The sequence below is a fragment of the Salmo salar genome, chromosome ssa18 (assembly GCF_905237065.1).
Source record: "Salmo salar chromosome ssa18, Ssal_v3.1, whole genome shotgun sequence".
NCBI classification, from domain to species: domain Eukaryota; kingdom Metazoa; phylum Chordata; class Actinopteri; order Salmoniformes; family Salmonidae; genus Salmo; species Salmo salar.
This window is the reverse complement of record NC_059459.1, coordinates 76,011,686-76,083,774: the sequence shown is the minus strand read 5'-3', so window position 1 is coordinate 76,083,774 and position 72,089 is coordinate 76,011,686. Positions and strand designations below refer to the sequence as shown.

Sequence of the window (72,089 nt, the reverse complement as noted above, 5' to 3'; positions counted from 1 at the left end):
TGTAATACTGTTAATATGACCGTGAGGGATTTTCAATTCATTTATGTAAATCACGAAGCTCATCTGCATTTCCTGTGGTGCAGTTAAATTCTCAGTAAGAAAAGAGTGATCAAATTAAGATCCTACATCTGTAAATGTCACAGAGTGCATTAATGAACCCAACACCAGAGAGAGCCTCAATATGTACTGACAACAAAATACGTTGTGGCTTATAAATCCCCTCCCCCCAAAACAATAACTGTCAAACTGAAAACTTTATCTCAATCTCTTAAAACACTTGTTTCCAACTAACACCGTTTCGATACCATTTATATTTTCTTCACAGAAGCAAAGCCGCACTCGCTATTTTCAGTTTTCTTGATGTGTCTAGGAAGGAGGGGCACCAGATGTCACAATGTCCATTTGATTACACCTCACTGGACAGAGCCTCCGACTCAGGGCCCATCACTATGGACTGGCAGCAGCCGACTCAGACCTACTGCACCACGCACGCGTAGACACTCGCAGATATTCCCAGGCCAAGAGCCAGGAGTAGGAGGTAGAACTGGGTAGGAATATGTAGTGATCTGTGTCAGAGGGAGTGAGCTGTCGTCGATGCTATTGAGGACGGCGGGAGGAAGGTCTATGTTTTAGTTGGAAGAGAGAGAGAAGGGGGATGGTGAGGGGGGTGAGAGAGAGAGGGAGAGAGAGGTTTTCTTCAACTTTTTTAGCTGTGGAGAATATTTAGGCTACAATCAAGGAGCACAAAAAATTCTACGCATATCGCACTTTAAAAATCCTAATGGTAATCATAATGCTTGATTAGACTATATTTTTGACTTTCCACCTTGCGACCCATCCGCACCCCTCTTCCAGTAGAGTGTTTTGAAGTATAGGCTATTTAAGAACATTAAGAACAGCAGTATACTATTCACAGCTGCTCTTTAACGGCCTGGTCCGCACGCCACTGTCTCCCGCTGTCCAGCCCACCAGTTAATCCATCTCCCGTCTCTCAGTACTACTTCTTCTTCTTCAGTGGGGTTTTAGGTCGGACTACATCCAAAAAGTTGCATTGCCGCCCACTACTGGAGTCAAAGTAAAACAGAAAACCCATACTAGATGGTCAAAACTAACTCACATCTAAAATAGTTGTCAAAACAAATCAAACAGACTCCCACTTCCTCTGTCCTTCAAAGATCCATATCTCCCCACTCAGGCTCTGGGGCCTGAGAGGGTAGTTTGGCTCATGAGGGGGCTAAAAGGGGCTTATCCCCCTCAGTTTAAACTTTATCCCCCTCAGTTTAAACTTTGTCTCCCTCAGTTTAAACTTTATCCCCCTCAGTTTAAACTTTATCCCCTCAGTTCAAACTTTATCACCTCAGTTCAAACTTTACCCCCCTCAGTTCAATCTTTATCCCCCTCAGTTTAAACTTTATCCCCCTCAGTTCAAACTTTATCCCCCTCAGTTTAAACTTTATCCCCTCAGTTCAAACTTTATCCCCCTCAGTTTAAACTTTATCACCTCAGTTCAAACTTTATCCCCCTCAGTTCAATCTTTATCCCCCTCAGTTCAAACTTTATCCCCCTCAGTTCAAACTTTATCCCCCTCAGTTTAAACTTTATCCCCCTCAGTTCAAACTTTATCCCCTCAGTTCAAACTTTATCCCCCTCAGTTTAAACTTTATCCCCCTCAGTTTAAACTTTATCCCCCTCAGTTCAAACTTTATCCCCCTCAGTTTAAACTTTATCCCCTCAGTTCAAACTTTATCCCCCTCAGTTCAAACTTTATCCCCTCAGTTCAAACTTTATCCCCCTCAGTTTAAACTTTATCCCCCTCAGTTTAAACTTTATCCCCCTCCGTTTAAACTTTATCCCCCTCAGTTCAAACTTTATCCCCCTCAGTTCAAACTTTATCCCCCTCAGTTTAAACTTTATCCCCCTCAGTTTAAACTTTATCCCCCTCAGTTCAAACTTTATCCCCCTCAGTTTAAACTTTATCCCCTCAGTTCAAACTTTATCCCCCTCAGTTTAAACTTTATCCCCCTCAGTTCAAACTTTATCCCCTCAGTTCAAACTTTATCCCCCTCAGTTTAAACTTTATCCCCTCAGTTCAAACTTTATCCCCCTCAATTTAAACTTCATCCCCCTCAGTTTAAACTTTATCCCCCTCAGTTCAAACTTTATCCCCCTCTGTTTAAACTTTATCCCCCTCCGTTTAAACTTTATCCCCTCAGTTCAAACTTTATCCCCCTCCGTTTAAACTTTATCCCCCTCAGTTTAAACTTTATCCCCCTCAGTTTAAACTTTATCCCCCTCCGTTTAAACTTTATCCCCTCAGTTTAAACTTTATCCCCTCAGTTTTCATTTTATGTTCCAATATAAAAATAGCAAAAAATAAACAATTATTTTGGGACAGGTTGGCGTAAAAAATCTGAATCTGCACTGTCAGTACAATGGACAGGGCTGCGGTGTGGGAAGGGGTCAGGGCCAGCGTCCAAATAAAACGTACCTCCTTGCCCGTCTAAATAAAATATTGAAATATTGATCATTTATTTGACCGAGAAACAGAGCCCCTCTGTAGACAGAAAGATGCATCAATCTCATATAAAGCATCCGAGTGAGCGAAACAGCGCCCCTCTGTCACAGAATCTGCAGACCATGTATCTAATGCTGTCTGGATCAAAAGAGTATAGCATGTCATATTATTTCTGGCCAGACAGCATCAGATACACGGTCTACAGATTCTGAGACAGAGGGGCGCTGTTTCACTCACTCAGATGCTTTCTCCGGTGATAAATGTTTCAGCAGAGAGGAAGAGAGGGCTCACTATCGCCAAAATGTGTCCAGAATAGGGCAGGTTTTTGCCTGTTTTGCGTGTTATTTTGCCATTAATACGTGTCACATATCAGTTTGCAAACATTACGCCCTCATTCACATCGACAGGGCTGTAGTGGAGCAGGTTGAGAGCTTCAAGCTCCTTCGTTTCCACATTACCAACAAACTATCACGGTCCAAACACACAAAGACAGTCGTGAAGAGGGCGCGACAACACCTTTTCCCGCTCAGGAGACTGAAAAGATTTGGCATGGGTCCCCAGATCCTCAAAAAGTTATACAGCTGCACCATCGAGAGCATCCTGACCGGTTGCATCACCGCCTGGTATGGCAACTGCTCAGCATCTGACCGTAATGCACTACAGAGGGTAGTGCGTACAACCCAGTACATCACTGGGGCCAAGCTTCCTGCCATCCAGGACCTATATACTAGGCGGAGGCAGAGGAAGGCCCCAAAAATTGTCAAAGACTCCAGTCACCCAAGTCAGACTGTTCTGTCTGCTACCGCACAGCAAGCGGTACCGCAGCGCCAAGTCTAGGACCAAAAAGCTCCTTAACAGCTTCTACCCCCAAGCCATAAGACTGCTGAACAATTCATCTAATGGCCACCCGGACTATTTAAATTGCCCTCCCCCCCTCCCTTTGTTTTTGCACTGCTGCTACTCACTGTTTATTATCTATGCATAGTCACTTTATCCCTACCTACATGTACAAATGACCTGGACTAACCTGTACCCCCCCACATTGACTCGGCCCCGGTACCCCCTGTATATGGCCTTGGTATTGTTATTTCATTGTGTTACTTTTTATTACATTTTTTACTTTAGTTGATTTAGTAACTATTTTCTTAACTCTATTTCTTTAACTGCGTTGTTGGTTAAGGGCTTGTAAGTAAGCATTTCACTGTAAGGTTGTATTCGGCGCATGTGACAAATAACATTTAATTTTGTTCGATTTTTGGGGAGAAAAAAAAAATCATTGAGTTAATAAAGGCACATACACACATGATCTCTTTATTGTTTTCAAAGCAGCTCCAACATGCAGGTGTTTCAGCCTAGCTCAGTGCTTTCTGTGATGGTGGGGCAGCCAGCGGAAAATACAGAGCATAGGGGTTGGTCATGTTCTCTAGTTGCACCGTGATTGGCTCAGTGTTCTGTCACTCATGGGGACCCTACGTCACCGCATAATCTAGAGGGTAGAGCTCAAAGATTCAAGCCCCTTGGGTGCTGCCGTAGAGTTACATTAGAAGTGCCCGTCCAAGAAGGCTCAAGGTCATTGGCCACAGATAAAATGACGTCAAATCACGTTATATCTACCGTAGCTTTGATTGGATTGATGTCAGCTCTTTAAAACTCTTACCTAGCAAGCTAGACAAGCAGTTATCATCATGAATCATGTTGACAATCTATTGGAAAATCATTTTAAATCCTTGAAGAGAAATTAGAGATGAAACGTATCGGTGCTCATTGGACATAAACATTACACAACAAGTTGGAAATCTCAAATTCAACATTGAGGTGTTTGGAAGGAATCAGTGGCTAAGTGCAAGCATTGCAAAGCAATCACTAGCCTGCTATTCCGTGGATAAGGTATGTGGTCCAAGTCTGGGTTTAAGGGTCTCTTTTCCCAGCTTAAATGCTTAAATTATTACGTGGGTCAAATTTGATACACAGAAGTGCCACATCGCAACATGTTGCTGAACTCATGAGCGAGCGGCATGATTTTTCATGTTTGAAGCGGGCCTGTATAGATAGGTCTATTTATTTGTCAAGACAGCTGTGCATGCTTGGCTGGATCTCACTGTAGTAGGCTGTATCTCACTGTAGTAGGCTGTATCTCACTGTAGTAGGCTGTATCTCACTGTAGTAGGCTGTATCTCACTGTAGTAGGCAGTAGGCTGTGTTTTGGTTATTTGGATCTCCATTCGCCTTTTGTTTACTGCGTTTGTTTACTGTTAATGTAACTAGCCTAGATTGTGTCATGCCGGTATCGTTCTGATATTTTATTTACTAGGCCTACTACTTGGTTCCGCTGGTTTGTTATGTTCACATTCCCAGTTGTGTCAGTATTCTAAGCCCGACTGCTTTCAGTATTTTTGTTTGCATTATTTTCCTAAGACAGCTGTGTGTACGGCTGCATTCACATAGGGTAATTAACCCTATTACCAACAGCCTATCTATTCATTACCAAAACGGCCTTGCTGTAGGCCACTGTCCGTTGTGCTGATACAGCGCAGCAGAGATAGGCTACAGATTTAAAAACTCAATGATCTCGGAGTCTCGGCATTTGAACTTAATGTTTATTGTGCTATGGCGTGATTAGAATTCAAAATAATTTCCGCTGCATAGAACCCCCCCCAACATGTACTCCCCTTTCCGATTTCAACTGCCCCCTTAGTCAATATCTTTGGGCGGGGTTTGCTTGTGACAGCCTTTCATGTAACTCTTCTGCTGAGAAGTCCTCCCATCCCAGAAACCCCTCCACCACATCCATAATTATGTCTTTCTTTTTAGACTTTTTCCTCCTCTCTGGCCGTGCCGTTGACAACCATAGCCGTAAAGAGTACAACGTCCAGTTTTTAACCTGTATATCTGTGTCCTGCTGATGAGAGCCAACCCCTGCCACCTGCAGTGAATGCCTATCCACCACCATGGCCTTTCACTAAGAACTGTGGTATTATTAGTGAACACCTGTCATTAATAACTGTGGTATTATTAGTGAACACCTTTTCATTAAGAACTGTGGTATTATTAGTGAACACCTTTTCATTAAGAACTGTGGTATTATTAGTGAACACCTTTTCATTAAGAACTGTGGTATTATTAGTGAACACCTTTTCATTAAGAACTGTGGTATTATTAGTGAACACCTTTTCATTAAGAACTGTGGTATTATTAGTGAACACCTTTTCATTAAGAACTGTGGTATTATTAGTGAACACCTTTTCATTAAGAACTGTGGTATTATTAGTGAACACCTTTTCATTAAGAACTGTGGTATTATTAGTGAACACCTTTTCATTAAGAACTGTGGTATTATTAGTGAACACCTTTTCATTAAGAACTGTGGTATTATTAGTGAACACCTTTTCATTAAGAACTGTGGTATTATTAGTGAACACCTGTCATTAAGAACTGTGGTATTATTAGTGAACACCTTTTCATTAAGAACTGTGGTATTATTAGTGAACACCTTTTCATTAAGAACTGTGGTATTATTAGTGAACACCTTTTCATTAAGAACTGTGGTATTATTAGTGAACACCTTTTCATTAAGAACTGTGGTATTATTAGTGAACACCTTTTCATTAAGAACTGTGGTATTATTAGTGAACACCCGTCATTAAGAACTGTGGTATTATTAGTGAACACCTTTTCACTAAGAACTGTGGTATTATTAGTGAACACCTTTTCATTAAGAACTGTGGTATTATTAGTGAACACCTTTTCATTAAGAACTGTGGTATTATTAGTGAACACCTGTCATTAAGAACTGTGGTATTATTAGTGAACACCTTTTCATTAAGAACTGTGGTATTATTAGTGAACACCTTTTCATTAAGAACTGTGGTATTATTAGTGAACACCTTATCATTAAGAACTGTGGTATTATTAGTGAACACCTTTTCATTAAGAACTGTGGTATTATTAGTGAACACCTTTTCATTAAGAACTGTGGTATTATTAGTGAACACCTTTTCATTAAGAACTGTGGTATTATTAGTGAACACCTTTTCATTAAGAACTGTGGTATTATTAGTGAACACCTGTCATTAAGAACTGTGGTATTATTAGTGAACACCTTTTCATTAAGAACTGTGGTATTATTAGTGAACACCTTTTCATTAAGAACTGTGGTATTATTAGTGAACACCTTTTCATTAAGAACTGTGGTATTATTAGTGAACACCTGTCATTAAGAACTGTGGTATTATTAGTGAACACCTTTTCATTAAGAACTGTGGTATTATTAGTGAACACCTTTTCATTAAGAACTGTGGTATTATTAGTGAACACCTGTCATTAAGAACTGTGGTATTATTAGTGAACACCTGTCATTAAGAACTGTGGTATTATTAGTGAACACCTTTTCATTAAGAACTGTGGTATTATTAGTGAACACCTTTTCATTAAGAACTGTGGTATTATTAGTGAACACCTTTTCATTAAGAACTGTGGTATTATTAGTGAACACCACACAATTGTATTGTAAATCATAATATTGAATGCAAAATGACTTATCCATGTGCATTCATGCGTGTGTGTGTGTGTGTGTGTGTGTGTGTGCTGTAGAATCATTGGAACAATGTCCTTCTATAATTATACCAGTGGAATTGTGGTTATTTTCCCTCCTCTAAAGCTGTGAGGGTGTAGACTATGGGAGAGAGAGGGGAGGGGGGGTGAGAGAAAGGGAGTTAGAGGTCAGAGACAGGGGAGGAAGGAAAGAATGAACGAGAGAACAAATGGAGGATCTACCACAGCTGAAGACTGAGTTAGTAATAAGAAAAGTAAAGAGAGAGGGGGAGAGAAAGAGACAGCAGAGAGAGAAGCAGAAAGAGAAAAGAGAGAGATGTGAAAGAGGGCGGAAAGATAGACAAAGAATGAGAAAAAGAGAGAGAGAAAGAACTAAAGAGGAAAGGAAGAGAAAGGAGAGACAAGGCGTTGGGGTCAACACGAGCCAGAACAGCTTCAGTACACCTTGTCATAGATTCTACAAGTGTCTGGAGCTCTATCGGAGCGATGCAACACCATTCTTCCATGACAAATTCCATCATTTGGTGTTTTGATGGTGGTGGAAAATGCTCTCTCAGGCACCGCTCCAGAATCTCCCATAAATGTTAAATTGGGTTGAGATCTGATGACTGAGACGCACGCACACACACACACACACACGCACGCACGCACGCACACACACACACACACACCTCTGTAGCATTGCTATAAAAAAGTGTTATTTGCAAAGGAAGTTATCTACACAGCATTTAGTTACACAGGAAGTCCTGTTTAACTATACAAAAGTTAGAGACAGACACAGAGAGAGACAGACACACAGGCAACACAGAGACAGAGACAGGACAGAGACAGAGAGAGACAGAGACAGGACAGAGACAGAGAGAGACAGAGACAGGGCAGAGACAGAGAGAGACAGAGACAGGGCAGAGGCAACACAGAGACAGGGCAGAGGCAACACAGAGACAGAGACATGACAGAGGCAACACAGAGACAGAGACAGGGCAGAGGCAACACAGAGACAGAGACAGGGCAGAGGCAACACAGAGACAGGACAGAGGCAACACAGAGACAGGACAGGGCAGAGGCAACACAGAGACAGAGACAGGGCAGAGGCAACACAGAGACAGAGACAGGACAGAGGCAACACAGAGACAGGACAGAGGCAACACAGAGACAGGACAGAGGCAGCACAGAAACAGGACAGAGGCAACACACAGACAGGACAGAGGCAACACAGAGACAGAGGCAACACAGAGACAGAGACAGGACAGAGGCAACACACAGACAGGACAGAGGCAACACAGAGACAGAGGCAACACAGAGACAGAGACAGGACAGAGGCAACACAGAGACAGAGACAGGACAGAGGCAACACAGAGACAGAGACAGGACAGAGGCAACACAGAGACAGAGACAGGACAGAGGCAGCACAGAGACAGGACAGAGGCAGCACAGAGACAGGACAGAGGCAACACAGAGACAGAGACAGGACAGAGGCAACACAGAGACAGAGACAGGACAGAGGCAACACAGAGACAGAGACAGGACAGAGGCAGCACAGAGACAGAGACAGGACAGAGGCAACACAGAGACAGAGACAGGACAGAGGCAGCACAGAGACAGAGACAGGACAGAGGCAGCACAGAGACAGAGACAGAGGCAACACAGAGACAGAGACAGGACAGAGGCAACACAGAGACAGGACAGGACAGAGGCAACACAGAGACAGAGACAGGACAGAGTCAACACAGAGACAGAGACAGGACAGAGGCAACACAGAGACAGGACAGAGGCAACACAGAGACAGAGACAGGACAGGACAGAGGCAACACAGAGACAGAGACAGGACAGAGGCAACACAGAGACAGAGACAGGACAGAGGCAACACAGAGACAGAGACAGGACAGAGGCAACACAGAGACAGAGACAGGACAGAGGCAACACAGAGACAGGACAGAGGCAGCACAGAGACAGGACAGAGGCAACACAGAGACAGGACAGAGGCAATACAGAGACAGAGACAGGACAGAGGCAACGCAGAGACAGAGACAGGACAGAGGCAACGATATCACTAGAACCTGAACCTTAAGGTACAGTAGACTTATATAATAGAAAGCATCAAACATTGTTGAAGATGTCTGAGGTCATCTATACCGAGCCAGATATAGGTCAAGTTTGACAGAGATGAGATTGTGTTGGACATAGATATCCACGATATCCACAATCTCACACGCAATTCGTGCAAAGATGTACAAAAACTATTTCAGCAGATTCAATGCATTTTTGTGTGGCTTAATTCATGGGAAAAGACACAAAGGAAACATCATGAGGTTATTAAGTTAGTACAGAACTGCATTAGAACAGATAGGAAACATGGTGAGGTTATTAAGTTAGTACAGGACATTAGGACAGATAGGAAACATGGTGAGGTTATTAAGTTAGTACAGGACATTAGAACAGATAGGAAACATCATGAGGTTATTAAGTTAGTACAGGACATTAGAACAGATAGGAAACATGGTGAGGTTATTAAGTTAGTACAGGACATTAGAACAGATAGGAAACATCATGAGGTTATTAAGTTAGTACAGGACATTAGAACAAGTAGGAAACATCATGAGGTTATTAAGTTAGTACAGGACATTAGAACAGATAGGAAACATCATGAGGTTATTAAGTTAGTACAGGACATTAGAACAAGTAGGAAACATCATGAGGTTATTAAGTTAGTACAGGACATTAGAACAGATAGGAAACATGGTGAGGTTATTAAGTTAGTACAGGACTGCATTAGAACAGATAGGAAACATCATGAGGTTATTAAGTTAGTACAGGACTGCATTAGAACAGATAGGAAACATGGTGAGGTTATTAAGTTAGTACAGGACATTAGAACAGATAGGAAACATGGTGAGGTTATTAAGTTAATACAGGACATTAGAACAGATAGGAAACATGGTGAGGTTATTAAGTTAGTACAGGACATTAGAACAGATAGGAAACATGGTGAGGTTATTAAGTTAGTACAGGACATTAGAACAGATAGGAAACATCATGAGGTTATTAAGTTAGTACAGGACATTAGAACAGATAGGAAACATCATGAGGTTATTAAGTTAGTACAGGACATTAGAACAGATAGGAAACATGGTGAGGTTATTAAGTTAGTACAGGACTGCATTAGAACAGATAGGAAACATCATGAGGTTATTAAGTTAGTACAGGACTGCATTAGAACAGATAGGAAACATCATGAGGTTATTAAGTTAGTACAGGACTGCATTAGAACAGATAGGAAACATCATGAGGTTATTAAGTTAGTACAGGACATTAGAACAAGTAGGAAACATCATGAGGTTATTAAGTTAGTACAGGACATTAGAACAGATAGGAAACATCATGAGGTTATTAAGTTAGTACAGGACATTAGAACAGATAGGAAACATCATGAGGTTATTAAGTTAGTACAGGACATTAGAACAGATAGGAAACATCATGAGGTTATTAAGTTAGTACAGGACATTAGAACAGATAGGAAACATCATGAGGTTATTAAGTTAGTACAGGACATTAGAACAAGTAGGAAACATCATGAGGTTATTAAGTTAGTACAGGACATTAGAACAGATAGGAAACATCATGAGGTTATTAAGTTAGTACAGGACATTAGAACAGATAGGAAACATGGTGAGGTTATTAAGTTAGTACAGGACATTAGAACAGATAGGAAACATGGTGAGGTTATTAAGTTAGTACAGGACTGCATTAGAACAGATAGGAAACATCATGAGGTTATTAAGTTAGTACAGGACATTAGAACAGATAGGAAACATGGTGAGGTTATTAAGTTAGTACAGGACATTAGAACAGATAGGAAACATCATGAGGTTATTAAGTTAGTACAGGACATTAGAACAGATAGGAAACATCATGAGGTTATTAAGTTAGTACAGGACATTAGAACAGATAGGAAACATCATGAGGTTATTAAGTTAGTACAGGACATTAGAACAGATAGGAAACATCATGAGGTTATTAAGTTAGTACAGGACATTAGAACAGATAGGAAACATCATGAGGTTATTAAGTTAGTACAGGACATTAGAACAGATAGGAAACATGGTGAGGTTATTAAGTTAGTACAGGACATTAGAACAGATAGGAAACATGGTGAGGTTATTAAGTTAGTACAGGACTGCATTAGAACAGATAGGAAACATCATGAGGTTATTAAGTTAGTACAGGACATTAGAACAGATAGGAAACATGGTGAGGTTATTAAGTTAGTACAGGACATTAGAACAGATAGGAAACATCATGAGGTTATTAAGTTAGTACAGGACATTAGAACAGATAGGAAACATCATGAGGTTATTAAGTTAGTACAGGACATTAGAACAGATAGGAAACATCATGAGGTTATTAAGTTAGTACAGGACATTAGAACAGATAGGAAACATCATGAGGTTATTAAGTTAGTACAGGACATTAGAACAGATAGGAAACATCATGAGGTTATTAAGTTAGTACAGGACATTAGGACAGATAGGAAACATCGTGAGGTTATTAAGTTAGTACAGGACTGCATTAGAACAGATAGGAAACATGGTGAGGTTATTAAGTTAATACAGGACATTAGAACAGATAGGAAACATGGTGAGGTTATTAAGTTAGTACAGGACATTAGAACAGATAGGAAACATCATGAGGTTATTAAGTTAGTACAGGACATTAGAACAGATAGGAAACATCATGAGGTTATTAAGTTAGTGCAGGACATTAGAACAGATAGGAAACATCATGAGGTTATTAAGTTAGTACAGGACATTAGAACAGATAGGAAACATGGTGAGGTTATTAAGTTAGTACAGGACTGCATTAGAACAGATAGGAAACATCATGAGGTTATTAAGTTAGTACAGGACATTAGAACAGATAGGAAACATGGTGAGGTTATTAAGTTAGTACAGGACATTAGAACAGATAGGAAACATCATGAGGTTATTAAGTTAGTACAGGACATTAGAACAGATAGGAAACATCATGAGGTTATTAAGTTAGTACAGGACATTAGAACAGATAGGAAACATCATGAGGTTATTAAGTTAGTACAGGACATTAGAACAGATAGGAAACATCATGAGGTTATTAAGTTAATACAGGACATTAGAACAGATAGGAAACATGGTGAGGTTATTAAGTTAGTACAGGACATTAGAACAGATAGGAAACATCATGAGGTTATTAAGTTAGTACAGGACATTAGAACAAGTAGGAAACATCATGAGGTTATTAAGTTAGTACAGGACATTAGAACAGATAGGAAACATCATGAGGTTATTAAGTTAGTACAGGACATTAGGACAGATAGGAAACATCGTGAGGTTATTAAGTTAGTACAGGACTGCATTAGAACAGATAGGAAACATGGTGAGGTTATTAAGTTAGTACAGGACATTAGAACAGATAGGAAACATCATGAGGTTATTAAGTTAGTACAGGACATTAGAACAGATAGGAAACATGGTGAGGTTATTAAGTTAGTACAGGACATTAGAACAGATAGGAAACATGGTGAGGTTATTAAGTTAGTACAGGACATTAGAACAGATAGGAAACATGGTGAGGTTATTAAGTTAGTACAGGACATTAGAACAGATAGGAAACATCATGAGGTTATTAAGTTAGTGCAGGACATTAGAACAGATAGGAAACATCATGAGGTTATTAAGTTAGTACAGGACATTAGAACAGATAGGAAACATGGTGAGGTTATTAAGTTAGTACAGGACATTAGAACAGATAGGAAACATGGTGAGGTTATTAAGTTAGTACAGGACTGCATTAGAACAGATAGGAAACATCATGAGGTTATTAAGTTAGTACAGGACATTAGAACAGATAGGAAACATGGTGAGGTTATTAAGTTAGTACAGGACATTAGAACAGATAGGAAACATCATGAGGTTATTAAGTTAGTACAGGACATTAGAACAGATAGGAAACATCATGAGGTTATTAAGTTAGTACAGGACATTAGAACAAGTAGGAAACATCATGAGGTTATTAAGTTAGTACAGGACATTAGAACAGATAGGAAACATCATGAGGTTATTAAGTTAGTACAGGACATTAGGACAGATAGGAAACATCGTGAGGTTATTAAGTTAGTACAGGACTGCATTAGAACAGATAGGAAACATGGTGAGGTTATTAAGTTAGTACAGGACATTAGAACAGATAGGAAACATGGTGAGGTTATTAAGTTAGTACAGGACTGCATTAGAACAGATAGGAAACATCATGAGGTTATTAAGTTAGTACAGGACATTAGAACAGATAGGAAACATGGTGAGGTTATTAAGTTAGTACAGGACATTAGAACAGGTAGGAAACATTGTGAGGTTATTAAGTTAGTACAGGACATTAGAACAGATAGGAAACATGGTGAGGTTATTAAGTTAGTACAGGACATTAGAACAGATAGGAAACATCATGAGGTTATTAAGTTAGTACAGGACATTAGAACAGATAGGAAACATCATGAGGTTATTAAGTTAGTACAGGACATTAGAACAGATAGGAAACATCATGAGGTTATTAAGTTAGTACAGGACATTAGAACAGATAGGAAACATGGTGAGGTTATTAAGTTAGTACAGGACATTAGAACAGGTAGGAAACATGGTGAGGTTATTAAGTTAGTACAGTCATCTCCTGTTTATTTCACTCTAAAAGGAAAGTGCCAGACCTGGGTTCAAATACTACTTATACATTTTCTAATATTTTCAGCATTTGCTTTAGCCTGCCTGGAGTGGCAGATGGGCAGGGTTTGCACTTTTGGGACTTTTCTATTTGATCGTTAAAACAGTGTCACCTGGACACAGACAGAGAGCAGAACAGTACTGAGAGGGCCTTTGGAACCTCTGAGAAAGACGCAGACAAAGATTTCCCACACACACTTCAGAATGTTTCCTCACGCTGATGCCACACACAGACAGAATAGATAGAAAACAGGCCCCTATCTTGCAATCTGACACAACTTTACTTCCTTATGAACGATGCCACCAACAGGCCTGGCAAAGTGATAGGCTGAAAGGCTGCACTCATGCAGCTATCATGTTATGTCGTCTCTATTTAGAATATCCTATCAAGTCCCCCAACTTCCTGCGTGAAGCCGATTGGATATTTAAAACATTCTATCAACTGCAGTGGACCACAGACAAATCAGAGAGGTACTAGGTGGAGAAGCACATCAGAGACACTCAACTACCTGTCAGTGAAGTTAGAATCATACAGTAAATATTACCATTAGGAGTCAGAAAGGTAATCATACAGTAGATATTACCATTAGGAGTCAGAAAGGTAATCATACAGTAGATATTACCATTAGGAGACAGAAAGGTAATCATACAGTAGATATTACCATTAGGAGACTGTAACGCAAGTTGTCATGGAGAGAAGACCAAGGCGCAGCAGGTATGTGAATACTCATCTTTAATTAAAATAAAGGAGTAAAGCATCCACTTAACAATTCAAACAAAGTAACAACAGCTACAGTTCTGCAGGCTAGAAACGCAGTGCAAAAAACAACCACCCACAACCCCAAAGAAAAACACACACACCTATATAGGACTTCCAATCAAAGGCAACTCAACACACCTGCCTTCAATTGGAAGTCCCAATCATCCACCCAACATTTAACCAACACAAACATGCCACGTCCTGACCCCAAAACTAAAACACTAGCTCCATCTGCTGGTCAGGACGTGACAGAGACAGAAAGGTAATCATACAGTAGATATTACCATTAGGAGACAGTTAGAAAGGTAATCATACAGTAGATATTACCATTAGGAGTCAGAAAGGTAATCATACAGTAGATATTACCATTATGAGACAGAAAGGTAATCATACAGTAGATATTACCATTATGAGACAGAAAGGTAATCATACAGTAGATATTACCATTAGGAGACAGAAAGGTAATCATACAGTAGATATTACCTTTAGGAGACAGAAAGGTAATCATACAGTAGATATTACCTTTAGGAGTCAGTTAGAAAGGTAATCATACAGTAGATATTACCATTAGGAGTCAGTTAGAAAGGTAATCATACAGTAGATATTAGCTTTAGGAGTCAGTTAGAAAGGTAATCATACAGTAGATATTACCTTTAGGAGTCAGTTAGAAAGGTAATCATACAGTTAGTTAAGATGGATGACCACGGTACATCAATGAAGAAAACGAGAACAGAGCAATGAGGAGACTGAAGACTGGTAACCATCCCTTAGGTAAGAATTAAGAAAACTCTCTATCACACACACACACACACACACACACACAAAAAGACTGAAAAATGCTAACTGCAAAGTTTTAAAAATGATTTTACTTTTAAATTATGCAAATAGATGTATGTTTTCAGTGGTATTCATGTAATAACGTGCTTCTAACATGTATGTCATACTGATACAGTAACTTCCTGTAAAGCAGCTGTTAGCAGTGGTCCATTCTGATACAGTAACTTCCTGTAAAGCAGCTGTTAGAAATGGTCCTCTTGTAGCTGTTAATGTCACAACCTTGAGTCCGTGCGTGCGTGTGTGTGTGCGTGCGTGCGTGCGTGTGCGCGTGTTCTCACATCAGTGTGTATCTCCTCAGGACCTAAGGATTCAGGAAGAAGACTCTACAGGATGGTTGCTGTGAGCTTTGGGATGCTGTGTGTTCTACAAGTCACTCTCAACATCTCCCTGCGACTAGTCTGTGAGTTTCAGATGAATTTTATCATCTGTGTAACTAAGGTCCTTGTTAGACATGTTTAAAAGGGTCAATACGCAGTTGTTACATACATTTTTGAGTCTGTTAAATTAATGATATATAGCCATTGATTCTTGAAGACTATAACTTACAAATAAATGGCCAATGAGCAAGTTCAACTGTCATACCCCATCCGAACTTAAAAGCTGACTTGAAGTGTCAGGTTTCAGATCCAACATTTGCATAGGGAGTGAAGTGCAGTTTGAAGGAAGTTGCTAACTAGCGCTAAGGCAATTGTTATCTAGCGTTAGCTCAATGACTGGAAGTCTATGGATATCTGCTAACATGCCGGTAAAGGCCCTTTATCTACTTCCACAGAGTCAGATGAACTCGTGGATACCAAGGAAGTTGTTAACATGTGTTTGATGTATATGAACTGGGTGAGCAGTGTTGGCAGAGATCAGTCCATCCAGATGAAGCTCTCACCAAAGGAGTGGAGCTACTGCAGGTGACCGGAGTGGCTCCATTCTGGGTGTGCACAGGAGGCCTTGGTGTGTCTCCATTCTGGGTGTGCACAGGAGGCCTTGGTGTGTCTCCATTCTGGGTGTGCACAGGAGGCCTTGGTGTGTCTCCATTCTGGGTGTGCACAGGAGGCCTTGGTGTGTCTCCATTCTGGGTGTGCACAGGAGGCCTTGGTGTGTCTCCATTCTGGGTGTACACAGGAGGCCTTGGTGTGTCTCCATTCTGGGTGTACACAGGAGGCCTTGGTGTGTCTCCATTCTGGATGTGCACAGGAGGCCTTGGTGTGGCTCCTGTTGCAGGGTTGGGGCTGCCATGGGGGGGAAGGAGTGTCCCAGGCCTGTCCTGGGGATGGGAGTAGGGAGAGAGCCTCAGAGGGAGGTTGTGGGGGGAATTGAAGAGGGAGGTACGGAGGGCAGTGGGACTGGCAAAGCTCCAAACTCTCAGCATATGAGGGCTGATAATGTGCTAGGAACTTGCAATTTATACAATTTAGAAGTTTTAAAACAAATTTCCCAGCAGGCCCCCCCAGACAGCACATGAACACATTATAAGCCATGAAAAATATGTTTAGAAATACAGGAAATTAGCTTTAAAACTGCAACATTTTCTCTCAGTCTAATGTAAAAATGTGTAAAATAGCATGAGATTAGCTATAAAACTGCTAATTTTTCTTTCTGCCCCATCCTTGGGTGACCACATGTCCCGGATTGTGTGTGACAGTCCTGCATTTTGTCCCTTTATCCTGAGTCTCGCAAACAAACAATCATGTCCTGCATTTTATCAACAAATTCAAACACCACTAATTTAGAAACAAAGGTTGATTTGTCCCATACTTCAGTCAGACATTCCAACCTGTCTCGTGCACCCCCACTTTTTCCCTCAGAACAGCCTCAATTCGCCAGAGCATGGACTCTACAAGGTGTTTAAACGTTCCACAGGGATGCTGGACCATGTTGACTCCAATGCTTCCCACGGTCGTGTCAAGTTGGCTGGATGTCCTTTGGGTGGTGGACCATTCTTCATACACACGGGAAACTGTTGAGCGTGAAAAACCCAGCAGCGTTATAGTTCTTGACACAAACCGGTGCACCTGGCACCTTCCCTTTTCAAAGACAATTAAATATGTTGTCTTGCCCAGTCCCCCTTTGAATGGCACGCATATTCAATCCATGGCTCAGTTGTCTCAAGGCTTAAAAATCCTTCTTTAACCTGTCTTCTCCCCTTTATCTACACTGATTGAAGTGGATTTAACAAGTGACATCAATAAGGGATCATAGCTTTCACCTGGATTCACCTGGTCAGTCTATGTCATGGAAAGAGCAGGTGTTCTTATCAGTGTCTCCTGACCCCTCCTGTCGCAGCCTCCAGTATTTATGCTCCAGTTGTTTATGTGTCGGGGGGCTAGGGTCAGTCTGTTATATCTGGAGTATTTCTCCAGTGCCCTGTGTGAATTTAAGTATGCTCTCTAATTCTTTCTTTCTTTCTTTCTTTCTTTCTTTCTTTCTTTCTTTCTTTCTTTCTTTCTTTCTTTCTTTCTTTCTTTCTTTCTTTCTTTCTTTCTTTCTTTCTTTCTTTCTCTCTCTCTCTCGGGGGACCTGAGCCCTAGGACCATGCCTCAGGATTTGATTTGATTCTTAATGTTTGTACACTCAGTGTATTAAGGAAGTGGTACTGGTCATGTTAAACACATCTTCAATCCTTGTTGAGATCTGATATTCTAAGCAGCGCAAGACGAGATGAAGGCCAATGTCATAGGCCTATCGTCAGCCAATCACATTTCTCAAATTCTTTCAGGGCAAAATTTCAATTTGGAGAGGACAGTTAGGACTAAGTACTTACTAAAAGCGTGCTTCTGATAAAGAGCTACAAAAGTAAATAAACGGCCGTATTAGACTGAAAGATAGGTGATTTAGTCAAACTTGTGAGCCTCTCCATGCTCATTAGAAGCTCATTCAACATATTTTTGATGCTACTTCATTTAATACTGTTTTAAATGTTTCCCTTCCTACCTCTTTACATTCCCTGAGACCAACCAGAAATGTAAGGAAGAGCATTATGGCCAAGTGAAGAGAAAAAAATAAATCAACAGGGATGGGGATGGTACTTGGATAACAAAAAAAAAGAAAATTAAGGATAGTACTTTTGAGAAAGTCTAAATCAATTTCGGAGAATAAAGTCCAAATTAAAATGTTGTGAACAAAGTGACAACATTTTGAAAATATAGTGACAATACGTGGCAACAGTTCTAGAATGTTCTTTTTTTCAGAAGGAGGAACTACACAGACTTGGATAAGTTATTTCATCCATGTCCTGTGGTTACATATACAGTATACAGAGACGGGTAGGTTGTGTGTGTATGCAGGTGTGTGTGTGTGTGTGTATGCAGGTGTGTATGTGTGAAAAAGTAGGGGCAAAACAAACAGTCAATCTAAGTATTTAAAAATGAGTTCAAAAAGGTGTCACTGCACGTGCACACACAACAAGTTTCCTCCTGTCAACCGATCGCTGCCCACACCCTCCCGCCCGTCCAGCATCACTACTCTGGACAGTTCCGACTTAGGATATGTGGACAACTACAAATACCTAGGTGTCTGGTTAGACTGCAAACTCTCCTTCCAGACTCATATTAAGCATCTCCAATCCAGAATTAAATCTAGAATCAGCTTCCTATTTCACAACAAAGCATCCTTCACTCATGCTGCCAAACATACCCTCGTAAACATACCCTCCTACCGATCCTCGACTTCGGCGATGTCATTTACAAACTAGCCCCCAACACTCTACTCAGCAAATTGGATGCAGTCTATCACAGTGCCATCCATTTTGTCACCAAAGCCCCATATACCACCCACCACTGCGACCTGTATGCTCTCGTTGGCTGGCCCTCGCTACATATTCGTCGCCAGACCCACTGGCTCCATGTCATCTATAAGTCTTTGCTAGGTAAAGCTCCACCTTAGCTCAGCTCACTGGTCACCATAACAACACCCACCCACGTAGCACGCGCTCTAGCAGATATATCTCCCTGGTCATCCCCAAAGCCAACACCCCTTTGGCCGCCTTTCCTTCCAGTTCTCTGCTGCCAATGACTTGAACGAATTGCAAAAATCGCTTAATTTGGAGACTTATATCTCCCTCACTAACTTTAAGCATCAGCTATCTGAGCAGCTTCCCGATCGCTGCAGCTGTACACAGCCCATCTGTAAATAGCCCATCTGTCACGCCCTGACCTTAGAGATCCCTTTTATTCTCTATTTGGTTAGGTCAGAGTGTGACATCTATGTTTCTATTTCTTTGTTGGCTTAGTATGGTTCCCAATCAGAGACAGCTGTTTGTCGTTGTCTCTGATTGGGGATCATACTTAGGCAGCCCTTTTTCCCACCTGTGATTGTGGGATCTTGTTTGTGAGTAGTTGCTTTCTGCACTGCATATAGCTTTATGTTCGTTTTTGTATTTTGTTGTTTTTTCTGGTGTCATTATTAATAAAAGTAAAATGTACGCCTACCACGCTGCACCTTGGTCTCATTCCAACAACGAGCATAACACCATCCAACTACCTACCTCATCCCCATATTGTTTTTATTTACTTTTTTTTGCTCTTTTGCACACCAGTATTTCTACTTGCACATCATCATCTGCAGATATCACTCGTGCTAAATTGTAATTACTTTGCTACTATGGCCTATTTATTGCCTTACCTCCTCACGCCATTTGCACACATTGTATATAGATTTTTCTATTGTGTTATTGACTGTACGTTTGTTTATCCCATGTGTAACTCTGTGTTGTTTTTGTCGCACTGCTTTGCTTTATCTCAGCCAGTTGTAAATGCGAACTTCTTCTCAACTGGCCTACCTGGTTAAATAAAGGTGAAATATATATTTTTGTATTTTTTTTTTACTTCAGACTATAGTCATCCACTCTTCTAACAGACATGATGCATTATTAGCAAAAACAATAAACTATCTTGGCATTGTCACTGACTGTGAAGAGACCTGTGGTTGAGTCCCTGTCTGTCATTGACTGTGAAGAGACCTGTGGTTGAGTCCCTGTCTGTCACTGACTGTGAAGAGACCTGTGGTTGAGTCCCTGTCTGTCATTGACTGTGAAGAGACCTGTGGTTGAGTCCCTGTCTGTCATTGACTGTGAAGAGACCTGTGGTTGAGTCCCTGTCTGTCACCGACTGTGAAGAGACCTGTGGTTGAGTCCCTGTCTGTCACCGACTGTGAAGAGACCTGTGGTTGAGTCCCTGTCTGTCACCGACTGTAAAGAGACCTGTGGTTGAGTCCCTGTCTGTCACCGACTGTGAAGAGACCTGTGGTTGAGTCCCTGTCTGTCACCGACTGTAAAGAGACCTGTGGTTGAGTCCCTGTCTGTCTGCCCTCCGAATTCACTACACCGTTCTGCTGCTTAGTCTTGGCGAGCACCTTGCATAGCCTACATACAGTCATTTAAAAAGAGTCTAACTAGGCCTACAGTGCATTCAGAAAGTATTCAGACCCCTTTACTTTTTCTACATTTTGTTACATCCTTATTCTAAAATTGATTAAATTGTCCCCCCCCCCTCGTCAATCAAACACAATACCTCATAATGACAAAGCAAAAACAGGTTTATAGAATATTTTGCAAAAAAACAACAAAACAAATATGACATTTACATAAGTATTCAGACCCTCAGTACTTTGTTGAAGCACCTTTGGCAGTGATTACAGCCTCGAGTCTTCTTATGTATGACGCTACAAGCTTGGCACGCATGTATTTGGCGAGTTTCTCCCATTCTTCTCTGCAGATCCTCTCAAGCTCTGTCAGGGTGGATGGGGAGTGTCGCCACACAGCTATTTTCAGATCTCTCCAGAGATGTTCGATCGGGTTCAAGTCCGGGCTCTGGCTGGGCCACTCAAGGACATTGAGACTTGTCCCGATGCCACTCCTGCATTGTCTTGGCTGTGTGCTTAGGGTCGTTGTCCTGTTGGAGGGTGAACCTTTGCCCCAGTCTGAGATACTGACCGCCCTGGAGCAGGTTTTCATCAAGGATCGCTCTGTACTTTGCTCCGTTCCTCTTTCCCTCGATCTTGACTAGTCTCCCAGTACCTGCCGCTGAAAAACATTCCCACAGCATGGATCACCTTAGGGATGTTGCCAGGTTTCCTCCAGACGTGACGCTTGGCATTCAAGCCAAAAGAGTTCAATCTTGGTTTCATCAGACCAGAGAATCCTGTTTCTCATGGTCTGAAAGTCCTTTAGGTGCCTTTTGGCAAACTCCAAGCGGGCTGTCACTTACACAGAGGAGTGGCTTCTGTCTGGCCACTCTACCATAAAGGCCTGATTGGTGGAGTGTTGCAGAGATGGTTGTCTTTCTGGAAGGTTCTCCCATCTCCACAGAGGAACTCCTCACAGAGGAACTCCGGATCTCTGTCAGAGTAACCATCAGGTTCTTGGTAATCTGTATAGCTTGCTTTGATGGTTGAGCTATGTACTCAGAATATTGAAAAATGTGCTTTCTCCGTAAAGCTATTTTAAAATCTGACACAGCAGTTGCATTAAGGAGAAGTATATCTATAATTCTTTCAATAACTGTTACATTTTATCAACGTTTATGATGAGTATTTTTTAAATTGATGTGCTCATTCACCAGAAGTTTTGGTGGGAATACATTTTCTGAACATCACGCGCCAATGTAAAATGGGGTTTTTGGATATAAATATGAACTTTATCGAGCAAAACATAAATGTATTGTGTAACATGAAGTCCTATGAGTGCCATCTGATGAAGATCAAAGGTTAGTGAATATTTTAGCTGTATTTTTGTTTTTTGTGATGCATGTCCTTGCTTGGAAAATGGCTGTGGGGTTTTTCTTGTTTAGTTTATGTCCTAACATAATCAAATGTTATGCTTTCGCCGCCAAGCCTTTTTGAAATCGGACAATGTGGTTAGATTAACGAGAAGTTTATCTTTAAAATGGTGTAAAATAGGTGATTGTTTGAGAAAATGAAATTAGATTTTTGCTGTTTTGTATTTCGCGCCATGCTATTTCACTGGCTGTTGATAGTGTGTACCGTGGGTGGGACGCTAGCGTCCCACCTAGCCCATAGAAGTTAACGTGTAAATGCCTTCATTCGTCGTTTATCTCAGTCGGATCCAAGCCTTCTTGTTAAGGGTTTTGGTGGGGTCTCATGTGTGTGTAATGCTCTGATTGTCCACAAGAGGTCACAATGTCCTTCTTCTTAGTTGTCTGGTCTCCATGGGTGTTCATTCCTCAGAACAGCTACTTAGCTGTACCAGTGACAGAGGGGAATCTTCTCCTTTCTCCACCTCATGTGGATAGTCAGAGTTTGAACCACTTTACATGCGCAGCTGCAGACTGGCGATGTCCTGGTCTGGTAGGTAAGTTCATTTTCTTCACCTCATGTTGAGGTTGAGAGTTTCAACCATTTCAAACGTGTAACTCTCCGCCTCACGTTTCCTGGTCAAAAGGTTGATTTCTCTTCCAATCCTTTATCAAAAGGGGTGTTCGGTCACACACTTGTTCACACACTCGGTGCGTGGCTACTTAAAATCTGTTAGGGACAGATTAGCTAGCGGAACGCCTCACCAATATCCAACGGTAGAGCGTGGCGCGCGAAATACAAATACCTTAAAAATGCTATAACTTCAATTTCTCAAACATATGACTATTTTACACCATTTTAAAGACAAGACTCTCGTTAATCTAAACACATTGTCCGATTTCAAAAAGGCTTTACAGCGAAAGCAAAACATTAGATTACGTCAGGAGAGTACCCTGCCAAAAATAAATCACACAGCCATTTTCAAAGCAAGCATATATGTCACAAAAACCAAAACCACAGCTAAATGCAGCACTAACCTTTGATGATCTTCATCAGATGACACTCCTAGGACATTATGTTATACAATACATGCATGTTTTGTTCAATCAAGTTCATATTTATATCAAAAAACAGCTTTTTACATTAGCATGTGATGTTCAGAACTAGCATACCAACCGCAAACTTCCAGTGAATTTACTAATTTACTCACGATAAACGTTTACAAAAAACATAATTATTTTAAGAATTCTAGATACAGAACTCCTTTATGCAATCGCGGTGTCAGATTTGAAAATAGCTTTTCGGCGAAAGCACATTTTGCAATATTCTGAGTAGATAGCCCGGCCATCACGGCTAGCTAATTTGACACCCACCAAGTTTGGCCCTCACCAAACTCAGATTTACTATAAGAAAAATTGGATTACCTTTGCTGTTCTTCGTCAGAATGCACTCCCAGGAATTCTACTTCAACAACAAATGTTATTTTGGTTAGAAATAATCCATAGTTATATCCAAATAGCTCAGTTTTGTTCGTGCGTTCAGGTCAGTATCCGAAGGGTGACGCGCGAGCGCATTTCGTGACAAATTTCAAAATATTCCATTACCGTACTTCGAAGCATGTCAAACGCTGTTTAAAATCAATTTTTATGCGATTTTTCTCGTAAAATAGCAATAATATTCCAACCGGGCAACGTTGTATTCATTCAAAGAGAGAAAGAAAAACATGGAGAATTCACATGAACGCGCATCTCCAGTGTCACTGTTCTCAGCCTGACCACTCACAAAATCTCCTGCTGTTTTTCGCCCAGAGACTGGAAAGACGTCATTCTACTTTCTGGCGCCTTCTGAGAGCCAATGGAAGTCTTAGAAAATGTCACGTTCCAGTTCTGTTATACTCACAGACACCATTCAAACAGTTTTAGAAACTTTAGGGTGTTTTCTATCCACATCTACTAATTATATGCATATTCTAGTTTCTGGGCAGGAGTAGTAACCAGATTAAATCAGGTACGTTTTTTATCCGGCCGTGAAAATACTGCCCCCTATCCCAAACAGGTTAATGTGCAAAGGATATGAAAAATTATCTTATTAGAAAACTAAAATCACATTCCTATCTTAACACAAATACCTTCATCACTTTTCATATTATATGCTCAACGCATCAGATGAAACCTCATACCTGTAATGGCCATACTTTCCAAGTTACGGTATTTCCTCCATAAGACTTTTAATGACGTCACAAAATAATCAATCATATGATATTAGTTCTCCATAACTCCCCACATTCTTCATGTTAGAATTATTGTTCCATTATCCACTTTTTGAACATTAGAGTTTTGGGTGGGCAAAGGTCTCTGGAGACAAAGGGACATTCCTTTTGCTTAATACACAACCTGGTGTGGAGGTTGACCCATTGTGATCCTCACAGGCCCCAGCCAGGAGGAACACCGGGTTCCTCTACTACAGTCTACTGGCGTAGAGAGTGCTGAGCAGCAGTCCGTCTCCAAGCAACAGACACCGGTTGTCACAGGCAATGAGGATGAGTCCAGGGAACTGGTTTCCCTTACAGAGGAGGATGTGGTGCCTAGTGCGAGTGCTGGGGAGCAGGGAGGGAGTGATGTGGCGGGGGACAGCCAGGCGGCTATGACCACTGAGGATGAGGATGAGGATATAGATGTCGGAGCCTGCTGGTGATAGCCTCTGGTTCCTGTAACATGTTTATAAAAATGTTCTCTCTCATAGATATCATTCAATGAGCTGTCCACGCATCATAGAAAACAGGTACTATTTCCATATGAAAATGTAATGGAAAGAGTTTTGTTTCAAATCCTTTTTGTTGATGGCCCGCTCTTGATGAAGGTATGTACAGTACATCTGACAGAGCGTGGCTTTAAACCTGAAAAACAGACTTGTGTGTAGGCTATTATTAAGGACAATGTTTTTACCACAGTGTCTGATTGGTTCTGTGTGTTGGTAACCCTCTAGTTGCTGCGGGGCAGGACAGCCTGATGATGCCCATGGGAAGGAGGCCTGTGTTGAGATATACTGTGGATAAGAAAACCCTGTTAAGACATGGAATGAATTCAATTGTGGCACAACCCATAACTGGATTTGTGAGAAAATGGTTTAGCAATAATCTACTGTAACAACTCCCCCCTCTCCCGTTCCATCTCCATCCCTCTCGATGATGTGTTTTCTGTTCTGAACATATTCATAAAATTCCTATTTAGTTCCTGATATACAATAGTAGCTTCCTGTCTTCAGTAGTTATATGATATAAACATCACCAGACAAAGATGATGAATGAGACATAACACTAAAAAGGATAGTTTGGCCGGTTATCTACTTCCCTTCGCTCGGATGCTAGCTGTTCCTGTAGACTTCCAGTCATTGCTTTAATGCTAGTTAGCATTGACTCACAAAACTACCTCTAACTTCCTTCCTGCTGGACGCAGAGACATAGAAATGGTATCCATGAGTCTGTGGTACTACTTAAAATCTTTCAAACGGTCAAATATTTTCAACATTTGCTTTACTTTAGCCTGCCTGGATTGGCAGATGGGTTTTCTATTGCAACAGGCAACAGCACAGCTTAACATGCCAAACATACTAGTACTGACACACGCACAGCTGCTGTTATTTTGCACAACACACAATACTAATGATATTGCGAAAGAAGAAAATGCCAATCACAAATGTCCTGTTTGTCAAAAAGTGTTTATTGATACAATGTCATCAGAGAGAGAGACACACAGACAGACAGACAGACAGGTACAGTTGAAGTCGGAAGTTTACATACACTTAGGTTGGAGTCATTCAAACTCGCGTTTCAACCACTCTACAAATTTCTTGTTAACTAACTATAGTTTTGGCAAGTCGGTTAGGACATATACTTTGTGCATGACACAAGTCATTTTTCCAACAATTGTTTACAGATTATTTCACTTATAATTCACTGTATAACAATTCCAGTGGGTCAGACGTTTACATACACTAAGTTGACTGTGCCTTTAAACAGCTTGGAAAATTCCAGAAAATGATGTCATAGCTTTAGAGGCTTGTGATAGGCTAATTGACATCATTTGAGTCAATTGGAGGTGTACCTGTGGATATATTTCAAGGCCTACCTTCAAACTCAGTGGCTATTTGCTTTTGCTTTTCATGGGAAAATCAAAAGAAACCAGCCAAGACCACAGAAAAAAAATTGTAGACCTCCGCAAGTCTGGTTCATCCTTGGGAGCAATTTCCAAATGCCTGAAGGTACCATGTTCATCTGTACAAACAATAGTACGCAAGTATAAACACCATGGGACCACGTAGCCGTCATACCGCTCAGGAAGGAGATGCGTTCTGTCTCCTAGAGATGAACGGACTTTGGTGCAAAAAGTGCAAATCAATCCCAGAACAGCAGCAAAGGACCTTGTCAAGATGCTGGAGGAAACAGGTAAAAAAGTATCTATATACACAGTAAAACGAGTCCTATATCGACATAACCTGAAAGGCCGCTCAGCAAGGAAGAAGCTACTGCTCCAAAACCGCCATAAAAAAGCCAGACTACAGTTTGTAACTGCACATGGGGACAAAGATTGTACTTTTTGGAGAAATGTCCTCTGGTCTGATGAAACAGAAATATAACTGTTTGGCCATAATGACCATCGTTACGTTTGGAGGAAAAACAGGGGAGGCTTGCAAGCCAAAGAACAGCATCCCAACCGTGAAGCACGGGGGTGGCAGCATCATGTTGTGGGGGTGCTTTGCTGCAGGAGGGACTGGTGCACTTCACAAAATAGATGGCATAATGAGGCAGGAAAATTACGTGGCTATATTGAAGCAACATCTCAAGACATCAGTTAGGAAGTTAAAGCCTGGTCGCAAATGGGTCTTCCAAATAGACAATGACCCCAAGCATACTCTCCAAAGATGTGGCAAAATGGCTTGACAACAAAGTTAAATTATTGGAGTGGCCATCACAAAGCCCTGACCTCAATCCTATAGAAGATTTTTGGGCAGAACTGAAAAGGCGGTGCGAGCAAGGAGGCCTACAAACCTGACTCAGTTCCACCAGCTCTGTCAGGAGGAATGGGCCAAAATTCACCCAACTTATTGTGGGAAGCTTGTGGAAGGCTACCTGAAACGTTTGACCCAAGTTAAACAATCTAAAGGCAATGCTACCAAATAGTAATTGATTTTATGTAAACTTCTGACCCACTGGGAATGTGATGAAAGAAATAAAAGATTAAATAAATCATTGTCTCTGCTATTATTCTGACATTTCACATTCTTAAACTAAAGTGGTGATCCTAACTGACCTAAGACAGAGAATTTTTACTAGGATTAAATGTCAGGAATTGTGAAAAACGGAGTTCAAATGTATTTGGCTAAGGTGTATGTAAACTTCTGACTTCAACTGTAAGTCATCACTTTGTTATAGTATGTGTTGTACATGAGCAGGTGCTTGCTGACTGACTAACTCCTCTCAGCCTTCCGGTTTTATCACAGACAATAACATTTTGTCAAGCTGTTGGTTAGTGGGTGTGACCTTGCTAAACCTTTCTGTTAAAAGGCTTGTTGAACATTGTAGTGGACAAAGCTGTGTAGCGGCAGAAGTCTTATGTTAATGGAGGTTATTATTGGGGGTTATTATTACTAAACTCACAACACACTCACACACTCTTAGTTCAGAACGACACTCTATTCCACCATGTCTTTGTGATGAGTGTGATGCAACAGTAACGCTCTTGATAAGATCTCAGATGTTTCCTCGATGATGTGGATGTTTCTATCCTCCACTGTGATCTGCCATGTCATCCAGGTTCAGCTTAGTAGCCAATAGTCCATCTATATCTCATGTTCTCTCCCCCCTGCCTCTCCCTCTACTCCCCCTGCCTCTCCTCCTCTCCCTCCTGCCTCTCCTCCTCGCCTCTCCTCCTCCTCCTCCTCTCCCCCCTGCCTCTCCTCCTCCTCCCCCCCGTCTCTCCTCCTCTCCTCCCCCCCGCCTCTCCTCCTCCCCGCCTCTGCTCCTCCCCTCCTCCTGTCTCCCCTGCCTCTCCCCCCTACCCCTCTCTCCCCTTGCCTCTCCCCCCTGCCTCTCCCCCTCTCCTCCCCCTGCCTCTCCCCCGCCTCTCCCGTCCCCCTCAGATATCCCCCATCTCTCCCCGTCCCCCTCAGATATCCCCCATCTCTCCCCGTCCCCCTCAGATATCCCCCATCTCTCCCCGTCCCCCTCAGATATCCCCCATCTCTCCCCGTCCCCCTCAGATATCCCCCATCTCTCCCCGTCCCCCTCAGATATCCCCCATCTCTCCCCGTCCCCCTCAGATATCCCCCATCTCTCCCCGTCCCCCTCAGATATCCCCCATCTCTCCCCGTCCCCCTCAGATATCCCCCATCTCTCCCCGTCCCCCTCAGATATCCCCCATCTCTCCCTGTCCCCCTCAGATATCCCCCATCTCTCCCTGTCCCCTTCAGATATCCCCCATCTCTCTCCGTCCCGGCAGAGTAATCTTTTTATTACACCCATCACACCCTGCCACCCTTGTCCTCTCTTTCATATTGTAGTCAAAGCGTGGTAGGAGCAGGACACTGGGGTCTCTGGGATCTCCACCTGGTGACCTCTCCTCCTCTACCGCCATGATGCTCTCTACCAAACACATGATGGCCGCATCGATGTTGGTGTTGTCCTGCGAGGGGGGAGAGAGAGAGAATTCAATGTTGATAAACTCCCATATCTATTGGGTGAAATACCACAGAATGCCATCACAGCAGAAATGTTTGTGACCTGTTGTCACAAGAAAAGGGCAACCAGTGAAGAACAAACACCATTGTAAATAAAGTACAAAATCCCCTTTTGTACTTAAACTATTTGCAAATCGCTGCAACACTATATATATATAGACATTATTTGACATTTGAAATGTCTTTATTCTTCTGGAACTTTCGGTGTGTGTAATAGATAGAGAGACAGATGGAGAGAGAGAGAGGGAGACAGAGAGAGAGAGACAGAGAGAGACAGATGGAGAGAGAGAGAGGGAGAGAGACAGAGAGAGACAGAGAGAGAGAGGGAGAGAGAGGGAGAGAGACAGAGGAGGTTAAAATACAGTTTATAATCACAGTCCCTCACTCAGCCAGCAGTTAGTAGGTATTTACATTCTATGACTGTTCTGACTCACACACAGACACACTGTCTGCTAACATATCCTAACATAAAGCATAAATCCCCTGATATACACTCCCTCCCTATGCCGCGACCCCATGTAGTGACTTTCTACCTCTTCACTTCTGACCTCTCACCTTGGCTGAGGTCTCGTACCAGCCCACGAAGCCGTGGTCTCTGGTGAAGTTCTCCAGTTTGGGCAGTTTGGAGCAGAGACCAGTGCTCAGTTGGTCACACTTATTACCCAATAGGACGGCCGGAACTGGCCTCCCGTTACCCAGAGCAACCTGGGAGGAGAGAGGGATGAAGGAGTGGTGAGACAAAGTTGTGGAGAGAGAGAGAGAAAATGACTGATCAAGGTCTTTATAAAATGTTAAAAGGTTATTATTAGCAAATATGACAGCAGCCACTGGCTGCGAGACAGTGAGAGAAGAAACAAAGACAGATAGGAATTAAGGAGGGAAGGGTGAAATAGAAGAGTGAAGGGGGAATGTAAACAAAGCTCTATTAAATGTAAACTGAACTTGAGCCTCATCAGAATCTACTATGTCTTTCTGTTTGTTATTTCCATGCATGCGGAGCATTACAACTGGTTATAAGCATGTTATAAGCATATTATGTCCCTTGTCTTAGACCTTGGAGTCGAGGTCTCCCTTCCACTTGAAAACAGCCTGGAAAGTGCAGGCCCGTGTCATGTCAAACACCACCAGGTATAATGCTTTATTACTGGTTATAAGCATGACTTGTCAGTAACCTTGGAGTCGAGGTCTCTCTTCCACTTGAGGACAGCCTGGAAGGTAGAGGCTCGGGTCATGTCAAACACCACCAACGCACCCAGAGCCTCACGGTAGTACACCCTCGTCATGTTGCCATAGCGCTCCTGGCCTGGGGACACAACAACAACAACAACGATATACCTACAACAATCTTTTTCAATAAAATGATGTAAGCAACTAAGTGTGTGTGTGTGTGTGTGTGTGTGTGTGTGTGTGTGTGTGTGTGTGTGTGTGTGTATATAAGTGAGTTTTGTAGTGTGTAAATGTAATTTCTCCTGGATGTTAACCTCACTCACATGATACTAATATACCGGGGAAAACCAGCTGATAGACGGACACACACACACACACACACACACACACACACACACACACACACACACACACACACACACACACACACACACACACACACACACACACACACACACACACACAGGTCTGAAAAGACCGTAAGAAACCTGGGGTAAATTAATTTCACCTCTGACCATAACATTTAGATAAGAGAGAGCCTGTTCTGTCTGTCTAACAACAACACATTCCGTTCAGGATGTGTAATGAAAAACACTATATATACAAAAGTATGTGGTCACCCCTTCAAATTAGTGGATTCGGCTATTTCAGCCACACCCGTTGCTGAATCTCCATAGACAAACTTTGGAGGTAGAATGGCCTTCCTGAAGAGCTCAGTGACTTTCAACGTGGCACCGTCATAGGATGCCAACTTTCCAACAAGTCAGTTCGTCAAATTTCTGCCCTCCTGGAGCTTCCCCGGTCAAATGTAAGTGCTGTTTTTGTGAAGTGGAAACGTCTAGGAGCAACAGTGGCTCAGCCACGAAGTGGTAGGCCACACAAGCTCACAGAACAGCACCGCCGAGTGCTGAAACACGTAGTGCGTAAAAAGAATCTGTCCTCGGTTGCAACACTCACTACCGAGTCCCAAACTGCCTCAGGAAGCAACGTCAGCACAAGAACTGTTCGTCCAGAGCTTCATGAAATGGGTTTCCTTGGCCGAGCAGCCGCACACAAGCCTAAGATCACCATATGCAATGCCAAGCGTCGGCTGTAGTGGTGTAAAGCTCGCCGCCATTGGACTCTGGAGCAGCGGAAACGCGTTCTCTAGAGTGATGAATCATGCTTCACCATCTGGCAGTCCAACGGACGAATCTACGTTTGGCGGATGCCAGGAGAACGCTACCTGCCCCAATGCATAGTGCCAACTGTAAAGTTTGGTGGAGGAGGAATAATGGTCTGGGGATGTTTTTCATGGTTCGGGCTAGGCCCCTTAGTTCCAATGAAGGGAAATCTTAACGCTACAGCATACAATGACATTCTAGATGATTCTGTGCTTCCAACTTTGTGGCAACAGTTTGGGGAAGGTTCTTTCCTGTTTCAGCATGACAATGCCCCCTGCGCACAAAGCAAGGTCCATACAGAAACGGTTTGTTGAGATAGGTGTGGAAGAACTTGACTGGCCTGCACAGAGCCCTGACATCAACCCAATCGAACACCTTTGGAATGAATTGGAACATAGACTGCGAGCCAGGCCTAATCCCTCCCAACATCAGTGCCCAACCTCACTCATGCTCTTGTGGCTGAATGGAAGAAGCATATGTGGCAAGTCCCCGCAGCAATGTTCCAACATCTAGTGGAAAGCCTTCCCAGAAGAGTGGAGGCTGTTATAGCAGCAAAGGGGGGACCAACTCCATATTAATGCCCATGATTTTGGAATGAGCACGTGTCCACATCCTTTTGGTTGTATAGTGTAGCGGTTGCTGCTAACCTGCATTGCTTGAATAACATCAGATTAGCAGGGCTTTTCTGTCAGGTTTTCCTACAATGTCTATCTCTGTTTACCACAGCATCTCTGTCTATCCACTGCATGCATGCATTGTGCCATTCTACAACGTCTATCTCCATTCACTAAGTCCACATATGCTTCTTCAGGAGAGATGAGTTCCCACTGAGCTTTAAACACATAGCCCTAAGGACAAACTGTTTAGGACTCCTATTGACAATGAGGCTCAGGGCAGGAGTGCCGACGTAGGATCCGTTTATGCCGACGTAGGATCCGTTTATGCCGATGTAGGATCAGTTTTATATCTTTATATAGCAGCGTTTCCCAAACTTGGTCCTCTGGACCCCAAGGGGTGCATGTTGTTGTTGTATAATTTTTTGGGCTACTTTGACCCCTTTTTCGTGATATCCAAATTGGTAGTTACAGTCTTGTCCCATTGCTGCACCTCCCGTACGGACTCGGGAGAGGTGAAGGTCGAGAGCCATGTATCCTCTGAAACACGACCCTGCCAAGCCGCACTGCTTCTTGACACACTGCTGGCTTAACCTGGTAGCACCAATGTGTCGGAAGGAACACTGTCCAATTGGCAACCATATCAGCATGCACTGCCCCCTGCCAGCCACAGGAATCGCTAGAGAGCAATGGGACAAGGAAATCCTGCTGGCCAAACCCTCCCCTAACCTGGACGACGCTGAGCCAATTGTGCGCTGCCTCAAGGGTCTCCCAGTCACGGCCGGCTGTGACACAGCCTGGGATTGAACCCGGATCTGTAGTGACGCCTCAAGCCCTGCGATGCTATGCTATACCTTAGACCGCTGCGCCACTCAGAAGGCCTGATGTTTGTTTTTTGCCCCAGCGCTACACAGCTGACTGAAATAGTCAACTAATCATCAAGCTTTGATCATTTCAATCAACTGTGTAGTGTTTGGGCAAAAAACAAAAAAGGTGCACCACTTGAGGTCCCGAGGACCAAGTTTGGGAAACGCTGGTCTATAAATTATAATAAATCGGATGATATGGACGTGGCAGGGGACCTGGGGGCTGTATGTATAAAGTGTCTCCGAGTCAGAGTGCTGATCTAGGATCAGATTCCCCCTGTCCGTATACTCTAATTCATTTTTATCTAAAAGGAAATCTTGACCCTAGATCAGCATTATTCAAAAAAAATACAGACAGACCCTGGAGTGAGAATGATCGATCATTCACTTTCCCTTTTAGATCATAATGAATACGATTATATGGACAGGTCCCAGATCAGCACACCTACTCTCAACGGAGCCGTGGCGTGAGAATGACTGATCGTCATACACACTGACAGCTGGTAGACATGGTGTGATGTCATTATCTATGGTGGAGATGATTAGGAGGAAAAGTCTAAATGATACAGCACCATAAACGGTCTGTTGACAGATGGGCTAAAGTACACACACACACACACTTTACTATACCTGAGAAGACCTTTTGTGGACCAACAATTGATTCCCATTAAAACAATCCTATTTTCCCTAATCCCTAACCATAACCTCAATTTTAAACCCTAAAATAACCTTTTTACAAGTGAGGACTGGCCAAATATCCTCACTTCTCTGAATGTTAGTTGGTTCACTACACACACACACACACACACACACACACACAAAATTACAAAGACTCAAGAATATTTAGGTGCTTGTGTGCGCGCCTTTGTCCGGAGTGCGTGCATGCCAGCGTTTTGGGCATCGTTTGCTACTGATTAGGAGCTTAACTTAATTGTGAAGACTCCTATGTGTCAAATAAAAATAGAAACGTTACAAAACTATAGGGTATTCTAGTTACACGTAATTAGCTTACCAACCGAGTGGCCGATACCATTTAACGTGGAGCATGGCCTAAGTGCGTGACATATTGTAGACTTGTGTGTCTTATAAAATAGAACACTTATAAAACCAAAAAGGTAGGCGACGTAGGGTAGGTAATTACAATAAGGTAATTCATTTAGGCTACTAACCGGCTATGTCCCATAACTGCAGACGCACCACCGTCTTGTGATCCCAATTGAGGATTTTGAGGGCGAAGTCTACTCCTATGGTGGCCCGGTAATGTTGAGAGAATATCTGATGGACATAACGCTTGATTATGGACGTCTTGCCGACACCCAAGTCACCGATGACCAGGACCTTGAGCAAGCGATCTTGCTGCATGGTTGGGTTATGGGTTGGTAGAAAACAATAAAGTCTAGTTACATCACATTGTTGTCCACATAGAAAAAATTTATGAAAAGTGACATGCAGAAAAAAATATTCCGAAAGGCAGTGTCTCTTCTTTTCAGTTGTTTTTATTCCATATGGGTCCACTTTTCGCCGCTGTCTTTTCCCGTTACCTGAAGTTGTCTGTATGACAAATAAGGCAATCCTCCACAAAATAGTATACAAATGAATTGCTAGAAAGAAAAAACAATTACATCCTGTCTCACTTATTAAAAATATGCACTCAAAAATATTCCAGAAGGTATTTTTATTTTCTCCGTTTTTCTTATACAAGTCCAATGAATCCACGCAATAAATCCACGCACGACTGTGCGTATTGGGGACTCTTCACCTGTTACCCAACTTTCATTCCATCTAGCGCAAAAAAAGGAGAACTTCTAAAAAGTGCTGTCAGCGCAAAGTCATGAACTAACTGTCAAATGAGGTCAAACAGCCTGCGGTCTGTGTGCGTGCTCAACTTTTCGAGACGTCGTTGCCGTTTCTCTGCGCGTGAAGCTTCTTCTGCCCGTCAGCTGTTTGACGACCACACCCCTTTAACCGAACAAATAAAGGCTAACTACACCACATAGTTGTCCACATATAAACATGTAATGAAAAATTACATGAAGAAAAGAATTGTCCAAGCAGTGGTTGAAAAAGTACTCAATTGTCATTACTTGAGTAAAAGTAAAGATACCTTAATAGAAAATTACTCAAGTTAATGTGAAAGTCACCCAGTAAAATACTACTTGAGTAAAAGTCTAAAAGTATTTGGTTTAAAATATATTTAAGTATCAAAAGTAAAAGTATAAATAATTTCAGATTCCTTATATAAAGCAAACTAGACGGCATAATGTTATCGTATTTTTTTTTAAATATACGGATAGCCAGGGGCATGCTCCAACACTGACTTAATTTACAAACGAAGCATGTGTTTAGTGAGTCTGCCAGATCAGAGGCAGTAGGGATGACCAGGGATGTTCTGTTTAGTGAGTCCTCCAGATCAGAGGCTGTAGGGATGACCAGGGATGTTCTGTTTAGTGAGTCCTCCAGATCAGAGGTAGTAGAGACCAGGGATGTTCTCTGTTTAGTGAGTCCTCCAGATCAGAGGCAGTAGGGATGACCAGGGATGTTCTCTTGACAAGTGTGTGAATTAGGCAATTTTCATGTCTTGCTAAGCATTCAAAATGTAACGAGTACTTTTGGGTGTCAGGAAAAATATGTATATATAAAAAGTAAAGTAAAGTACAGATACCCCAAAATACGAATTAAGTAGTACCTTCAAGTATTTTTACTTAAATACTTTACACCGCTGAGCCCAAGTTAGTGTCTATCTTTTTTCCCATTCCATATGGGTCCACTTTTCAGCAGCTCCCCTTTCCCCATTACCTGAAGTTGTCTGTATGCCAAATAAGGTAATCCGCCACATCTTCTAGCCTAAACGAGTACATGAATTGATAGAGAGAGAAAAAAAACATTCACATCCTGTCTCACTTATTACAAATATGCATTCTCAAAAATATTCCTGTTAATTTATTTTCTCACTTTTTCTATTTCCATACACGTCCAATGGATTTACGCACAACTGTCCGTATTGGTGACTCTTCTTCACCTGTTACCCAACTTCCATTCCATCTAGTGCAAAAAAGTGATGTCATCAGCTGTCGAGTCAGGTCAAGCAGCCTGTGTGTGCGCGCTCGTCTCATGTAGAAGCAGTTGCCATTCCTCTGAGCGTGAAGCGTCTTCTGCCCAGCCGTCAGCTGTTTGACGACCCTTTAACCGATAAAGTTGTCTAGGCCCACACAAGCCTGGTCGTTCAACGCCTGCTACGATAGGTTAACACAAGCTAAACGTAAGCTAAACGTTCACTGTACTGTCTGTCCATCGCTCTGACGCAACATAGCGCAGCAGGGGGAAACAAAATATACATATACCAGTGTATGTCCCGAGTGGAGCAGCGGTCTGAGGCGTCACTACAGACTCTGGTTCGATTCTAGGCTGTCCCATAGCGCGGCGCACAATTGGCCCAGCGTCGTCTGGGTTAGGCCGTCATTGTAAATAAGAATTTGTTCTTCACTGACTTGCCTAGTTAAATAAAGGTTAAATAAAATAAAGAAAAAATCGTCCCAGCGCACTGCCAATCATCGGTTGGTTGCCGACATGTCCCCCTTAACGCATAAATAGTCAATTTTACACGCAGAATTATAAACCGTTTAATCAATTGAACAAGCTCCAATACATGTTTTATATCAGCTGGTCTGTCTGGTAGGCAGTATGTTGGGAATAAACTGTTTCGTTATTAAGGATTCATGCGTTTTCACCCACCAAAACGGGTTGTCATACAACAGGTAAAATGAAATGCTATAAAAACAAAACTACAATATTCGTTTTTTTATAATGGTGTTATAACAAGAGTTGATTTATAGGCCTATGCTTATCGAGTTTTCTTCTATGCTATTTGTGTCGCTGTGGGGTTTTGTAGAGATGAGAAAAGTGGTTGTCCGCCTCTATATTGATGTTTACGGTAGTAGTGGTGCTGATGCGGGCGGGGATGAGTCAGGTTCTGTAATGCTGCTGCTAGCGCTGCCATTTCATCAACAGCAACATTCATTTCATAACATTTTGCGGCCTTCCAAAACAGGAAACGAAAAAAAGAGTAGTGAAAAGAAAACGAACCCTTCGAATGTATTCGAAACGAGTGGGGTTGTAGACAATAGTGTAGACTTCCGTCTACAAATTATAACCTTTTGTGGAGTAAAGCGTGCTGTGTATTTCTCTCTTAGACCTAGGCCGTTCGAGCACGTTGTTATCGTTATAGACCGTAATAAAGACATTACACAGAAGACCCGTCGTTGAATCTCTCCAGGGGAATTGTAAACTGTGGTTTATGTGTTGCTGTAAGACTTTTTTTCGGCGTTTGTTCTACGAAAGAGGAGACGAGCTTCTCGATACGATGGAACCTGCAGCATTGGGGGTCTGAACGCCGCAACCAATCAACGTAAGATGAAACCATTCCATGTTATCGTAGGCTATAGGCCTTTCTCGTAATTGTGACCTAAATCTCAATCAAATACATTTTAATTTCAGCATAATAATGAGAGAAATAAGAAAAGGCTTTGAATAAAGTGGATGAAGTTACACTGCTTGGTCTTGGAGGCCTATTATAAGAGTGACAGATGGGATGTTGTGGTAAAGTTCAGCATCAAATGATCGTGTAGATTCTAGCCTAATGTTCTCCATTCGATTCCCCATTAGCCTACTGACAGATCAGGTTGAATTATCCCTATAATAATAATCAAATAATCAATTATCCTGCCATAAGGAAAAATGGAGGGGCCCATTCATTGACCTTGGTAGGTCTGGAAAAAAACATTTGATTTGAATCCAAAAGCACCTTATGTGAAATATCATTTTGACATTTTAGTCACTTAGCAGACTCTCTTATCCAGAGAGTAGTGAGTGGATACATTTACATACTGGTCCCCTGTGGGAATCGAACCCACACCCCTGGCGTTGCAAGCGCCATGCTCTACCAAAGCCACAGCCACGGTATGCTCTACAATAGACATCGTTTTGTCCTCTTTAGGTGACTGTAATAGGTTACATTACGTCTGTGTCAACGCTCCAGAGATCCTAAAGCCTGTATCCGGGCTGAGTCAACAGCTAGGGAGGTGGGTGTTATGGTTATTCTCTAGGGGATCTGTGTGTCCACGGTAGACCCAGTGTTTGCATGTTAAGCGGACTGTGTAATCCGCCGGCCAAGCAGAGTGAGGTAGTGTCGGTGGGCTTTTAGTTGGCACTAGAGGCAGTGTGATGGCTGGATAACCAGGCCCGCGCATAGAATGCAATACCATAATAAATGATTGCATTGTGGGGTTTTCAAGAAGCATAGGTCTATAGAACATGGGATTATAGAATAAAATATGTTAGCTATATTACCTACTTGCCACAACTAGAATGAAATGACTTTATTTTTCTTAAGAGGGAAATTCAACAGGGCTTTTTATATTCAGCAATCAAATAAATCCTTGATAACGTAAAACATAGACTATGAAATAGGTGCCACAACCAAATCAAGTGACTTGAAAGTAGGCCAACATAGGCTAGTAAATCGAATTTCCAATAGTCACATGCTTGTAATTTAACATGTGGATATAATAGTGGATATAATAAACTGGGTGGTTTGAGCCCGGAATTCTGATTGGCTGAAGGCCATGGTATATCAGACCGTATACCACGGGTATGCCAAAACATGTATTTTTACTTCTCTAATTATGTTGGTAACCAGTTAATTATAACAATAAGGCACCTCGAGGGTTTGTGGTATATTGCCAATATACCACGGCTAAGGGCTGTATACAGGCACTCCGCGTTGCGTCGTGCAGAGGAAGCAGTCCTTAGCTATGGTATATTGGCCATATACCACACCTCCTCGGGCCTTATTGCTTAATTGTAACACCGGGGGCCCAGATAAAAACCATGGCCAAATCAAGACGAGAAGTGTAGCCTTTTTTCTCATCACCAAAGGCAGGGCCGTCTCTAGCCTTCTGGGGGCCCTAAGTCAACACTGTTGTTACGGGTTAACTGTCTGACTCTGGTTTTATTCGTGCATTCGCCTGTGTCTCTCTCCACGTGCCTGATTTACCCGACAACAGACGCTAGACAGTAGTCACCATGGAGGCGATATGGCTGTACCAGTTCCGACTCATCGTCATTGGGGACTCGACGGTGGGGAAATCGTGTTTGATCCGGCGGTTCACAGAGGGACGCTTCGCCCAGGTGAGCGACCCCACAGTCGGCGTAGATTTCTTCTCTCGCCTGGTGGAGATTGAGCCGGGGAAACGGATCAAGCTACAGATCTGGGATACCGCGGGACAGGAGCGTTTCAGGTATGGTGTGTGTGTGTGTGTGTGGGGGGGGGTCTAAGGATGGTGACAGGTATTTATAGTCGAATATTAACTGCTTTCGGTAGTGATCTATCATAGCCTACCTTTCAAATGACAACGCACTCTGGTGTGTCAATGCTGCTTCTTGTCCAACAAGACTCAGGCCTCCGAGGTCTACACTGAAGACTCAGGCCTCCGAGGTCTACACTGAAGACTCAGGCCTCCGAGGTCTACACTGAAGACTCAGGCCTCCGAGGTCTACACTGAAGACTCAGGCCTCCGAGGTCTACACTGAAGACTCAGGCCTCCGAGGTCTACACTGAAGACTCAGGCCTACGAGGTCTACACTGAAGACTCAGTCCTCCGAGGTCTACACTGAAGACTCAGTCCTCCGAGGTCTACACTGAAGACTCAGGCCTCCGAGGTCTACACTGAAGACTCAGGCCTCCGAGGTCTACACTGAAGACTCAGGCCTCCGAGGTCTACACTGAAGACTCAGGCCTCCGAGGTCTACACTGAAGACTCAGGCCTCCGAGGTCTACACTGAAGACTCAGGCCTCCGAGGTCTACACTGAAGACTCAGGCCTCCGAGGTCTACACTGAAGACTCAGGCCTCCGAGGTCTACACTGAAGTCAGCTTGTGTCATTCCACTAATGATTAGGGTTATTGACTAGTCAAAAGAGCCTTATTATGCAAAGTACAAAGGGTATATGGTTATTGGCCTATTTCAATATTTACTTTTTGGAACATCAGTGACACATTGAATATGCATACCTAAATACGCCTGATAGACATTTCTAAAACATAAAAAACAAGTATATGAGGACCCTTTTTTCATAAATAAAGATACATTTTACATTTAAAATAGGTAGCAGCCTTTGAACACACACACTTGCTTCGTCAGCGTTCCATCTGTCTCCATCATTTCCTGCTCTATATCTGTGTCTTCTGATTCATTTCAACAGTTTTTTATGAATATTTTACCAGCCTCCTATCTTCATTCTCTTTCTTGAAGTCCTCTTCTTCCACCTCCCCTTCCCTCTATCCACCCACACCTTTCCTGCCTGTCATATCCCTCCTCCCACTTCCTCTCCCCTTTCTGTCCTCCCTCCCGCCTCTCACATTTTCTCTTTCTCTCTTCTGCCAAACTTTCCCTCTCCCTCGCTACCCAATCTCTCCCCTTTTCTAACCTTTATATCGGTCTCCTAACACCGCTCTCTCCCTCACACACACTCTTCTTTTAGTTCAGAACGACACTCTATTCCACCATGTCTTTGTGATGAGTGTGATGCAACAGTAACACTTGATAAGATCTCAGATGTTTCCTCGATGATGTGGATGTTTCTATCCTCCACTGTGATCTGCCATGTCATCCAGGTTCAGCTTAGTAGCCAATAGTCCATCTATATCTCATGTTCTCTCTCATCTCAACCCTCTCTCAGGTCCATCACCAGAGCCTACTATCGTAACTCGGTGGGCGGGCTCCTGCTGTTTGACATCACAAACCGTCGCTCCTTCCAGAACGTTCATGATTGGCTAGAGGAGGCCCGGAGTCACGTCCAACCACACAGCATCGTGTTCCTATTGGTCGGACACAAGTGTGACCTGGAGCCTCAGCGTCAGGTAGCCTATCGGAATGTGTGTCTGTGTGTTTGATTGAGCATTGAAAGAAAGAAAGAATCCTCACCCTAACTAAGGACACTATAAATGACGCCTGAAACACATTTCTATGAAATCAGACAATAAAATGTAATCTTTACCTTTAAAAATCGCCAGGTGACTCGTCAGGAAGCGGAGAAACTCGCCGGCGCCTACGGGATGCGTTACGTAGAAACCTCGGCCCGCGACGCCATCAATGTGGAGCACGCCTTCACGGAGCTGACCAGGGACATCTTCCACCTGGTGAGGAGATAACCTTCTTCAACCTGAGTCAAGAATAAAAATGGAGTCACATTTTCAATGCTAACCCTCGACTATTAAAGCAGTGGGCTAGTCCCATAAACTGGTACCAAACGGTACAAACCTACGCTTGTGAAAACATGAATCTCAAAGAAACTAAATTGTAATTATTATACAATTATTAGGTTATTGCCATTTTAACAAGTAATTTCAAAATAAATACCTGATAAATACTTGGGCTGGGAATTGCCAGGGACCTCACGATACAATAGTACTACAATACTGACAAAAGTTTTACAATACTTAGGTGCCGATACATTATGTATTGTGATTCTCCTGATTCTATATGTATCGTGATTCTCCTGATTCTATATGTATCGTGATTCTCCTGATTCTTTATGTATCGTGATTCTCCTGATTCTATATGTATCGTGATTCTCCTGATTCTATATGTATCGTGATTCTCCTGATTCTTTATGTATCGTGATTCTCCTGATTCTATATGTATTGTGATTCTCCTGATTCTATATGTATTGTGATTCTATATGTATCGTGATTCTCCTGATTCTATATGTATCGTGATTCTCCTGATTCTATATGTATCGTGATTCTCCTGATTCTATATGTATCGTGATTCTCCTGATTCTATATGTATTGTGATTCTCCTGATTCTATATGTATTGTGATTCTCCTGATCCTATATGTATTGTGATTCTATATGTATTGTGATTCTCCTGATTCTATATGTATTGTGATTCTCCTGATTCTATATGTATTGTGATTCTATATGTATTGTGATTCTCCTGATTCTATATGTATCGTGATTCTCCTGATCCTATATGTATTGTGATTCTATATGTATTGTGATTCTCCTGATTCTATATGTATTGTGATTCTCCTGATTCTATATGTATTGTGATTCTATATGTATTGTGATTCTCCTGATTCTATATGTATCGTGATTCTCCTGATTCTATATGTATTGTGATTCTCCTGATTCAATATGTATCGTGATTCTCCTGATTCTATATGTATTGTGATTCTCCTGATTCTATATGTATTGTGATTCTCCTGATTCTATATGTATTGTGATTCTATATGTATCGTGATTCTCCTGATTCTATATGTATCGTGATTCTCCTGATTCTATATGTATTGTGATTCTCCTGATTCTATATGTATTGTGATTCTCCTGATTCAATATGTATTGTGATTCTCCTGATTCAATATGTATTGTGATTCTCCTGATTCTATATGTATTGTGATTCTCCTGATTCTATATGTATTGTGATTCTCCTGATTCTATATGTATTGCTGTTTGATACTGTGATTTTATTGCGATGATGATGTTCCAAACATATCTCTCACTATGTGTCTGCTGCAGAGAGACGAGAGAGAGCAGGAGGAAACAGTTTTAATCAGTCAGGGAAATAAATAGCATGTTGGCTCACTATTTAAAAAGAAGATGGAGAACAAGCTATAGGTTTTGGAGCAGGTATAGCCAACTAGTGCTAGTTAACGCTACCTACAGTAGCAATAAATAAATACTTGAAGAATAATATTGCGATATGTAACTATCGATTTTTCCCCCCCATCACTACTAATACTGGGCTGTAAAATCAAAGTGTTACCTTGGTTAATTAATCGAAAGCCTCTGCATGTGAATACGACGTCGTCCCTCTTAACCTTGATATCTTGGTCCTAGGTGAGGAGTGGTGACATCACTATCCAGGAGGGTTGGGAAGGGGTGAAGAGCGGCTTCGTCCCCAACGTGGTCCACTCCTCCGAGGAGGTCACCAAGAGCGACCGGCGGTGCCTCTGCTGATCTGGAGGGATCACTAGAGAGATCCCTGACCCAAGCCTGGTTTCACCTAGGTCCTCCTGGATCCATTTCAGCTCTAGTTTAGCAATTTCCCTCTGCTGATCTGCTACAGGATGGAGGGATCTTACCCACAACTACACTACATGATCAAAATGTGGACACATCAAATTTGTGGATTCTGCCATTTCAGCCACACCCGTTAATGACAGGTGTTTAAAAATCGAGCACACCGCCATGCAATCTCCATAGACAAACATTGGCAGTAGAATGGCCCGTACTGAAGAGCTCAGTGACTTTCAATGTGGCACCATCATAGGATGCCACCTTTCCAACAAGTCAGTTGGTCAAATTTCTGCCCTGCAAGAGCTGCCCTGGTCAACTGTAAGTGCTGTTATTGTGAAGTGGAAACATCTAGGAGCAACAGCGGCTCAGCTGCGAAGTGGTAGGCCACACAAGCTCACAGGTTGTCGAGATCGGTGTGGAAGAACTTGACTGGCCTGCACAGAGCCCTGACCTCAACCCCATCGAACACCTTTGGGATGAATTGGAATGCCGAGTGCGAGCCAGGCCTAATCGCCCAACATCAGTGCCCGACCTCACTAATGCTCTTGTGGCTGAATGGAAGCAAGTCCCTGCAGCAATGTTCCAACATCTAGTGGAAAGCCTTCCCAGAAGAGTGGAGGCTGTTACAGCAGCAAAGGGGGGGACCAACGCCATATTAATGCCCATGATTTTGGAATGAGATGTTCGACTAGCAGGTGTCCACAGACTTTTGGCCATGTAGTATAGATCCCTGGTTCCCCCCCCCCCCCCCAAATCTCCTTTCTTCCAATATGCAATCCCATAACACAATTTATACAGACAGGAAGTATCGCACACCATGGTTGGGCAAGGTTTGGCCAAAACGACATTCTATTTGACTCAGTTGAAAGGATACTAAGATGGAGGGGGCTCTCAGTCTCTCCCCCTCCCCCCTAAAGGAAACTAAATCTGCTCTCAAAAACTCTGTGGTTCTCTACCTGTTTTTCGCCCATCATCCAACTACCACTGTACAATCCTTATCCAACACCATAATGGACTTTATGGACAGGGATGTAAGGGAACGACTGTTTGACTGACAGTACAGGTGAACAAAGTGACTCCAGGGACGTATTCACTTGATATCAAACGGAGGAAAATGGACAAAACAGGAAGAGACAACTTGAACCAATAAGAAACGTGTTTTTTTTAGCAAAACATTTTTTTTTTTTTGTTATGGTGTGCACTAATGAATATGACCCAGTAAAAGGTGGACTATAATGGGATATTAGGCATCCCTGAGTACCGGTACATTACCTGTCCCCTTTGCAAGAATCCAAATCCCTGAGGAGGCTCAAACTGACAACAGAGGAGGACTATTTATTTTAGTACGTTTGAACAACGACTCATAATGACTCTGGAACTTGTCCTCCTAGTGATTCTGGAATCTAGCTGAGGAACCCATGGTAATAGTGGAGAGACAGCTAGGAGAACATACTCTAAAAACACATTACCTATAATTCCATACCTGCAGACATCTAAATTACAGTTAACTCTATAGATACAAGTATGGCAACAGACATGTGCATTTAATATCTCAAATCAGTATAGAAATAAGGACATTCATTCCAAAATTAAAATCACATTTTGTTATTGACTAAGACGATGTAACAATAACCTTTCTGGTTTGGTAACTGAAACATGAAATGGTTTGGGCACAATAGGTGGAGGGACAGAACTTGCTGCGTTGTAACAAATGGTGTCCTACATTTTATTTTCAGTTGAAGATGTTTTGTAGCCACTGTGTTCAAGGTCAATTTCTTTCTCGCCAGAAAAAAAAGGTATTCCTTCGTCTCTAGTGCTGAGATTGAAATAAGATTGTATCCATAATCTGATAAGGTTATTTGGTTTGGATTGGGGAAGCACCATTGCTTTCCTCTGAATGGGTGAGTGTATACTACTGATTCTCTAGGGAACCTTTTCATCTACTTGATTTGTGTAATAACGGCAAGGATGAACTGCTATCATCCACCTTTTCCAAAGGGTGATGCATTATCGTATGTCAATCTAAGATTTAAGGGCCAGGGGAGCTGGGGTGACTGTGTACATCTATCATGTAGGATTACCCTTGACAAGGAAGAGTGGATGGGAAACGTTCTCAATCATTAAATCTGGGACCATTTTGCAGAGTCTTGACGAGGGACTTTTCACTCCTTTACAACTTGGAACAAGAATGGACTTCTTTGGGTTACTATGTGCTTTTCCCAGTTTCGTGGACATTCTGGTTCTAGAATAGAATCTTGGACATGATGATGTTCCACCCATCGAATTAGAACAGTAGAATTCTATTCAGTGCTCTTAACTGAACAACGGTGGCTTCACCAAATCTCCACACACTTATAATCCCCTCCAATGCTTATATCGTATCAGAGTAGTCTGTCTAGACAGATGGGTTGAGGCTAGTATCAGAGTAGTCTGTCTAGACTAGTATCAGAGTAGTCTGTCTAGACTAGTATCAGAGTAGTCTGTCTAGACAGATGGGTTGAGACTAGTATCAGAGGGTTGAAGGAGTTTGGATCAGTTGCTCCTCATCATCTAATAAGACACTATGTAGGAGTAATGTCTCTAACCACAGATCTAGGATCAGATTACCAGAACCCCCAGCACTAACCTTTACCGGTAGACTAAAGAAAGACATCGGATCCTGTATCAGTTCTTAGAAGTTGCCTCTATCTACTATGTCACACACAAGCAGACGCGGGGCACGTTCAGCAACGTTTTGGAAAGTTCAGATAGAAATATGCTCTGTGGCATATAGAACAATTTTTCATCGTCAGCTCTATTCATGGAAATTCTAACTGCAGCGTTCGACAACGTCGGCTACTGAAAGTGGACAAGCAGTTTCTTAGCCTGATGAAACCAGACATAATAAAGGGAAACAAAAGAGAAGTGTTGGGAAATCAGTTGGATACCAGACTAGCTGTTGCTCATAAACAATATAACATGCAAGTAGACCATCAATGTACAGCATTACTAGGGTCGTATTCATTGGGCACCAAACGGAAGACAACAGACTGAAACAGAGAGGGAACTACCCTCTCTGTTTTGCAACGTTGTGCCCTAATGAATACGACCCAGGATGAATCTTTTCATTTTACTCAATGGTATCTTTGACTCATCTTCTCTTTATCTCCAAGCTGTACAATACCATGTAACTAGTGTTCATTCAATTCAACATCTATGGAACTTTCTGGGCCACTACTATTCTATCAAAACAACTTGAAATGTACTAAAAAAATAAATAAAAAATGTGACCGGTAAAAGAGCAGTTTTGCTTTTTGTCTTACAATGTAGCACCCCTGTGTGTGGCTAAAATAATGTACAGACCTCATAATGGGTTACTCACTACACCTCATTGCAGTGCCACAAACCAACCACTAGGTGGCAATACAAGGCAAATAGGCGTCATTGTCAACCAGCTTGTATCCGTCTGTGGGGGGGCGTCTAGTTATACCCAGACTAGAGGTGTTTTCTCTCCTCCACTGATTAGTAAGGAACTCCCCTCACCTGGTTGTCTAGGTCTTAATTAAAAAGGGGGGGAAATATGCATGGGTTGAGTTTGACACCCCCAGCATTTAGAAAGGGAAATACATAGTTCGTTGTCCAACTAAATGCATTCAACTGAAATGTGACTTCTGCATTTAACCGAACCACTCTGAATCAGAGAGGTGCGGGGGGGGGGGGGGGCTGCCTTAATCGACATCGACGTCTTCGGCGGCCGGGGAATTGTGGGTTAACTGCCTTGCTCTGGGGCAGAATGACAGATTTTTACCTTGTCAGCTCGGGGATTCGATCAGCAACCTTTGGGTTACTGGCCCAATGCTCTAACCACTAGGCTAACTGCCGACAATGGATAAATTAATAATTGCCGGGAGAAAAAAAAAAAAAAAGGGCATTGAAGGAATTATCCAAACGGCTAGATCAGGTCAAACTCTCCAAAGCTCCCTATTTCACTCATAGCAGTGAGTCCGGTGCTACTTTCCTAATCCTATTCAGCCCTTTAGGCACATAGGCTTCAGTTCAGATCACATGGGTTAACCCCTCATAGGGAATAATTCAACCTAAATACCAACATTTGTCAGACATAAAACCTCAAAAGCCTGGTTCCTCTCTAGGTTTCTTCCTAGGTTTTGGCCTTTCTAGGGAGTTTTTCCTAGCCACCGTGCTTCTACACCGGCATTGCTTACCGTTTGGGGTTTTAGGCTGGGTTTCTGTACAGCACTTTGTGACATCAGCTGATGTAAGAAGGGCTTTATAAATAAATTTGATTGAAAAGTGATGCCAAGCATCCCGAACCTTTGGGATTGAGGCCTGTAGATTTCTCCTCTTCCATAAATCACAACAGATGGTGTGGAATTGTCATTGTAAATAAGAATTTGTTCTAAACTGACCTGCCTAGTTAAATAAAGAATGAGATGTTACTATCAGATAGTTTTTGACATGTGGTTGGAGGGGGAGGGGTTGCTATCCTTTTATTACATTGATAGAGATCAGCCCCACAGTCTCAGAGTAACCACTTGATCACAGTCACCTCACGCCACTGGTAGGCAACCCTGTCGTGCTCTAGATGGCACAGTAGAATTAACTTGACAAATGGACACTGGAGTACTATTACTTTATATCTGAAGCATGGTAAGAATTAACACTGCACACAGGCACACTTCAAACCGCAAGACTGCTCATTTACATATCCCCTTGACCGTCAACCTCAGGAGTGATACTGATTGGCTGTTAAACGCAAGGGTGTTTCATTAAAGGTGTACAGTTCAGTATATTACACAACTCTGTTCCTGGAGTGATGCAGATACTGCCGGATTTTGTCCCAACTAGGCACCACACTGAGGTACTTAGCTAATTGATCAGTTCAGTGTTTAAAATCAACACGTGGTCTTCCAGGTCAGTTAAATATAAAACATGCCGTGTCTACTGATGAAACTCTGGGTTTGCACCAGTGGAGGACCATCCTCAGTGAATTTCATTTAAAAAAAAAAGTTTTACCATTTTAGTTATCATTTTTAAATAAAACTATACTAAATATAAATCACGTCACAAAATAATTAAAACACTATTTTGCAAATAAGGTCTACAGTAGCCTCAACAGTACTCTGTAGGGTAGCACCATGGTGTAGCTGGAGGACAGATGTTGTACCCAGACGGACGCTGACTTCAATACAAAACCTTGGAGCCCCATGTTTCTCACCCCTTCCATAGACTTACACAGTAATTATGACAATTTGTGGACGTCTTCTAGCCTATCAGAGCTCTTGCAGCATGTACTGACATGTTGTCCACCCAATCAAAGGATCAGATAATTATCTAGTACTGACAGCATAAGCTACAGCTATCACTGCACTGCATAAAATATGGTGAGTAGTTGACTCAGAAAGACAATAGTTGAACAGTTTTGAACAAATTAATTTCTTTCAAAATGAAGCAAGAGAGAAATATTTCCCCCCCACTTAGCTAGCTAGTTTAGCCTACTGAATCACCCTGCTCAGAGGGATGCTATGTTAGCTAGCTGACTCTTCCAAATCAAGGTAAGTTTATGGTACTACTAATTTATTGTCACCGGGGCCCGCGGTGTAACTGCTTACTGACTGTACGGTTACTGCATGAAGCGGGTTTACTAACGCGTTAGTTCTGTCAGCTATGCTGACTGAGGTTATTTTAGCCAATACGGTGACGACGACCTAGGCTGTGTGTAGCGGTTTGGCTTGGAAAGGTTTTTTCTCCTGGCCACATACAGCTGATGTGTTGTGTATTTAACGGAATTGCATTTAATTTGTTCCCATTGTCGTGCCATTCATCCGCTGCTATCACCTCATGTTTCAGCATGATAATATATGGCCCGTAATGGGGATCCTAATGAACTACACTACCTGCGAGCTGTTGGCTGGAGCGCAGGTGCCATGACCAGAATAGGAACATTTGCTATTTAACACAACAGATTAGTGACAAAACTATCGGTCGAGTTGAAAACGTTTAGATTTTCAAAAAAAATAAAAAATTCGGTGCATGAAAACTTAACCAAAAATGTATTTTGTGTGCACCATCATCACCCATTGTTTTTTTATACGCAACAAGTCCATTTGGTGGAAACATAGCCTACCACTAGAAAAATTAGCATATTTTCTCTATGCGGATTCTAGAATATTCGCATAAAAATCTGTTCGAAACCTAGTTACTATATTCCTCCAGCAGTTTCTCAACAATCTTGTTCAGTGGAAACACACAGTAGCAGGCTATTTTTCTTTGCCAACTTGTTAAATAATAATACAACAATAAAAAAAATTAAAAAGTGGACAAGTTGATGGAAAACATAGCTATTGTTGCATGACTATTGTGTAAGGAATTAACAAGAGCAGATACTGACTGGCACCAAACACAGATCACAAATAGAACACAAGACCAGCAGGTACATTTCGCTTTCCCAAAATGTTCTTTTTTTGTTTGTCATTCTTTTTTTCCACTCAAGTATTCTAATGAATACAACGTGACATATACATTGACAGAGAGGAGGAAGGAAGACAGGAGGAAAATAAAATAACACAGACAGGCAGCAGAAGAGACTACATTCGAAATGGGACCCTATTCACTACTTCTGGGAATAAGGTGCCATTTCGGAGGCAGTCGTGGGACTAGGAGTGAGGGACAGAACCTACAAGAGAGTGGGCTCGACATTTAAACATTCTCATAATCACAGGAAGGTGTCAGCTTGAACTGGTGAGATGCTCCTCCTCCTCTCCCATTTCCTGCCCAGCGAGGATTATGGGTAATGTAATAGCGGGTGGTGTTCTGAAAGCAAACTAAGGCACCAAACGAGTATATAGCAAAGATCAACGTCAATAAGAGTTTGGAAGAAGAAGCAGTACTCAACAACTTAATGGAAGAAAACAACAAGAGGAGGAAGAAAGGTCGGACAGTGACAACCTAAAGACTAAGCAGGGGGATAAAAAAATATTAGTACTTAATAAAGAAGAATACAAAAAACTGCCATTGTAACTTTTGTTTTGTCTTTTTTTACTTGAAAAAATACTTTAAAAAGTAACAAATCAATAGAATAACGCTTGGTCCACATCCCAAATGGTATCCTACTCCCTATACAGTGCACTGCAGTGGAGGCTGCTGAGGGGAGGACGGCTCATAATAATGTCTGGAACGGAGTATTCCGCTCCAGCCATGACCACGAGCACGCCCTCCCCAATTAAGGTGCCAACAACCTCCTGTGGTGCACTGCTTTGGACCAGAGCCCTATAAGCCCTGGTTAAATGTAGTGCACTACCCTATGGGCCCTGGTTAACAGTAGTGCACTAAATATGGAATAGGGTGCCATTTAGGTCACAAACATGTTGTAGAGACTAGAGATGTGAACATGGAGTTGGGGCGGGTTACTGGGGGGGGGATTTATTGTGGGGGGGGGGGTCCCCCTCTCTCAAGACTTCTTGACTGATTTAAGGAGGTTGTCCTTGCTCCTCCTCTTAACGTCAAAGTTGTAGACTCGTGCCATGTCTGAGGGAGGCGATGGGTTAAGGATTACACACTTCTCATTTTTGTCTAGTATTTTCAGAAGCACTGTAAACACTGTTGTTACCAGTCTATCAAAACAGTACTTACCAACAGTTGAAACAAGATCCAATTGTCAACACGAAGTAACTCAGTTTCAAAATGTTATTTTCTCCTGGTTCGTGTCTACTGAACACAACCCTACTTTCCCTGCTTTGACACACCTGTCTGCCACACCTGCACCAGTAACTCTGCCCTGCCAGACCATAAACTGCCTCAAGTCATAAAACCACAAGACAAGGCAGCACCCAAAGACCAGTTTAACCATCCCTGACACACAGAGAACATTGTATCACAGCTTTCTTCACTCAGGGTATCTGTAGGTTCCATCAGGTTGAATTTAAGACTGAAGTCCTTTTCTAATGCCACTTGAAATGCAATTTAATACCAATGGGAGGTCTGCGTGCGCCACAAACCTGCTAATATTCGCATTTGTTTTCACACCATCACCAATAGAAATAAAGAGTAGGCTAATAATCTTCGAATGCCGTTCACAGTGCTTTAATAAAGAAGTGCAATTGACTACTGAGATGGTATTCAAATAACTTGGTTCATCTAGGCAGGTATGCATGATTGAAGATATTTTGATAATGTGCACAGCAACCTAATCCAGTGATCGTCATAAATTTTGGGTAGACAATTAGACTATTGTTGTTATAATTTAGTGTTAAAAATAGGTCAATATTTTTTGTTAAATATAGATTAATTTGCCGAAAACTTTATGTGCACTAATATATTTGGTGCTAATTCACCAGCTGGGTAAGTGGAAACTCAAAACACATGAGCTAGATCACTTCCTCTAAATCTAATTTTCACTGGAAGTAGCCAGGTTTTAATCTAACAGTAAAGTAATTATTGATGTCCTAAATAAAGATGTTGATGTCATAGCCTAATACCCAATGAGACCGAGGCTCATTTCACGCTCTCCATATCAATATCTCTGTTGTAAAATAGACAGCTGAGAATATAGATTTGTTTTTAAATACATACCTGCATAAAGCTGATAACATCTTCTCTTCAACTGTGACAAGTATTACCAGGGCCTAAAACGAACTGTTTTGCATACCAGCCACTGTGGCAAGTAGATTAAAAAAATTAAAAAAAATCTACCCACCACTCATTTTTTTACCAGCCAATTTTGTTGTTGCCACAATTACACAAAGAAACACAATAAAACAGATGAGCATGCTTAGTAATGTTGGGGCGGTTAGAGCGTTGGGCCACTAAAATGCATTACTAGTAAGATTTTATTTAATTATCCGTGACCTGAGTATTTTAACAAAAAAAATGTTAAGTTGCCCCTTTAAGGTTACCTTGGTAACAGGGCCACTGAGTAATCACTGCATGTGAGAATGTCACTAGAGGCCAGATGTCTCTTTTTGCTAGCAGTAGGAGCAAACTAAAACACTGAAAAGCAACCTAGCTTGTGAACTAAACAATGTAAATAGCCAAGAAACATGAGGACAGTGTCACTTTTGTAGACTTAGAGTAAATTAGAACAACTTGTATGTCTGTGTCCATTGGTTCTTAAAGAAAAACGAAATCTTTCAGCACTCACAGCCCCACAGACAGGCAGTGTTTCTGCGTAAGGTGGGATAGCTTGCACTTGTCCCCATACGTGATTATTTTTATTAAAAACGCTCACACTGTAGGGCCCGGCGTGTTACCACCTGCCAACCTGGCTGATGAATTAGACGTTCTTACATGCCAAAATCTACCTGCGTTTGGCAGGCGGCAGGTGTTAATTTTAGGCCCTGAGTATTACACAGGATAGCTGTGTTTTTGTTATTAGATATACATCTGATTTCTACAGGAGCAGTGTGAAAGGCAGAAAAAAAAAAGTGTCTTGCTCATTATCACCGCAGCAGGGCCCAGAGAAACAGGCACACTTTGATTAGAGGAATTATGAAGAGACTGCACTTTACGGTTTGACAAAAATCACTTAATAGCTAAACAGTTAGCTTTTTAGTTAACGAGTGAGCTAACTAACCAAGCTAAAAGCAATGTTTCGAATTGGCTATCTATTTTGTAGCCTAACTTACTCGCTGTGCCCTCTCGGCTGGCCATAGCCAGCAGACTTGCAGTGGCACACAGAGAGACACAGTCGTAGGCAACATGTGGAACTCTCTAGCATCTTGAAAATGCGCCTCGGTAGGAATAGGCTATAATTTTATGTTTTTATTTTAACCCACGCTGCCCATGGGCCCATTAACCCACGCTGCCCATTAACCCACGCTGCCCATTAACCCACGCTGCCCATGGGCCCATTAACCCACGCTGCCCATGGGCCCATTAACCCACGCTGCCCATGGGCCCATTAACCCACGCTGCCTATGGGCCTATTAACCCACGCTGCCTGGGCCTGTATGCTGGCTTCAGGATACAGTTCACATCTCAACTAAAATCAGTGTTTACCAACTCTCTTGGCGGACCACCAGACACATTTTTGTTCTACCCCTGCACTGCTGGAACTTTTGGAACTTCAGAACACTTTTGGCAGCATCACATACTTCTCCAGCCTCCGAGCCTGTTCACCCATAGTCCCTGGGCTGAGTGGGCCTATATTTAGGCGTAAGGATACTGACTTCGGTGGTGGTGAACTGGTCTCTGAGGAAGTCCAGGTCTTCCTCCAGGGAGTCTAGGTTGCGTGATGCGGTCGCTAGGTTCTTCTCCAGAAGAGACTGGGCCTCATCGATGTCATACTCCAACATCACATTGGCCTGGGTGAGGGGATAGAGGGAAGAAAGGGAGGTTAGAGAGTATGGAATGGTAGTATATTGTAGTTTTTACTATTGCTTGCTTAATGGTTCCTTCCTAGGAGAAACTGGGAATTGTCCCTAACAAGGCTCCTTCTAGCCTTCATTTAAGAGGTTGGGAGGTGGGTCAGTCCAAAGAACATCACTTTGGATATACATGCACAGGCTGAGGAGGATCAATCCCAAAGTACTCACCCCTAGCCACTGGAGGACCTATCCCAAAGTACTCACCCCTAGCCACAGGCACACTTTGTCGGTGGGCGGGACTGACGCCTTGCAGTAAACGTTGTCAGCCAATAGGAAGTGTGTCTCCATCGGGTCTGTGGTTTCCTATTGGATGAGAGGAGTGGGACACAGGGTGAAACCCAATACTCTACAGTGGTTTCCTGTCCTCAGTCCCTCCCCTCTGAAGGCTCTGGATAACCAGCATAGTTTCCACCATATTGCTTACAGGTCTGCAAACATTGAACAGTTAGGGCCGAGGAGGAGTAGGGAGAAAACGGGGACGGGCTGGCAAGGTCTGAGGAGAAGACAAAGTAAGTAAACACCACATTTGTTTGTTTACCTTCTTCTTCTGCATGTGTCGTAGGATTTCTAGAGTCTGCTTGATCTGTGGGATCTGGCTTTTCAACCTGAGGATCGCAGCGACAAACACCATAGAAGAATTAGAATCATTGTATTACATCTCAGGGTTTCCTTTAGCCGCTAATTGCCGGCTATTGGCTGATAAAATAAATGAAAAAAAAAAAAGATTAATAAAACTGTAGCCTGGCCGGGGCTGCATATCATAGGCTACATCCCGTGTTCGTGCTTCGGCACCATTCCCTCACTCCTTGCATGTTGCTGCGAGAGAGCGCACGCACGAGAGAGAAGCCTTGGGCTACTGTTGACTGAAGGAGGCTGCATTTTTTATTTTAGTAAAATGAAAGTTAGAGAGTATGCCTATAGTCGGCGATTCAGATGTAGGAATTTATGCCTAATTTATGACATTTTCAGCTTCCAGGAATTGTGTACAGATACATGGGGCCGTGCATTATCATGCTGAAACATGATGGCGGCGGATGAATGGCACGACAACGGTCCTCAGGATCTCGTCACAATATCGCTGTGTATTCAAATTGCCATCAATAAAATGCAATTGTGTTCGTTGTCTGTAGCTTATGCCTGCCCATACCATAAACCCACAGCCACCATGGTGCACTCTGTTCACATCAGCAAACCGCTCGTCCACATGACACCATACACATGGTCTGTGATTGTGAGGCCGGTTGGACGTATTGCCAAATTCCCTAAAACGATGTTATAGGCGGCTTATGGTAGAGAAATGAACATTCAATTATCTGGCAATAGCTCTGGTTGACATTCCTGCAGTCAGCATGCCACTCAAAACTTGACACATCTGTGGCATTGTGTGAGAAAACTGCACATTTTAGTGGCCTTATATTGTCCACCAGCACAAGGTGGAATGTGGAATGATCATGCTGTTTAATCAGCTTCTTGAGAAATGAAGCAAATAAAGTTAAACTAAACAATGTAATTAAATAATGTAGACTATACCAACTGAAGGGAACTAACAGTAAATTGGCAGTTGAATGTGTTATTAGGCCTACTGACGGTCTATCCTGATCGTAACTAATATTTAACATGTTAAAAATAGGAAACAGAAAGTTGGGGGAGTCTATAATTAAGAAAGTTAAAATGCCGTACAATTTCAATTCTGCATAATGGAACAGGATTTCAAAAACTTTACTTTGTGAAAGTTGATATGCTTCAGTTTTGCTGCCATATGACTGGTTTCACATGTCTTCAGCGATTAGATGGTAAAATATATTTTTTAAATATTTATTATTTAACTTGGCAAGTCAATTCTTATTTACAATGACGGCCTAGGAATATGCCTTGTTCAGGGGTAGAATGACATTTTTACCTTGTCAGCTCAGGGATTCGATCTAGCAACCTTTCAGTTACTGGCCCAACGCTCTAACCACCTGCCGCCCCTGATCAATCTAAAATAAGTGTAATTTATATTTACAATCCCCGTATTCAAACAGCTTACTCAATTACCTAGTTCTGATCCATTTGTAAACGACAGTGCCTGGAGAACGCTGTTATTTCTATCGGAAAAATAAAGTACATACATAATTAATTCCATCTCCACCCCAAAGGAATAGTGGGTGAAAAGCGTGCTATTCTCATGCTGAAGTTCAAAGTTTGAATATGCATAGAGGGGAAAAAAAAGTGAATTATGTTCCATTTACGAGGCGCTTAACTCAGGTCGGAATTCCCCCAGAGGGGAAGCCTACAGGGGCAATGTCCTCTGTATGGACAAGTGTTAATATTGTAGTGGACAAAGATGAGAAGAGCGTTGGCACGGCTACTGTGCAACTTCCTTTTAGGTAGGATGCCATTTTGTAACTTTATTTTTTCCTTATCTGTTTCATCATCATTATTGTATATCGTTGTTGTAGGCGTATTTATTAATCTAAACATGTTTTGTTTCATTCTGTTGAGATATTTGTTGGCTAAATTAAGTTTGATCTGTGTTTTTAAATTGTGTGCTCCATATTTAGTTTAACATAGGCCTGTCGTAAAAAATAAATATCATTTGCTTATTGCTGTCATTTGTTGGGTATGGTAGGCACTAGTCTTTCTTGGTTAATACGGCAATATAGCTTGTTCAAAACTTTTGTGAAGGTTTAAACCAGCTCGCAAGTGTTTTGTTGTGTTCTGTTGAGTCATTTTCTTTGGCGAAATACAGTTCCAACTGTAATGTGTTTGCCGCAATATATATCCTGCTCGTATTTTCCCTATAAACAATGGCTCGATTTAATTTTGATATTACCTTAATAAAGTTTAGAAACTTTTGTTAAGATTTGGTGTGGTTATTAGCCTATTATACTGCCTATAATATGAAGGCTGTGCACACCGGTGCTCCAACTAACTCTGACAGTTGAACTTGAGGAAGAATGTTTTAGGCTTACCAGAGTTACTCCTATAATCTAACAATATAATGCTTCTTTATTAAAAAAATTAAAGATAAATTAACAAATTGACCTCCTCCTGTACACCTACATCTGTATATGTGACAAGGATAAATAAATAATGTTGGTATCGTAGCATGCCACTCTGGGGCTAGGCCTAAGCTTGTCTTTTATATTTATTTAATATTAATATCATACAGTGGAGACCAAAGCCTAAAGGCCTATGCATGCAATACCCTGATGCATTTAGTGCTCAAATCTCCGACAGCTGAACCGTGTGGAGGACGATTGTTGTTTTAGGAAACAATAGGCTATAAAGTTGTCTATATGATACACATGGAAACATAAGGAATAGTGTTTTTGTAATTTGTTATACTGTTAAGGTCCCGTAAATGTGGCCAATTTGGCCAATATCCCGCGTTTATTGATGCCGCTGGCTGGGTGGAAGCCCCAATGCATATGGGTGACCGGTAAAGTTCTCAAATGTCCGATAAACGTAAACCTTTTTACCATTAAATTCCCATGTACCGAATGAAAAATACAAGTTAAATGGGTTTCCATTACATTTTCAACTCTACTGATGGGTTTGTCACAAAACAAATGTTGCGTTATATAGCAAATGTGCCCAATCTGATTTTGTAATGATAGATAGGCCTAGTGCACGGTTCTGACTGGTGGCCGACCTGACTATACAGTTCCCCTTCCCTCCCTCCGTCCGTCCATCCCTTGCTAGCTCGTTATGAAATATGCAAGTGTTTCTGTTCTCGGAAGTACAGCAATTAATCAGTCTCCTATGTTCCAAAAATACTGAATCTTAAGGAGTTTACATTTTGACACTCAGAAATAGGAGTCGACGTGTAAGGAGTCAATTATTTGGAGTCAACTCTCCACCACTACGTTATCATCGTTAACAGTTGGGAAAATGGCTGAGAAAGGCAAGTGACAGCAGCGAAGTCCTGTACACCTTTATTTAACTAGACAAGTCAGATTAAGAACACATTCTTATTTACAATGACGGCCTAGAACCGGGGGTTAACTGCCTTGTTCAGGGGGGATTCGTTTTTGCAACCTTCGGTTACCAGTCCAACGCTCTAACCACCTGCCTTACATTGCACTCCACAAGGATTAACAGGCTGACTACCTGTAACGCGAGGGCAGCAAGAAGCAAAGGTAAATTTCTAGCTAGCATTACACTTATAAAAAACTATCAATCTTAACATAATCACTAGTTAACTACACATGGTTGATAATATTACTAGTTTATCTAACGTGTCCTGCGTTGCATATGATCGATGCGGTGCCTGTTCATTTTCATTGAATCACAGCCTACTTCGCCAAACGGGTGTTGATTTAACAAGCGCATTTGCGAAAAAAGTACTGTCGTTGCACCAATGTACCTAACCATAAACATCAATGCCTAACAGGAATATTTAGACTTAGGGATGCCATCCGTTAGATAAAATACGGAACAGTTTCGAGATTCGACCATATTAATGACCCAAGGCTCGTATTTCTGTGTGTTTATTATATTATAATTAAGTCTATGATTTGATAGAGCAGTCTGACTGAGCGGTGGTAGGCAGCAGCAGGCTCATTCATTCAAACAGCCATTCGCTGTGCTTCAAGCATTGCGCTGTTTATGACTTCAACCTGGGTGGGTATAATTTGTGGAACGTTCCAACAGGAATCTATTCCCAAAACTTCGTAAATAACAAGGTTGTATAGCGGCAGAATAAGATACCGGGTAGGGAGTGGTCTATTTCATAGCGTTTTTTACTCATCACGTTTATTCCGAAAAATGTCTGTCCTCACTCTGGTAGCCTATTGTCACGGCTCCTCCTCTGCAGTGCAGGGGCTGTTCCTCCTGCAGGCAGAGGAAGGTCGTTAGTGATTGGAGCCACCTGGGCTCAGGGTATTTAACAAACTGCTCCACTAACCTCTCTCTCTCCCTGCTCCTCCAGGTATGATCCTGTTTTGTTTGTTCCTTTGTTGGTTTATTTAGTTTCCACTCAGTCATGTTTACACACACATATTCACGCATCCGTGCACCTTACATACACCCTACATTATGACATGTCCACACCTCATTCTTTTGTTTAGAATTAATAGTTTTGTTTTATAATAAAGAACTTTTTGAATTGGCCTATACCGGTTGTTGATGTCCTCTAATTTTTTGGTGACACCTATGGACAAACATTAAGAATAAGCTACGTGGTGAGTTGATGCCTATTCGGCAGCTAGTTAGCTAGGTTTGTAGGCGTTGCTACTTTGTATGCGTTGTTGGTTGGCAACCTTTTACTTTACGTTTTTTGGAACAGATTCCTGTTGGAACGTTCCACAAATTATACCCACCCCTTCAAGCCTATCAACTCCCAAGATTAGGCTGGTGTAACCGATGTGAAATGGCTAGCTAGTTAGCCGGGTGCACGCTAATAGCGTTTCTAAGGTCACTCGCTCTGAGACTTGGGAGTGGTTGTTCCCCTTGCTCTGCATGGGTAACGCTGCTTCGAGGGTGGCTGTTGTCGATGTGTTCCTTGTTTGAGCCCAGGTAGGAGCGAGGAGAGGGATGGAAGCAATACTGTTACACTGGCAATACTAAAGTGCCTATAAGAACATCCAATAGTCAAAGGTATATGAAATACAAATCGTATAGAGAAAATTGTCCTATAATTCCTATAATAACAACAACCTAAAACTTCTTACCTGGGAATATTGAAGACTCATGTTAAAAGGAACCTCTAGCTTTCATATGTTCTCATGTTCTGAACAAGGAACTTAAATGTTAGCTTTCTTACATGGCACATATTACACTTTTACTTTCTTCTCCAACACTTTGTTTTGCATTATTTAAACCAAATTGAACATGTTTCATTATTTATTTGAGGCTAAATTGATGTATTATATTAAGTTAAAATAAGTGTTCATTCAGTATTGTTGTAATTGTCATTCTAAAAAAGAAGAAAATAATCGGCCGATTAATCGGTATGACTTTTGGTCCTCCAATAATCGGTATCGGCATTAAAATCATAATCGGTCGACCTCTATTGAGAACACACAGAGCTGGTGAAAGTATTTCCGGATAATTTATTCTGCTAAATTAGATTTAAATCATAAAATTCCATAAACTATAGAATGACAAACTAAATACATGTGTAGGCTATATCAGCCTATTAGGTGGGTAAATTGTGGTTTCTTCCCTGTCTTCTCTCTCTGGTGGTGGTGCAAATGATGAATAACTGTAGGCGTGTGTGCAGAGGCCCGTCGGTCGGAGGCTTGACCACTTTGAGCGTGCCAAATCCGACGTATCAAGAAGAGCCAGAGACAGAAAACTCTACCAGGGGTTGCTAAAACAGCTATCGTCCATGCACAATGCACTTTCAACTCACCCTACTGTCCAAGCTGAGCTTATAGAAACGTACCACCTCTATGGCATATGCAGACAAACTGATCCACCGCATGAACGTTAATCACACCAATGAGATCTAGGATCCAAATTCACAGCCTGTCTGCCTTGATGTTCATAGAACTCCACGGACTCTTACACAGTGGAACCCAGAATGATATGGGAAACGGGGATACCTAGTCAGTTGTACAACTGAATACATTCAACTGAAATGGGTCTTCCGCATTTAACCAAACCCCTCTGAATCAGATGGGTGTGGGTGGCATATGTGACCAGCACCATGATTTCAACGGCACTCAAATCGATTAAAATAGTAGTGAAGATATGTTACCTACGCCTAATAGTCCTACTAATCACTTACTATTGGTTAATCAATATGAATCAATGTCTCGCAATATCACATAACAATTTATTAGTATTTTACAGAACCAAATATAATAGCATATAGGCCTACTGTAGCATAGTATGATTATAATATGTTACACCAAAAACACCTCAGTCATTTCTTATATGAAGCTGAATAGTACATTTTTTAGTACATCAATAGTATATCATGTGGCCAAAACCCAACAGTGTGTGCCACTAGGGAGGATAGATGCTTTCATTGAAACAAAATACAAGAAAATCTACTGGTTTGTTAACACCGTCTGCTCTAATTCACTGACGAAACAGTACTTCAAGAAGACCTGAACTCATATTCCCATGAAATTGATTGAGATCAAATGATTGGCATGCAGTTTGATGATTTCACCGGTAAAAATGTGATAGCCTATTTTGAAATTTGGTATGGCTAACTTGTTGTTTGAGGGTATTTTAAAAAATGTCATTTTCTTGAGACAATGTGTGTCTCAGACGTTGCAATAGGAGGATGCATTTTATGCATAGGCCTACTCTACAATGATATTGAATAGGCTACATCTGTCGGTAAAAACTTTGAGAAATTATGTCAATCATTTCTTTGCATTCCCTCACCTAAAAAAAATAGCCTGTATGGCAATACTTTGAGAAGTTAAATAAGAAGGAATTGCAAACTTTGTGTGGTGGAATTGAGGTACACTATTGGTAGCACAGGTGCAAAGCTTAACCAACTGAAAGGGACATAGGTGAAACCTAAACCTTTGCTGGCAGTAGAGCAGCTGCATTGTGAATTCATGTGGAATGTCATGAATTTTTCATATCGCTTTAATGTTAAAACCATTTTTTTTTTTTAATGGCAGTTTAAATGTTAAGAGAATATTTCCATTTGTCACATTCCTAATACAGGCACACTTTACTAGGTAACGGCCCAGCTACACTAAAGCCATAGAGGAATTGCTTCCTTTGAAAATCAATTAAAGTTGCTACACTGCCCGTGTTGTGCTCATGTTGAATCACGTCCAATGGCAGCGTCCAAGCTCAAGAATCACAGAGGTTCAATTCTCTATGGCTGACGCGGGCCTTCATTCTATCTTGCGAATTTAAAGAATGAGAAGTTAAGTTGATTTTGGTTGCAAATGGTCTCGACTATACACCACTGGTTATTGTACTAAGATTTATGTAGTCAAGAAGCTACTCCTAGCTGGCAGATACTCTAGCTAGCTACATTGACTCAGGGGTCACGTTACACAGGAACCCAAACCGGCTGCGCTCGTGCTCCATCGTGCATAAATGTATTTTGTCCCCCCACACCAAACGCGATCATGACACGCAGGTTAAAACCTGTTAGGGCTAGGGGGCAGCATTGACACGGCTGGATAAAAAACATACCCGATTTAATCTGGTTACCACTCCTACCCAGTAACTAGAATATGCATATACTTATTACATATGGATAGAAAACACCCTAAATTTTCTAAAACTGTTTGAATGGTGTCTGTGAGTATAACAGAACTCAAATGGCAGGTCAAAACCTGAGAGATTCCTTTACAGGAAGTGGCCTGTCTGACCATTTGTTGAACTTCTTTTCCATCTCTATCATTTACTAAGGATCTCTGCTCTAACGTGACACTTCCCACGTCGTCCATAGGCGCTCAGAGCCCGGGAAAAAACAGAATGTCGTCATTCCAGCCCCAGGCTGAAACACATTATCGCCTTTCTCAAGTGGCCGATCAAGGGACACTGGCTTATGCGCGTGACCCCGACCGCCCCCGCCTTTGGGATTTTTTCCTCTGTTTGCCGAAAAGGAGATTCCCTGTCGGAATATTATCGCTTTTCTCACGAGAAAAATGTCGTAAAAATTGATTTTAAACAGCGGTTGACATGCTTCGAAGTACGGTAATGGAATATTTAGAATTTTATTGTCACGAATTGCGCCATGCGCGTGACACTTCTTTACTATTTCGGATAGTGTCTGGAACGCATCGAACAAAACGCCGCTATTCGGATATAACGATGGATTATTTTGGACCAAACCAACATTTGTTATTGAAGTAGCAGTCCTGGGTGTGTATTCTGACGAAGACAACAAAAGGTAATGAAACTTTTATAATAGTAAATATGATTATGGTGAGTGCTAAACTTGCCGGGTGTCTAAATAGCGAGCCCGTGATGCCTGGGCTATGTACTTAGAATATTGCAAAATGTGCTTTCACCAAAAAGCTATTTTAAAATCGGACATATCGAGTGCATAGAGGAGGTCTGTATCTATAATTCTTAAAATAATTGTTATGCTTTTTGTGAACGTTTATCGTGAGTAATTTAGTAAAATGTTAGCGAATTCCCCGGAAGTTTGCGGGGGGTATGCTAGTTCTGAACGTCACATGCTAATGTAAAAAGCTGGTTTTTGATATAAATATGAACTTGATTGAACAAAACATGCATGTATTGTATAACATAATGTCCTAGGGTTGTCATCTGATGAAGATCATCAAAGGTGAGTGCTGCATTTAGCTGTCTTCTGGGTTTTGGTGACATTATATGCTGGCTTGAAAAATGGGTGTCTGATTATTTCTGGCTTGGTACTCTGCTGACATAATCTAATGTTTTGCTTTCGTTGTAAAGCCTTTTTGAAATCGGACAGTGTGGTTAGATTAACGAGAGTCTTGTCTTTAAATGGCTGTAAAATAGTCATGTTTGAGAAATTTAAGTAATAGGATTTTTAAGGTTTTGAAAATCGCGCCACAGGATAGCAGTGGCTGTTACGTAGGTGGGACGAATTCGTCCCACCTAGCCTAGAGAGGTTAAAATATCAAAACAATCTCTTAACCAATTACATTAATTTGGGGACCGGTCGAAAACCATTAAACATGTATGGCAATTTAGCTAGTTAGCTTGCACTTGCTAGCTAGTTTGTCCTATTTAGCTAGCTTGCAGTTGCTAGCTAGTTTGTCCTATTTAGCTAGCTTGCTATTGCTAGCTAATTTGTCCTGGGATATAAACATTGAGTTGTTATTTTACCTGAAATGCACAAGGTCCTCTACTCCGACAATTAATCCACACATAAAACGATCAACCGAATCGTTTCTAGTCATCTCTCCTCCTTCCAGGCTTTTTCATCGTTGAACTTATATGGTGATCGGCATCTACACTTTCATAGCATTTCCACGACAACCGGCAAAACAGTTCGTCTTTCAATCACCCACGTGGGTATAACCAATGAGAAGATGGCACGTGGCTACCTGCTTCTATAAACCAATGAGGAGATGGGAGAGGCAGCGCGATCTGCGTCAGAAATAGGAATGGCTTCTATTTTAGCCCTTGGCAACGCAGACGGTTCTTTGGAGCGCTCGAGCAGTGTGGGTGCAATAATTGAAAAGCGTATATTCTTACATTTATTTTGCAACGCTCGCGCCCGCGACACGAGCGGTGTAGTCAGTATTAGAGTTCAGAAAATCTGCCTTTTCATAATGCTGACCATCACAAAATCACGTTTCAAACCATTTCACCTGCATTTTATATTGAAAGTCAGTATTGTTTTTCTTCAATAGAGGATCAGGGACGTGGAACTGTAGTTTTCCTTCACATAAAATACATTAGTATAACACATTCAGCAGAAAACAGTTTCATTTTCATCAGAAGACAACATAAGTGCAACTTTATTTGGCTGGCAGGCACAAGTAAATGAGTTTACACTGAAAAAGCAAGGTAATTTTGCAAAACCAATGCATGGCCATCATATTTCTAATGTTTCTCATGGAAAGAATGTAGCCAGCTACATTTCTTCATGTTTTGCTTGAGGCTAATCTTGCATTTTACCAGAGAAAAGTAGGCTACACTGAGAAAAGTACCAGAGAAAGGTAGCTACACATGTCAGAGAGTTGTCTGCTGATGCCCATTTGTAAATTCTCAAAGTGGAGAAGTGCAACTGAAGCACAAAGTTAGTCTGATGCCGAGGAGAACTTACAATAAGAGGCAATGTAGATAGGCATTTACAAAACGCAGAAAGATATTTCTTATGCATTACATTTTTTTGTTTATTCTGCGTGTACACAGAATTCTGCATTAACGCGACCGCTGTGACTGTTCACAATGTAAACAAAAGTAACCTATGAGGATAATTTAGTACAACCACTAGCAACAATTTATGAGTACTCGTTGGCAGTCATTGTAAATAAGAATTTGTTTTTAACTGACTTGCCTAGTTAGAGAGAGAGATATATAATCCAGAGCGATTTACAGTAATGAGTGCATACGGTCTCATACTTTTTGTACTGGTCCACCGTGGGGCCTACCTTTGTTTCTTCTGCGCCAAGTTGAGCTCCATATATTTGTATTTCTGGTACTGTTCATCCAGTTTCCTCAGTACGGCGTCTGCGGTGTCGTTGCCTGGCTGCTTCATAAACGACTCGACATCCTCCTACAACCGTTGACAAAATAACGTTAGTTATCTTAGCTAATATTAACGTTATATCAGACGAGTCATTCTCATACTAAACATATGGTGACATACAAGGTATTTAACGTTAGATAACTGTTTAATTACATTTGGACGACAAGAGAAATTGGATAGGTAGCCAGGCCGGCTAATGGGCTTCGTCGGCGTTATTTCCCTAAAAGGATGTAAATGAACATAGCACCACTTTGCTTGATAACGTTAGCTACCTAGCATTAGCTTAGTTAGCATTTGTGACAGGCTAGCATAGAGGCTAGACAACGGCGAATATTTTTTTGGAGAGCCTCATTTCACAAAGTAACGTTATAAGCGACACACTGTGTATATACTTCATATTTTACCCACCACAAATATTGCTTCAGGGATTCCGAGATGCTTTTTGCTTGTCGCCTGTACGGCATTGCTGCTGTCTATGGTCGTTGCCATCTTGGAAAGGACTTTCTACTCTCGTTACGTAGAAGTTGGGCGTGGGGTTCCTACTGAAGAGCTTGTCCGTCAGAGACGGACGAGTAAGCGAGACACCCCACTTGCTGTTCTTTTTCTGGTTCAATGAAAGTTAATGATTTAAGTAGACCTGACCCAGCAGCTATTGACACCTCGGGCGTTAAGTAGACCGGAACTGACTTTTTTTTATATATAGTAAACGGCGAAAGTGAGCCATCTTTATTTATCCACCATCTTTGGTGCCCGTCTTGAAAGCTTGATTTTGCGCTTGTGAAGTGGCTTACTTCTTTTCCTTGTGTCCTCGATCACTAGGCTGACATGGTTAAATAAATATATTGGAAGACCATATACATTTCCTATGTAGTAGGCTAGTGCAGGGGCGAAAATCTGATATCCACTTTGGAGGGGACAATTACATGAAATTTTCTCAAGAGCAATTCCTGAGGGGGACACCAAAAGTAGTGCTGTAACACATAGCCTACATTGTAATATGGTAAATGTATATTGAGGAACCAAAGAAATAAGGTGTTTGCCGTACTCCTAACTACCGGTACCCAAAACTACACAACTAATCACAACAGCAATACCATTGCCTTTAACAAATCTTAGTTCAGTCACCAGTTTAAGTTGAGAGTGAGGGTATCCATGGCATTTTCCAATTATGTTCCTATTTTACAAGTTAAAAAAATTGAGAACCTTTCATAATGTTGCCAAACAAAGACTCAACAAACTTACCTGAGACTCCCTGTCTCTGCCAATCTGTCCCTGCATATCTGTCCCCAACTCTGCTGTCTGTGTGCCATCTGTTGCCTGCTCTGCCTAATGACATCATTGTGAAACATTTCCATTAGAATTTCATTTCTTTCTTATGAACATTTTATCAACTAGTCTTTGAGATATTAGGGGGGGGGTCGCAATCTTTTGAAACTTAAAAACGCGCTATTAAGTGTCTATAATCAGCACAATTGATTTCATTGCGTATTATTAATATTATATAAATTACATAGTTATGTTTCAGTGATATATTGGGGGGGACAAATCATATTTTTCCCAGGATGGGGGGGTCGTGTCCCCCCCGTCCCCCCCCCGGGATTTCCGCCTCTGGGCTAGTGTAACAGTAAAATCTACTTTGCAAGGCTTGGGAACTGTCTATCAACACATTTGATTTGAATACCAGGGAAAATACAAAAATACTTCAAAGATGATTGGTTTAGAATTTGTTATACATGATTTATACAGTTTCCATTTCACATGAAATGATGGATACCTCATTGTTATTCTTCAACATAACTCACACAGAACAACAGACAGAGAACCAAACATGGTTTTGCCCACAATGTGTGATGATGATAGCCCTACACACATGGGTTCTAGGCGTTAAATCCTTCACATGTGTAAGAATGCATTTTCACATTTATTCAAAGATTTAGAATAATTTCTCACTTGGAAAATATATATTTGTATCTCTATTTTACCAGGTTAGTCTCATTAAAGGTAAAATAAAATCCAATTATATAATTTAGAAAATCATAAATTACACATTTTTGTTTTTCAAGGTTGAGTATTGTTTCTTGCATTTCCTCCCCTGCCTACTACTAAGGACTTGATAACTATCTGATGACCTAGCAACAAACAACAGTCTGCCCAACTTGGAACCAGGACATCATAAAAGCACTGTGTGAAGACAATAAAACAATCCATCAACCACCACACCTGTATTGGGTGCCATGAAACCATACAGCAGCTATAGCTGCTGAGAAGTTGAGATTACTACTTGTAAGCTTATCCACCAAGATGCATTTCAACAGAGCTGGAGAAAGGAAATGACCAAAAGGTATTGATGTACATTTTATTTTATGTAGCATCCTAAAAAAAAAAAACATATAACTTGATAATTTGACAGAAGACATTATCGGGGGATGGGGGTCTTTTTCTTATCTAGGACATTATTTTAATTATCTTTTTAAACATACAGAACATATACAATTACTGTTTTCACAGATATAGACACTGGTATGGTGCTGGAGATATGAGGTTAAAACGTGGTGAAGTGTCCTTTTAATATCAGTTCTATGAATTCTTTCAGATAGCAACACCTGACATCCAGACATCACTGTGCCTAGGAATGTGATACTGCCGACCTACTGCAGCTGAATGCTTTTAGTTTAGACGACTTTGGACTTTTATTGAATGGGGCGACAGGTAGACTAGTGGTTAGAGTGTAGGGGAGACAGGTAGCCTAGTGGTTAAAGTGTAGGGGTGACAGGTAGCCTAGTGGTTAGAGTGTAGGGGTGGCAGGTAGACTGGTGGTTAGAGTGTAGGGGCGGCAGGTAGACTAGTGGTTAGAGTGTAGGGGTGACAGGTAGCCTAGTGGTTAGAGTGTAGGGGTGACAGGTAGACTAGTGGTTAGAGTGTAGGGGCGACAGGTAGACTAGTGGTTAGAGTGTAGGGGTGACAGGTAGACTAGTGGTTAGAGTGTAGGGGTGACAGGTAGCCTAGTGGTTAGAGTGTAGGGGCAGCAGGTACCCTAGTGGTTAGAGTGTAGGGGCGACAGGTAGACTAGTGGTTAGAGTGTAGGGGCGACAGGTAGACTAGTGGTTAGAGTGTAGGGGCGGCAGGTAGACTAGTGTTTAGAGTGTAGGGGCGACAGGTAGACTGGTGGTTAGAGTGTAGGGGTGACAGGTAGCCTAGTGGTTAGAGTGTAGGGGCGACAGGTAGCCTAGTGGTTAGAGTGTAGGGGCGACAGGTAGCCTTGTGGTTAGAGTGTAGGAGTGACAGGTAGCCTCGTGGTTAGAGTGTAGGGGTGACAGGTAGACTGGTGGTTAGAGTGTAGGGGCGGCAGGTAGACTGGTGGTTAGAGTGTAGGGGCGACAGGTAGCCTAGTGGTTAGAGTGTAGGGGTGACAGGTAGCCTAGTGGTTAGAGTGTAGGAGCGACAGGTAGCCTGGTGGTTAGAGTGTAGGGGCGACAGGTAGACTGGTGGTTAGAGTGTAGGGGCGACAGGTAGCCTGTTGGTTAGAGTGTAGGGGCGACAGGTAGCCAAGTGGTTAGAGTGTAGGGGCGACAGGTAGACTAGTGGTTAGAGTGTAGGGGCGACAGGTAGACTGGTGGTTAGAGTGTAGGGGCGACAGGTAGACTGGTGGTTAGAGTGTAGGGGCGGCAGGTAGACTAGTGGTTAGAGTGTAGGGGCGACAGGTAGCCTTGTGGTTAGAGTGTAGGGGCGACAGGTAGACTAGTGGTTAGAGTGTAGGGGTGACAGGTAGCCTGGTGGTTAGAGTGTAGGGGTGACAGGTAGCCTAGTGGTTAGAGTGTAGGGGCGGCAGGTAGCCTAGTGGTTAGAGTGTAGGGGCGGCAGGTAGCCTAGTGGTTAGAGTGTAGGGGCGGCAGGTAGACTAGTGCTTAGAGTGTAGGGGTGGCAGGTAGACTAGTGCTTAGAGTGTGGGGGTGGCAGGTAGACTAGTGCTTAGAGTGTAGGGGCGACAGGTAGACTGGTGGTTAGAGTGTAGGGGCGACAGGTAGACTGGTGGTTAGAGTGTAGGGGCGACAGGTAGACTGGTGGTTAGAGTGTAGGGGCGACAGGTAGACTGGTGGTTAGAGTTTGGTGGCAACAGGTAGACTGGTGGTTAGAGTGTAGGGGCGACAGGTAGACTGGTGGTTAGAGTGTAGGGGCGACAGGTAGACTGGTGGTTAGAGTGTAGGGGCGACAGGTAGACTGGTGGTTAGAGTGTAGGGGTGACAGGTAGACTGGTGGTTAGAGTGTAGGGGCGGCAGGTAGACTAGTGGTTAGAGTGTAGGGGTGACTGGTAGACTAGTGGTTAGAGTGTAGGGGCGACAGGTAGCCTAGTGGTTAGAGTGTAGGGGCGACAGGTAGCCTGGTGGTTAGAGTGTAGGTGTGACAGGTAGCCTAGTGGTTAGAGTGTAGGGGCGACAGGTAGCCTAGTGGTTAGAGTGTAGGGGTGACAGGTAGCCTAGTGGTTAGAGTGTAGGGGTGACAGGTAGCCTGGTGGTTAGAGTGTAGGGGCGACAGGTAGCCTAGTGGTTAGAGTGTAGGGGCGACAGGTAGCCTAGTGGTTAGAGTGTAGGGGTGACAGGTAGACTGGTGGTTAGAGTGTAGGGGTGACAGGTAGCCTAGTGGTTACAGTGTAGGGGCGACAGGTAGCCTAGTGGTTAGAGTGTAGGGGTGACAGGTAGCCTCGTGGTTAGAGTGCAGGGGTGACAGGTAGACTAGTGGTTAACATTTTTTGGCGGCAGGTAGACTGGTGGTTAGAGTGTAGGGGCGACAGGTAGCCTAGTGGTTAGAGTGTAGGGGCGACAGGTAGCCTAGTGGTTAGAGTGTAGGAGCGACAGGTAGCCTGGTGGTTAGAGTATAGGGGCGACAGGTAGACTGGTGGTTAGAGTGTAGGGGCGACAGGTAGACTGGTGGTTAGAGTGTAGGGGCGACAGGTAGCCTGGTGGTTAGAGTGTAGGGCGACAGGTAGACTAGTGGTTAGAGTGTAGGGGCGACAGGTAGACTGGTGGTTAGAGTGTAGGGGCGACAGGTAGACTGGTGGTTAGAGTGTAGGGGCGGCAGGTAGACTAGTGGTTAGAGTGTAGGGGCGACAGGTAGCCTAGTGGTTAGAGTGTAGGGGCGACAGGTAGACTAGTGGTTAGAGTGTAGGGGCGACAGGTAGACTAGTGGTTACAGTGTAGGGGTGACAGGTAGCCTAGTGGTTAGAGTGTAGGGGTGACAGGTAGCCTAGTGGTTAGAGTGTAGGGGCGGCAGGTAGCCTAGTGGTTAGAGTGTAGGGGCGGCAGGTAGACTAGTGCTTAGAGTGTAGGGGCGGCAGGTAGACTGGTGCTTAGAGTGTAGGGGTGGCAGGTAGACTAGTGGTTAGAGTGTAGGGGCGACAGGTAGACTGGTGGTTAGAGTGTAGGGGCGACAGGTAGACTGGTGGTTAGAGTGTAGGGGCGACAGGTAGACTGGTGGTTAGAGTGTAGGGGCGACAGGTAGACTGGTGGTTAGAGTGTAGGGGTGACAGGTAGCCTGGTGGTTAGAGTGTAGGAGCGACAGGTAGCCTAGTGGTTAGAGTGTAGGGGCGACAGGTAGCCTAGTGGTTAGAGTGTAGGGGTGACAGGTAGACTGGTGGTTAGAGTGTAGGGGTGACAGGTAGCCTAGTGGTTACAGTGTAGGGGCGACAGGTAGCCTAGTGGTTAGAGTGTAGGGGTGACAGGTAGCCTAGTGGTTAGAGTGTAGGGGTGACAGGTAGCCTGGTGGTTAGAGTGTAGGGGCGACAGGTAGCCTAGTGGTTAGAGTGTAGGGGCGACAGGTAGCCTAGTGGTTAGAGTGTAGGGGTGACAGGTAGACTGGTGGTTAGAGTGTAGGGGTGACAGGTAGCCTAGTGGTTACAGTGTAGGGGCGACAGGTAGCCTAGTGGTTAGAGTGTAGGGGTGACAGGTAGCCTCGTGGTTAGAGTGCAGGGGTGACAGGTAGACTAGTGGTTAACATTTTTTGGCGGCAGGTAGACTGGTGGTTAGAGTGTAGGGGCGACAGGTAGCCTAGTGGTTAGAGTGTAGGGGCGACAGGTAGCCTAGTGGTTAGAGTGTAGGAGCGACAGGTAGCCTGGTGGTTAGAGTGTAGGGGCGACAGGTAGACTGGTGGTTAGAGTGTAGGGGCGACAGGTAGACTGGTGGTTAGAGTGTAGGGGCGACAGGTAGCCTGGTGGTTAGAGTGTAGGGCGACAGGTAGACTAGTGGTTAGAGTGTAGGGGCGACAGGTAGACTGGTGGTTAGAGTGTAGGGGCGACAGGTAGACTGGTGGTTAGAGTGTAGGGGCGGCAGGTAGACTAGTGGTTAGAGTGTAGGGGCGACAGGTAGCCTAGTGGTTAGAGTGTAGGGGCGACAGGTAGACTAGTGGTTAGAGTGTAGGGGCGACAGGTAGATTAGTGGTTACAGTGTAGGGGTGACAGGTAGCCTAGTGGTTAGAGTGTAGGGGTGACAGGTAGCCTAGTGGTTAGAGTGTAGGGGCGGCAGGTAGCCTAGTGGTTAGAGTGTAGGGGCGGCAGGTAGACTAGTGCTTAGAGTGTAGGGGCGGCAGGTAGACTGGTGCTTAGAGTGTAGGGGTGGCAGGTAGACTAGTGGTTAGAGTGTAGAGGCGACAGGTAGACTGGTGGTTAGAGTGTAGGGGCGACAGGTAGACTGGTGGTTAGAGTGTAGGGGCGACAGGTAGACTGGTGGTTAGAGTGTAGGGGCGACAGGTAGACTGGTGGTTAGAGTGTAGGGGCGACAGGTAGACTGGTGGTTAGAGTGTAGGGGTGACAGGTAGACTGGTGGTTAGAGTGTAGGGGCGGCAGGTAGACTGGTGGTTAGAGTGTAGGGGTGACTGGTAGACTGGTGGTTAGAGTGTAGGGGCGACAGGTAGACTGGTGGTTAGAGTGTAGGGGCGACAGGTAGACTGGTGGTTAGAGTGTAGGGGCGACAGGTAGCCTGGTGGTTAGAGTGTAGGGCGACAGGTAGACTAGTGGTTAGAGTGTAGGGGCGACAGGTAGACTGGTGGTTAGAGTGTAGGGGTGACAGGTAGCCTAGTGGTTACAGTGTAGGGGCGACAGGTAGCCTAGTGGTTAGAGTGTAGGGGTGACAGGTAGCCTAGTGGTTAGAGTGTAGGGGTGACAGGTAGCCTGGTGGTTAGAGTGTAGGGGCGACAGGTAGCCTAGTGGTTAGAGTGTAGGGGCGACAGGTAGCCTAGTGGTTAGAGTGTAGGGGTGACAGGTAGACTGGTGGTTAGAGTGTAGGGGTGACAGGTAGCCTAGTGGTTACAGTGTAGGGGCGACAGGTAGCCTAGTGGTTAGAGTGTAGGGGTGACAGGTAGCCTCGTGGTTAGAGTGCAGGGGTGACAGGTAGACTAGTGGTTAACATTTTTGGCGGCAGGTAGACTGGTGGTTAGAGTGTAGGGGCGACAGGTAGCCTAGTGGTTAGAGTGTAGGGGCGACAGGTAGCCTAGTGGTTAGAGTGTAGGAGCGACAGGTAGCCTGGTGGTTAGAGTGTAGGGGCGACAGGTAGACTGGTGGTTAGAGTGTAGGGGCGACAGGTAGACTGGTGGTTAGAGTGTAGGGGCGACAGGTAGCCTGGTGGTTAGAGTGTAGGGCGACAGGTAGACTAGTGGTTAGAGTGTAGGGGCGACAGGTAGACTGGTGGTTAGAGTGTAGGGGCGACAGGTAGACTGGTGGTTAGAGTGTAGGGGCGGCAGGTAGACTAGTGGTTAGAGTGTAGGGGCGACAGGTAGCCTAGTGGTTAGAGTGTAGGGGCGACAGGTAGACTAGTGGTTAGAGTGTAGGGGCGACAGGTAGACTAGTGGTTACAGTGTAGGGGT

General features: G+C 42.7%; 3 protein-coding genes across 3 annotated transcripts; 1 reads left to right on the top strand and 2 right to left on the bottom strand.

The window, feature by feature from the left end:
* Positions 1-28,585: 28,585 nt before the first annotated feature.
* Positions 28,586-34,613, bottom strand: LOC106578048 (ras-related protein Rab-38-like). The gene is made up of 4 exons (XM_014156612.2): positions 33,865-34,613; positions 30,058-30,188; positions 29,441-29,590; positions 28,586-28,830 (listed from the first exon to the last, which is right to left on the bottom strand). The coding sequence occupies exons 1-4, from the start codon at positions 34,055-34,057 to the stop codon at positions 28,615-28,617; spliced, it is 690 nt and encodes a 229-aa protein (XP_014012087.1). The 5' UTR covers positions 34,058-34,613; the 3' UTR covers positions 28,586-28,614.
* Positions 34,614-36,642: 2,029 nt separating this feature from the next.
* LOC106578049 (ras-related protein Rab-39B) lies at positions 36,643-43,049 on the top strand. The gene is made up of 5 exons (XM_014156613.2): positions 36,643-37,100; positions 38,758-38,991; positions 40,432-40,612; positions 40,766-40,891; positions 42,594-43,049. The coding sequence occupies exons 2-5, from the start codon at positions 38,777-38,779 to the stop codon at positions 42,711-42,713; spliced, it is 642 nt and encodes a 213-aa protein (XP_014012088.1). The 5' UTR covers positions 36,643-37,100; positions 38,758-38,776; the 3' UTR covers positions 42,714-43,049.
* A 6,738-nt stretch (positions 43,050-49,787) lies between these two features.
* LOC106578050 (prefoldin subunit 3) lies at positions 49,788-64,912 on the bottom strand. Its single transcript, XM_014156615.2, has 6 exons — positions 64,647-64,912; positions 64,141-64,265; positions 53,673-53,739; positions 53,339-53,437; positions 52,933-53,071; positions 49,788-50,297 (listed from the first exon to the last, which is right to left on the bottom strand). Exons 1-6 carry the CDS (start codon positions 64,725-64,727, stop codon positions 50,221-50,223), a joined length of 588 nt encoding a protein of 195 aa, XP_014012090.1. The 5' UTR covers positions 64,728-64,912; the 3' UTR covers positions 49,788-50,220.
* Positions 64,913-72,089: the final 7,177 nt, after the last annotated feature.

Excerpts from the sequence above, each read along its gene's own strand:
- LOC106578048 (XM_014156612.2), bottom strand. The coding sequence starts at position 34,057 with ATGCAGCAAGATCGCTTGCTCAAGGTCCTGGTCATCGGTGACTTGGGT. Across the intron at positions 30,189-33,864 it reads GCAGTTATGGGACATAGCCG|GCCAGGAGCGCTATGGCAAC; the intron begins GTTAGTAGCCTA and ends TTGTGTCCCCAG. Across the intron at positions 29,591-30,057 it reads AGAGAGACCTCGACTCCAAG|GTTGCTCTGGGTAACGGGAG; the intron begins GTTACTGACAAG and ends CTCTCCTCCCAG.
- LOC106578049 (XM_014156613.2), top strand. The coding sequence starts at position 38,777 with ATGGAGGCGATATGGCTGTACCAGTTCCGACTCATCGTCATTGGGGAC. Across the intron at positions 40,613-40,765 it reads ACCTGGAGCCTCAGCGTCAG|GTGACTCGTCAGGAAGCGGA; the intron begins GTAGCCTATCGG and ends AAAAATCGCCAG. Across the intron at positions 40,892-42,593 it reads CCAGGGACATCTTCCACCTG|GTGAGGAGTGGTGACATCAC; the intron begins GTGAGGAGATAA and ends TCTTGGTCCTAG.
- LOC106578050 (XM_014156615.2), bottom strand. The coding sequence starts at position 64,727 with ATGGCAACGACCATAGACAGCAGCAATGCCGTACAGGCGACAAGCAAA. Across the intron at positions 64,266-64,646 it reads TCCCTGAAGCAATATTTGTG|GAGGATGTCGAGTCGTTTAT; the intron begins GTGGGTAAAATA and ends CAACGGTTGTAG. Across the intron at positions 50,298-52,932 it reads GTTCACCACCACCGAAGTCA|ACATGGCACGAGTCTACAAC; the intron begins GTATCCTTACGC and ends CGCCTCCCTCAG.